This window comes from Mytilus trossulus, chromosome 7, assembly GCF_036588685.1.
Source record: "Mytilus trossulus isolate FHL-02 chromosome 7, PNRI_Mtr1.1.1.hap1, whole genome shotgun sequence".
NCBI classification, from domain to species: Eukaryota; Metazoa; Mollusca; class Bivalvia; order Mytilida; family Mytilidae; genus Mytilus; species Mytilus trossulus.
Window position 1 is genome coordinate 78,332,440 of NC_086379.1, and position 72,089 is coordinate 78,404,528.

General features: G+C 31.1%; 1 protein-coding gene across 1 annotated transcript; it reads right to left on the reverse strand.

Moving 5' to 3' along the window:
• Positions 1-673: 673 nt before the first annotated feature.
• On the reverse strand, positions 674-38,163 carry LOC134725900 (neuronal acetylcholine receptor subunit beta-3-like). Its single transcript, XM_063590170.1, has 8 exons — positions 38,047-38,163; positions 37,502-37,871; positions 19,054-19,247; positions 15,978-16,087; positions 13,792-14,249; positions 9,171-9,257; positions 3,493-3,608; positions 674-2,742 (listed from the first exon to the last, which is right to left on the reverse strand). Exons 2-8 carry the CDS (start codon positions 37,557-37,559, stop codon positions 2,266-2,268), a joined length of 1,500 nt encoding a protein of 499 aa, XP_063446240.1. The 5' UTR covers positions 37,560-37,871; positions 38,047-38,163; the 3' UTR covers positions 674-2,265.
• Positions 38,164-72,089: the final 33,926 nt, after the last annotated feature.

Sequence of the window (72,089 nt, forward strand, 5' to 3'; positions counted from 1 at the left end):
AAAAATTTGAACCTTGATAACATAACATAAAATAAACAAATCATTTAATACAATGTTTTAATGTTTAAACCCCATATATGGCATTTGAATGATAGGTACAACCTATTATTCTAACCTGAACAGTATTTGATGTGAAGCTATTTCAAGATGAATATCAATTTTGGATTCCAGAAAAAAAAATGTAAGCTTTAACACGGCAACAGTGTACGTGAAACGTGTTCATGCATTGTCAATCTGGAGATGAGAGGCTATGGTAAAACTATGTGTGATGTTCACTTTGATTGCTTAATATGAAAAAAAATTATATTATTTTAGTAGTAAATTGTTGTGCCACGAAACAGTTATAAGACGAGACTTGAAACTTGTTCATTGACTCGCGAAATTCGCTTGATCAAACTAATCAAAAAGATAAAAGTCATGAAACCTGGTCGTTATTAAAGGTTTCAGAAAATGAATGAACATACATTCTTGTGTTATACTGCTGCCTGCTTCGGATTCATTAACCATGGTATGATCTATCTAAAGAATAATCTTTACAGATTAAATAATCGTGTTGTCCATGTAAATGAAGGTTTTACGTCATTTGTTATTTTAGGTTGACAGTACAACTAATTATTTTTAACATTGCCACAGTTTTTACAAATGATAACACGTTTCAACACTCTGAGTTTCAACATGTTAAAGAGGATTAATCTTGACATTGAAATCTAAAACATCAATTTAGTTCTCTGGTTGTGTTATGTATTAAAGTAGCACTAGCTACGAGATATATAAAAATTAAAAATATGTTTTTTTTTACCCAATCATTAAAAGTAAAAAAGTGAAATAGTAATTCGTTTTTGGCGTCCAATATGGTTCAATTTTGTCAAAATAAGCTAAGAAACATTGATGATGAATTATTCACTTACAAGTGAATAATTTTGAATCCTTATTGATTTGAACTACTAGTTAACCCCTTACCAATAGATCGATAGCGCATGCATTGTGGGTGTGGAATTATTTATAGGAAGAGAATGTCAACATTGAAAGTAAAAAAAAGATAAATCAAGTGATTGACGGATTCAATCCACAAAACATCATTCTAATACAGGTTAAAAGATGATTAATCTATATTTTTAACCTATAATATGAAATTAAACTGACAAAGAAACATGTAATTGTACGATTAAACTTTCTATTGATATCTATAATCATGTTTATATCGCTTATATGACCATTGGAGGTTTTCGGAGGTCAACCCAATAGTTAATGGCGCCTGGAATTTAATACATACGAAACGAAGTTACATAATCAACATCTCCCCCAGTATAGGTCACCAGAAAAACTATATTATATTACTATTAGGTTAAGAACAAAATATTATACAAATATAGCCTTTGTATGAGGTCGATACAAGGATATATTGACCTGAAAGAAGTATATTGACTGAGGACGAAGTCCGAGGTCGATATACTTCTTTGGGTCGATATATCCTGTCTTGACCTCATACAAAGGCTATATTTGTTATATTATTAATTTCCGACCATATAATCAAAATCGTCATTTAGGTTTCAACGGTTGGAATTTTATAGATATTTAATTAACATCAATTTGTCTCCTTGACAATTACAACATATTAGTTGTTATTTCATTTACTGTTTTTTTGACATCTTATGTATTTGAAGATTTTTTTCGTCAAATTATCGATCACAGATATCATGTGTTTCAAAACGTTAAACAATATCCTGAAATTCATTACATGACGTAACAAAGTATATCGGTTTTTAGATATTCTAAAAATAACCGCGCGATATGCTTTTTGCCGGTCAATACGCTTTTTGCTATACGCCGTTTTCTCTCTACCTTCGAAAATATAGTTTAACATGTGACTATCCCTAAACGAATCAAATTTGTTAAATTATACGAATTAATAATATAAAGCAATACTAGTCGATATTTCTCCTGGTTTCTTTTTTTGGGCGATAATGATATATTATAATTTTGATATTTAATGATTATGCACATTTTTGACGTCTACGTTCATTGTTTTGACGCTCATATGACGCTAAAATTAACTGAAAGGTAAATAATAATTTGAATAATACAATCGCGCATGAAAGATGAAGGATACCGTGTTCAATATATATATGCATGCGCAGATTATTGTGTACACCTGTATGTGTAAAGTTAAATGTAACATTACAGGACAAAACAATTCTTATAGACTAGGTATTTAGAAATGGGTAATTTTTGTCCCTCGACATTTCCATTTCCCCAGTGTATATTTTATTCTTCTTGTTTATTAAATAAACTAACTATTGCTCTGTGAAAAGCTGTGCATATCGATACAATAATAACAAGCAAATATAAGCAGAAAAACAAGCGGTCTAAAACAAGGGCGACAATTCGCCATTCTCTTGTTATTCTTTCTTTCATTTCTTTTTCTTCGGTTTTATCTGCCCATCGTTGCAAATGGTTCCTGATTTCTTTAACATCTTGCTCTACAGACGAAAGTAGACTCTGAGAAATACTTGTCGGAATCGGAGGACAAGGTTCGTCGTCTGTATTTTGAATACCGTTTTGCATTGGTTTCCAACTGTCTTCTGTCTGTGTTTCAAAATAACCCACTTTGTCATACTTAAATCGTTTTTCTCTGTTTTTCATATTGATATTATTTGTAATTCGTGAATTATCTGTGGAACAGGAATTGTAAGACACTTGTCCTTTCATACATAAAATTCGGGCAAATCCGTTTACAAAAAGCTGAAAAAATAAAATAGATGAACATATTTCATGCCTTTTCTATTGTATCATTTGACTGCAAACAGATGCGCAATTGACAATTAGTTGTCATTTTTTTGTAGGTTGGTAAAACTTTTATTGTTGGATGTGACGCCAAGGTTTTTACTCGTTAAATAGTTCGTGAAACTCAGCGCAATAGTACAGTTACTTAAACTTGTGGTTTATCCTTCCATAAAGAAGTATGTAATCAAAGTAAAGGTATAAGCGTGTTCAGTAATTGCCTTTCTTTATAGATTGAAGTGTAAGCGTTCAATCAAGGTAGTTTAAAGTTGTTAACAGTTTTTGATATCGTGAATTTTTTTATGGTTTGCTTCCAATTTTACTGTAGTCAAGTTTTAAATGTTATTTTGTTAAAGTTTCAAATCGTTTTTGATACTTATATCATGCATATCAATATTTATCATATACTTATAAAAAATATATGATATTATGACCTTGGGCATTGCTGCGTTCACGATATAAGCTGATGTCATAACTGGTGAAATAGAAGTATTAGGTGTAGTATTTAAGAAAATGTCAGAAATGAAGAGTGATGTTTTTACCGCAATGGTTATCTGTCAGTAAACCACAAGTTTTCGCTTTCTTTTAGGTTTCTTCCTTATTTCAGGAAACATGATGCTTTGACTTCCAACAGACACAGTATTCCTTCTTAACTGTTTTTTGTTATGCAAACAATCAACCTTTCTTTAAAATATCTAATCCTTTACTCACCGATTTGACACATTTTGGTACTTCCGTTCTCGATCCCCGGAAGTACAAATTTACAACGATCACTGATAAAAATGTTGACAGCGTTATCAGTATCATATTAAGACAGTAGTACGCACCTGTAAAATATTAGCAAATGATTAATAGAAAACTAGTTTGGGTACAATAGTTACATATGTATCAATGTATAGGTAGGTTTGTCCTTGTCGTAGGGATACATATTCATTTTACACATGTCACAAGACGTTGAAAAACTAAAAATCTCACGGATTTCGCGAAATTCTGCATGTCAGACCTTAAGTTTTACGATCTAAACTTAATGTTATGCATTAGTATGGCAAATGATGTTTCCTAAAACGTGTAAACATATACTTTTCTGCCTTGAAATTAGTACAGTTGCTTCCCAATAAATCTTAACCGTGTAATAACTGTATTATTGTCTAGCCAAGTTGAGTTTTATAAATTAACTTTCAGAGATGTTATTGTCAATAAACTTGAATAGGCATCTTTGTAGTAATATTGCCGCCTTGTGTATGTACTTTTTCAATAAGGACTCTTGGAAGAATATTTCCTTAGGAGTATTGTTTTAAATATATATTTTTTAAATTTGTTTTGTTGTATCTTTATTTGTTTTGTTTGTCTGTTTGTTCGTGTTTCTTTTAAGCCATGGTGTTGTCTGTTCTTTGGGGGAGTTTTTCCTCGGGAACTTCTTTTTTTTTTTTTTTTTTTTTTTTTTTTTTTTTTTAAAGTTTTGCAAGTAATGAATGCATATTAAACAAAATCACGTACGTGTCAAAATAACTAATATCATCCAATATAATAAACTGCAATGATATATCAATAACCTAAACAAACACTTTTAGTGACAATGTTTGGGGAAAGTTATATTGAGTGTTTTCTGTTTGCTTTCCATTTCATTCAACTTCTGATTATTAATTTTGAACTTCAAAACCCAAAGTCATATCTGAAATATAAACACAACTTTTCATCAACAGTTACAATGCCACTAATATCAAAGAGTTTATTTAGCCAATTCCAAAGTATTTCAACTGGAAACTTGTCAATTAAATGAAAAGGAAACATCGTTAATTCCTGACAAGCCTTCTCGAACAAATAGGCAAATATTTTCATTGGTTATTTAATAGAAGTGAATCTAGGGTCCCCGAGGAAATCACAGTTCCTCAATATAACCAACAGTTTCGAAACAAAACATCTTTCAAAAGTACAATCAATTGATTCTAGAGATCGTCAAATTAGGTTCAGATTGGCGCTGTTTAAAGCCACTTGTGGTCCCATGGTAATAGTTTAGTAAAAAGATAATGTTTAAGTAGTTATCGTTTTTTTAGTCTGGAGAAAATTAACACTCACTTTATTATTCTTACTTTTCAAGGTTATATTAAGTCACGATTTTCCTATAGTAAACTGATAGTCTTAGTAAGCTGTAGCCTAGACCCAAGTGTGATAAAATTATTTCCGGCTTTCTATAAATCACGTTTAGCGATAAATGTTTACTTTACTAACGATTTGTTGTAAAATTTGAGACATACTTTCAGTGTAAACTGTTGTGTGCTCCATTTAAATAATTCTTCACAATAGGGCAATGATGTATGATTCACTTATATTAAGTTATAATCTATGTTAACAAAAAGCGCAGCTATGAATGTTGCTAAGACCATTGGAGACGAGACAAAGTCGAAATATGATGCAACAGACACCATATGTTGTTTAAATTAAAATATGTTTTCTGTATCCAAACAGCCTGTGTCTTGCAATCAATGTATCAAAGTGTTTTAGCTGTGTCCATTTATTATGTTGTATTATCTTCTATCTATATATTAAATTATACATACTGTGTATTAAAACTTATTATTAAAATGATAATGTGCAAATTAAAAGAATTTCATTATAAAAATATTATAAATGTGATGCGTTAGATGACTGTAAACACGACAAAAGACTCAAACGGCTGAGTTGCGCAGATTGTTTTTTAAACAAGAATAAATGTTCTGTTCTACACATTTAACATTTTAAACATTTTCTGTACACTACCCAATAATGGAAGGTGTACAACCTTAATTGTTTTCAAAACTCTTTAGTTTAAACAGTATTTATCAATTAAAAATTATTCATTTTAAATATAGCAGTTTTTAAAGCTTTATGTTAATCATATAGAACTGTAGTTTAAAAAGAAATCTTTCCCTCAACTTTAACAATGCAAAACAAGACGAGTTCTGTACGATTTTCCAAGGATAATACTTGCTTTATATAAAAGCGTTGATTTGATATCGAATAATCTGAAAATATTGTATAAGCATTAAAGGACTTGTGGATATACCTTCTGACAGATATTTTGGTTGCTATCAGAACAAAGCCTGTGGGAAAATTTGTAAACTGTTAGAACTTCGTTGTAACACATCATTTAGATTTTGATTGAGGCAATTTTCACAGCATATAATAAATGATTAGAATAACCTACTAATTTCTAATTTGATCAAAATCTGTTCATACTTTAAAATTAATTTACATCCTCATTTGGGAGACTGTGATTTCTAAATTGATGGACTGATTTAGACACTTATGCTATATTCAGTATTAGACACTGTGAATAATTATACCATACCATGCACGCTTATGCTTGAATATTCGTTTTGAAAGATTACCAATATATTGTGGGGTTAACGGTTTAAGGCCTCCCTAAGAGCCCTACAAACATTAGAGAAAATAGTAATGATTGTTTAAGTTACCCAATTCATTGAAAGGTAAATTGATGAAGGTTGAGACAGGTTGCATATTCAATAAAAAACATTAGATATTTGATTCGAACGAACATAAAAAATTACTGAATAATAACGTCCACATTCTGACTGGACGAGGCTGCGTATTTATACATCATTATGTGGCCGAATGAGAAAAGTCCAGGGAATGATATTTCTATACTCCATTTGACAGGTCATTTTCACAGGGTAATGTAAATGCGGCTTCCATATTACGAAAAGGGTTTATTAAAAACACATCTTTCCTACATGTTTTCCTGTAATTTTTTAACTGTTTTAAAATTTTATCAAGACCTTTATACAAATCAAAAAAGCAGATTTAAAAATTTTACTTAATTTTTAGAGCTCCGCTTGTCTAATTCTATCAGCAAAAGCAATACCATAAAAAACAATAAATAAAAGACCAGCAGCTAACAAATGGTCTTCAATCATAGACAGGTATCGACACAATATATCAAGCTCCAAATAGCGCCTATAAAGTTGGAATGTTAATGGAAAGATCTGACATCAATGCAAAAAAAAAAAAATAACAAAAATAACAAAAATAACAAAATGTGAGTAAAATTCAAAACGAAAAGTTCCTAAGCAAATGGCAAAATCAAAAGCTCAAACTCACAAAACGAATGGATAACGGAAAAGATAGAAACAATGAGATATCTGACAAAAGACACATATGAGGTTCCTGACTTCAGACAGGAATACGAAACATAGACAATTTTTCATCAGAACCAACATTACAACACTAAGCAAATACTTCTTATAACAGAAGTCGGTGATAATCTCAGATGTACAAGAAGGGTAGGCACTTGCCCACATCAGGCAACTGTTGTGTTAGTCACGTAAGAACAAATAAAGGCAACAGTAGTATACCGCTGTTCAAAACTGATTTCAAAGCATGTGTACAAAGTTTTGGAATCTATTTTTTTTTTTATATTCTACATGTTTTATGAAAACAACACATTCTGATGTACAAAAAGTACCGAAAACCTAATAATGGTTCATGATTTTCATTAAAATAAAGACATTATTGCAATTTTATTCAACACAAACATTAATTTCAGTATCTTTATCCTTATATTATTCAAACTTTAACATTTAAAATAACTGATTACAAATACCAGTGCTTTAATATGACCAAAAAGAAGAAATATTGGCATGTTAAAACAATGCGAACATTGTATATGATTTCCATTTAAATGAAGGAATAATTGCACTCTTATTCAACACCCGCTAAAGTTTAAGTGTTTTCGTTTATTTTCATTTAGTAAGGAATGACAAATTGTATATAAAGGTACACCAATTTTGTAAAAAGAAGAAAGATGTGCATTTTTAAACGATATGACCAAATTTTAATATATTTTCTCTTATATTAATCTTACTTTATGGAAAAACAACACAACGTTAAGAAATACTAAAAGCCAGTAACGGCATATGATTTCTACCAAAATGTAGAAATATTGCAATCGTATTCATCACTAACAAAGGGTTAAAATTAGCTCATATAGTAGCATTTAAATGCATGATGCTAAAGATAGTACACCTTAATTCTATGTAGCAGCATTCTACCAGTGCCTGAATATGGCGCATCTATCTTTTATTTGATACGATCTTCCAGAGTTAGCATTTAATATCATAAATTCCTTAATAGAGAGATGATCCTTACAATGTAGCCATTTATCTAAGACTTCTTGGTGATGAAGTTAAAGTATCGCTTCGAAAATGTTATGGCGAGTTGGTTAATAGTTATCAAAGGTACCAGGATTATAATTTAGTACGCCAGACGGGCGTTTCGTCTACTTAAGACTCACCAGTGACGCTCATATCGAAATATTTATAAAGCCAAACAAGTACGAAGTTGAAGAGCATTGATGATCCGAAATTCCAAAAAGTTGTAGTTAACCGTTATGGAATAACTATTTTGCAGATGACGACGATTATGTTCAAATAATTATAACTAAATTCCATCATATTGTTATCGAATGTGACCTTCTGTATTACACTTATCACTAAATTTGTACTTTCACAAGCAGCAGGACAGGTCCATTGGGCTTGAACGAGATTTAATCCATCCTTTTTTACATAAGAAAATGCAGGTACCAAATCAGGAATATGACACTTTTTATCCACCTGCTTGATGTGTTTGAGCTTTTGATTTTGCTTAAGGAATTTCAGTTTTGAATTTTTTTCGGTGTCCGGTATTTTTATTATCTAATTTTTTTATGGAAATCGTTATTGCCAGTCTTAAATTCTCGGGGTTTCATTTTGTAGACTAGCTGTTGTTTTTCGTTTTTGTCGTAATTCGTTTTTTTGCAATGACACTGTCAGCTTGTTCTAAATGATGAATTTGATATCTTCCGTCTCTCTTTTCTCAAATTGTTTAACGGGCGTTAGGAATTTCTGATTGGTACTAATAATTTGTTTAAGGAACATTAAATAAACATAAATGTCAAATCTGCTTGTATTTGATTAAAGTAAAGACTATCAGTAAACTAGAATAAACAACGGCGGTCATGGCTATAAACTTACCAGAACCTATAACATTATTCCCTTAAACATATAGCTGATTGTTTCTTTTTAGGAATCAAAGTTGAATTTTAGGAAAACTTTTTTAACTATTACACAATATTGCTTGGCCAACATATTTTGGGAAAGTGGAAAAAGATGTTCAACACAGATTCATATAGCAGACCAATAAGACGACGAGAAAAATCATACTTACTGAACATAAAGAAAACCTGAAAGTTAACACAGAAATTACTGACACCTAATCTTTCTGAACTGTTCAGTCATTTCACCGTTTACGTTGAAAGTGCATAGCTGAATCATTATACAAGTACTAGTATTGCATGTTTTAATAATAATCTTACCTATAAGGGGTATAGATGAGGCAGCTGATAATAATCTTACCTATAAGGGGTATAGATGAGGCAGCTGGTGGTGTTGATTCGGCCAATAATAACAATAATACAAAGAAGGCTACAAAAATATTCATACCTGAAAATAAAGTAAAAAATATCAACAAACAGTATTCGTAAACAAAGAGGTTACCAAAGTAACAGTAATTTTCTTATATTTGGTTGAACATGCCCTTTTGAGATGTTGACAAACGTTCTATATTATTGAAAAAATATTTTGAAAACTGTACTTTTAATCAGTTTAATGTAATGATATTATAAGCGTTGGGTACTTGTTTAATAAATCTTACAACTCAGTGACGAACTAAACTAACAAATTATTCATCTGATACCGTTATTTATTAATATTATATTTTCCTCACGAGTAAAAAGATGTATTATATATAGAACATATAAGTTTTGTTGTTAATTTACAATAAGGTTTCAATTGAACGTTTTGAAATGTAAAGTTGTATAATTTTCTAATTGTTTGAGACGTGTGATTTGTTGAATACTAAATCATCCTCGGGATAAACTGTAGGAAATAAAATCAAAGACGAGAAATTTCGATAACAGTTCTAACTAAAAGTACACGTAGATCATAACTATTTGAAATATAATAATTAGCCAATTTCATTTGAATTTTTAAAATAAATGCTACTACAAAAACACATTGAATAACGTATTTACAAACAAAGGAATACGGAACGCTTATGTCATATACATTTTAGTAGATTTTTTAAACAGTTAAACAATAATATATAAATACTTAAACTGATATGCACTATCAAAATGGAAACGATTGTCTTCTATTCTCAGTTCAACTACTGATACTCCAAAATTCATAATGAAATTAAATGAAAGTCATACAAGATGTGGGTTTGGCGCAATCGCTCCGTTTAACCCAGGATTATGACAGACTATTGTCAATGCTTCCAGTGTTTGATTATTTTGCCATTTGTGTCGGGAATTTTCGTTTTGAATTTTCCTCGCGCTCGGTATTTTTGTCATTTTACTTTTTTTCTTAAGAGCCTTTTCCTTAAAAAAAAGCTAGTTTAAATTGACAACTGATTTTATAGATATGTCTTGAAATTAAGTAAGTTTTATATTGTTTAAATATAAATCGTACTCTCAATTACCAATTCAAATTCTCCTTAAGTTTCCTTAATTGTGCCAGTGTGATAGTATACCTTCACTACGTATGTATGGATTTCGGTAAATTGCATAGAATAGGAAAAATGCTAAACGATGGATGCCTCACACCGCATTGTCATCGTAAACATACAGAAACTTACTTTGTCTTTCTTTACATAATGAATGACATACGAAACAAATGTCAATATTGCTTTGGTGAATAAATACGCGACTGTCAAAAATTACCGGAAGCAATTGTTTCATTATAATAATGTACTCCAAAGTAACACCTAAATGCAGTATTTTCCGTTTAAGTGGACTATAATTTGACTTAATTGTGGTGAAATGCATTTGGAGTTACATAACGTTAATGTAGTAAAAGTAGGAACACTATGTATTCTTATCTTAATGTTTCGCCCACGTACATAGTCAATTTCAATTAAAAACACATTGGTTCAAAGAAGTAGGATTAGTTTTAAAAGTCTGTATCTTTTTTTTTGAAGCTCAAACTAACATTACATGTGACCTCTAATTAAACGATTAAAAATGGCTCCAAATAGCAATTTTGATGGATTTTGTCAATTTAAAAAAAAATTGTCGATGACTTAGGTTTTGTCTGTCAAATACATAATATCTCATTTTGGTAAACAGTGTCTTTTGTTGCAAAATTCTAGGATATCCTTTAGAATTTAGCCTGATTTCTTTATCCCCCCTTCCACACCGTAACGACCAACACCTAACTATCTTCTTTCGCTTGTTAGAAAGTCAAAGACGTATAAAGGCTGGGCATCTATTTGCCAATATTATTAATATAAACCCAGTATGAGTGTTATTGAATCTATTTGAAATTTTTAAAAGTAAAAAACAAATTGTTTATAAAATTTAAAAAAAAACCATTCATACACTAGGTAGTAAGTCCCTCAAGCAAAATCGACCTAGACGATTTTTATTTAATGTTTATGATGGTCGTTTTAGTTTTTAAGCTCGATCGTTTAAAATATTTTACTTCCAAAACTTTTTAATAAGAGCAATTCAAAAAGAAGGATTGTAAGAAAAGAAATAATAGATACTTTTATCAGTAGAGACTTAATAATATCAAGTGGTCAAAAATACAATTCTCAAAAAACTAAAAGACTCTTTAATTCCTCCTTATAGGAATAAGTAAATACGGTTATTCTTTTTTTTTTTATCAAAGAACTCAATTTTCCACAGTTGGTAAATCTTCGATACGTTCAATTTATTTAAGAGAAACATGACAGCTAAACATCAAAGTGTGAAGGCAAACATGTACGGTATTACCAAAAGAAATATTTCTTTCTCGATCAGACTGTCTGGTGTGAAATATTTTTATTTTATTCTGACGTTCTTTTTTATTTTATTTCTTTTCCGTCCTATGTAATTAAACTGTATAATACGTTTTGCTGCGAAATTTGCAAAAACGGTTATACATCTAGAAAAGAGGAATTACTTCGGATAATTGAAGTGATATCATAGCTGTAAATCTGATCGACTCGTTCGTTTTATAAATTGTTTTGTTTATATCGCTGCCTATCTAATGTAAAAGGTTGAAATAGAAACTAATTGCAGGATCCTTGTTTCAAATGGGGCGTTAAGCGATCGATACTTATTTGAGAAAGTCTGTAATTTTTATGACGGACTTAATTCCGATACGAAGATATCATTTGTTGGAGACACTTCATCAATTTTTATGATTACTCTCTCACGGAGTAATGATGGGTGCTCTAACCGTGAAATTATCAAACACGAACTATCGACACTCAATATAAATATCTTATATATAATATTAATGGAACGTAAGGCATTGCTTATTTTTGAAGCACCACGTTAATAATAGTTAAACGACTATAGCATCAAATTAAAAAGGCCAATTAACTCGTGATGAATATAATATACTTGGTCATGCTATTATTTGACTCTCCAGACCATTCGGTGACCTTTGGGTAAAGCTCACATATCATATTTGCCATTTTGCCATTCTTTATTTCTTAGGCGTATAATGTCAAGTTTATAACATTTCTTATTTAGATTGAACAGAAAATAAACGAGTGCTCCGATCCCAAATCTTCTCCAGTAACCTTTAGATATGCACGAGATAGATAGGGCTACGCAATACCAAACGGACCTAATAAAATAAACTATAGACAGCATTGACTTTCCAAGCTTTTGATTTGAATGCTTCTTATGAAGGTAGTCCAGCTAACGTTTGGAATGAGAACATCAGTATAAAATAAGGAGATGTTTCATGATAGCCAATGAGACAACTATCCAACAGATTCCAAATGACGTAGTTGAAGTAACTTTAGGTCACTGATAGACTTTCAAGAATGAGCAAAACACATATGTAACACAAAAAAAATCATTCCATCTTCCTGTGACAGTTGTTTTAGACACTAAAAATCAGTTGAACAAAGCTAAAAAGAGAGGCAGAAGATAACAGAGGGACAATCACACTCACAGATAGAAAATAAACTACCAACGCCATGGCTAAAAATTAATAAGACAAACAGACAAATAATAGTAAACAGACACAACATAAACAACAAAAGACTAAGCAAAATGAACCCCACAAAAAACTGGGGGGGATCTCAGATGCGCCGTGGAAGTAAGCAGATACTGTTACACATCTAGCACTCGTCGTGTGGCTCATGTAAAGCTGAACTCGCAAGATTGGCATGAAGCGCAAAAACACAACTACCATAATAACCAAAGACACAGAGTATAATAATTAGAGTACTCGAATTCACTGAGAGCGAGACCATGGTCAATAACCACTTAAAATAAATTATGTTTAACCAGACTTAAATACTAATCGAAACAGATCCAACGGGTCAGTATGTAAAGGCATCATAACACGCGTAAGAATTTATTTTTTACGTCGAAAGAATGTAGGACTATAAGTTTTCAAAATTGCGTAGCAATAAATGTTTAGTTATGTTTTAATTTATCAGACACAACAATCAATGTTCATTTCTTTATCCGGTGTGCAAATAATATCTTTTTTTATGTCATATTAACGTCTTACTACCACAACATAGTTGGCGGATATGTCGGCCATTACGAACAAAATACTTTGGGAGTTATTGGAGACTGTTTATAATTCTTGAAAAATTAGGACATTGATATTTTGTTTGACTAACTTTCAATTTCAAATAATATTATACTGATTATATTGAATATTAAATAATCATCGACTTTTTAATACTTTCCTAATGCAGTTTTATAGATGTTCATGTCATTTATATATAACCAAAATCACACAGAGCGAGTAATTTGATAATGTTTAAATCAATAACTCTTAAAGAAACTTGTAGGATTTCAGTTTAATCTAATTTGAGAAAATGTGATGGAAAATTCTAGTTTCGTTTATTTAGTTAATTGAATTTTTGAATTTAAAAAATAATCTTTTTAATCGTATATAATATAATATGAAGTGTATCAATTTGATTAATGCATATACATTGTAGTTAATGTTTACTTACCGAGCTGCATCTTGGCGGGAGACTCTGGTGGCAGCCAGAATAACACTAATGTTAATGATGACAGGAGAATACATGGTAAAATTAAAATATAGTTATAAAAGGCTGGCTGACGCTTTATCTTTAAGTGAAAAGTGAGGTCCACAAAAGGTTCATCACAACATGCATATCGGAAGACAGTTTTCTTCGCTCGAGAAGAAATTATTTCCCATTCGTTACTTTTAATATAATCTGTCATTTCAAATCCAGTGCTTACATTATAAACAAGATCAAGGTCAATTTTATATCCATCGTATGTCCATGAACCAAATTTCATTTTGCACGTTTGGACATCAAACGGAAAGTACATTATATCTATGGCACATGAACTTCTAAATATAGCTTGGGGAATCCACTGAATGCCACCATCATGTGACACCACTAACAGGGCTTCCCTCTTTTCTTCTCTCCTTTCGTCTGCACTGTAAGTAAATGATAAATTACGTGAATTATTTTAAAACTAAATCCTTTACATGATCAAAATCTTTTTAAATATATCATTTTTTGCTGTACATAAATTGCTTTTTTCATAAAAATAAATGGTACACATAATCTTCATACGTAATCAAACCAAATGTCATTTTGAAAAGAAGGAATATGAACTTTTTTTCAAGTTGAATCAGTATATTTGAAAAAAAGTAAAATCACAAAAATACTGATCTCAGAGGAAAATCAATTCGTAAAGTCTATATTCACATGGCAAATTCAAATTACAAAACACATAAAAAACGAATGAACATGAACTGTCATATTCCTGACTTGAAAAAAATCTGTTAAAAACTGCATCTTTTCCCGATAAGTCGCAGTTTGACATCGAGAAAATTACACTTTACGTTAGCAACGTCATTACTTACCTGTAACTGTATCGTATGCCCTTAACTACATGACATATCGCTTCACCTTCAACCGGCCTCTGCACTGCGCTAGTGCAAGGAGAAAACCGCGATAAAAAACATCAAGAAACGTGCTCTTGAAGGTAAATAGATAGTTCACTAATCTGCTATGTTTTCCACGTGCTCTTTCTTTTTTTTTTATTGTTTATCAATTTCACGAACAGGTAAACTTCATCAACAAATTCGAAGGTTAGTTTGCTTGCGATTAACAACCAATGAATGCAATATACGTACTAAGTAATTGATGTGTAATAAATATGATTAAAACAGGTCTAAGACTTAGTTAAGCACATATGCATGCATTGGTTCAATGGTTTCTACAACATTAAAACTTGAAGAAACTCGTTTTTTGGCGCAACTATTTGGAAGTTTTGGTCATCAACGCTTTTCGTCTTTGTGTAGCTTTCTTTCCTATTTGACCAAATAATCACTGATAAGTCTAATGTCGATGAAACAAGCGTCTGGCGTCTAGCGTATTGTACTATAAGTCTCGTACCTTTGATAACTATAAGCATGTCGAAATGTTCAATTATATTGTTTATTTGAGTATTTTTCTGTCCTGAATGCTCTTCCATTTAATTGTACTGTAGTCATGTCATGTGGTGTTGTCATCTCAGTTTTATATGTAACGTTGCCATAAAAGTGTGAGGTTAAGCTGGCCTCAAACCCAGATTCAACTCACCATGTTTTTTCTTGAAAATGTCCTGTACCAAGTCACCAAAATGTCAGTTGCTATCTTATAGTTCGCTTCTGTGTGTGTTGCATTGTTCTTTGTTATTTTGTTTCATTTCAGTGTTTCAATTGTTTCGTTGTTTTTCTCTTATAATTTATTTGTTTCCCTCAATTTGAGTTTGAAACCTGGATTTATGACTTCGAATAGCGGTATACAACTGTTGCCTTTATTCATATCACATTTAATTTACCATTACTATATATCATTTAAATCTTAAAAAAAAATTATCTACTGAGAGTTTTGATTCCCTAGGCAATAACAATAAGTATACACACATTTTGGCAGTAATTTAACTTTCAATAAGTGTCTATTTGAATGAGAATAATTAATAATGAATAATATTTTCTCAGTATAGGTGTCCAAAAAGCATTATCCATTAATCTGACATAAATTTGAACCAATTTCACAGAGACTAAAACACAGACCATATGTGTTAATACTTATCCTGTATGTATTATTTTATATTAAAACCTTTATTTGTCTCATCTCTAGATTGTAATCACATTTTATACATTAAAGCTTACTAGTTATAAAGTTTGATATCTGGTTGCCAGATACTTCCCATGGGAACCCTAACTTTGGTGATGTTGTCATATTCTAGTGGATTCCATGACATATAAATATCTTTCCAATGCTGAAATAGAAAATCATCGTAATAACATAAAAACAATAAAAATATATATAACCTTCCTAAATACTTTGAACGCATATTTTAAATTAATGATCACTTAGTTTTAATTTCAAATGTATCCGTACTTTGACTTTACTAGATTTGTTTGATACTAGTAGTAGAACTGTCTCTTGCATGGCTGTTTTCATAGTTTCTGAAACTAGTAATATGTAGGCCATTTACATTCTTCCGTTTCCATTGTTATATGAAATAAGGAAATGTGGTATAATTGCCAATGAGACAACATTTCCACCATCTTCTACTTCATTTGATTTCCAAAATGTGTGAATTCCATATTCTTGATAAACTAGACTACACAATCAACATCTCCTTCCAGTTATTGTAGATTGGAAGTGATGGAGAAAAAAGTCCGCCAAAAGTAGATATAATCTTTATATTTATTATATATAAAGTAAATTTACGACAATAATTAACACAGAAGAAAAATTCTATATGGAAAGTGCCTAATCAAATGGCAAAACAAAAAGCTCACACACATTTAAAAATAGAATTGATAACAACTGTCATATTCCCGACTTGGTACATTTTTTTGGTAGAAAATGGTGGATTAAACCTGGTTTTAAAGCTAACTAAATCTAACTTTTAAGACTTTCAACTTCAATTTTATTAACAACGATGTGTTAACAAAACAAACAGACGTCAAAACTAAGAGTACAGTATGTCAACAATGTGTTATAATCTAATAACTATCAAAACAAACAAATATGTTAAAGAGAAAGAAGCACAAAAAGGCATATATCGAATTTAACAGAAAGAAGCACAAAAGGCATATATAAAAACAGAGAAAAGATTCCACCAACTAAATATAATCTATAAATATATAAGAATGTCTTATGTTCAATCGAATAGGAAACATACATGTGTATCATCTAAATAAATAAAAGGGTGACCACGTAGAAGTTGACATCAATAAAACAGGAACTAAACAGCACAGTGTACCAGAGGTCATCACGATGCTGAGAGATACCAAACCATATCTCAATCTCTAAATCATCTCAATCTAAACAACCGGTGAATGAATTAACAGACAAGAACTTTGAACTATGTTCTGTGCGATGGTATGGTATGGACACACCACTCTAATATGTAGCGGGCATTAAACTTTCGCGTGTTACGTTGCATATATTGTTGAATAAATAATGTGACGGTTTAGCTTATTGAATTTAATTCCGAATGGGGAAAACCATCATAGATATAGCTATTAGATATGAATAACAAGAGACCTTGGGTATACGCCAATGACAGCACTACCAAAAAAAACAGATACAGGAAAATCAAGGTTGATTTTTATTTCAATTTATAACTCCCTTAAATTGTTCTGCAATTTTCAGAAACAGGCATCACTTTGACATGATTTTCCAGTTAAAGGGAAAATAATAGTAATTGGAGGAAAAATAGAATTGTGTGATATATAAATCCCATGGTAGTACTTTCTAAAAAGACTCTATAAGTACAAGTGATGTTTCTTCTGTTTTCTGACAGATATACATTCATCAAAGCAGTAAAAGTAAAGTCTGGGGACGAGAAACGTGTTACATCAGTTCCAGGTCCATCACATTATAAACTTTGAGAATTATTATCACTCAAACATGCTTACTATGTTGAAATTCCTCACAAAATACATAGTTAACTGTTGTTAATGCATGTTTATAATACTTTTGATTGTTTTTATACGACCACAAATTTAAACTATGGTATTACGTTATTGGAAGGTTGTCAAATTCTAAAACACTTTCTACAACTTATAAAACAAAGGGCATCAAATTAACCTTGTTTTATCATTTCTCAGATTCAAATATAGGGGTTTCTATATATAAATGGTAAAATCAATAGCTCAAATACAACAAAAGAATAGATACCACCAGTCATATGCATGACTTTGTACAGGCATTTTCAAACATAGCAAATTGATAAAACCTGATTTATAAGCTAGATTAACCTCTTACTTGTATGAGAGTTGCATATGATTCCATGATGTAGACAACAGTGTATGAAGAAAACAAACAGACATTATATGTAAAAAAAAAAAAGAAAATAAAAGGCTACAGCATTCGACATTGTATTATAATCTTAATCACAATTAAAACAAAAAAATATGTCAACAACAAAAAAACACACCAATAAGACATATAGACGAAGTGCATAAGCAAAAACGAGAGACAATAATACACAAATTTACTCTAGTACAATAACACAATGACGGGATGTATGAGTACCGAGTGAGGCACGTCCAATTGATATAACCAAAAATATACTTAACAGTAAAAGTAATAGTTTACGCAGACAAATGAAAGAACACTTTAACACGTATTTCATTTCTTCAGTACCTAGTATCTATACTTCAAGACCATCTTGTAATATTTATGAAGTTGAAAAGGAATATTTATCAATAATGTCTTGGTATCCTTAAATGTTAAATTTTTAGTTCTTGATTTAATTTTATAGAAATATGATTTTTCCAATTGATGTAATAATATGTAAGGACTTTTTCATACTTCATGTACGGGTTAATATTAGTTGAAAATGATCATGGATGTAGACTTTCATGGTCTATTTCTTTCCACTTAATGTTCACCTTCATTTCTTGCCGGATCTTTTTGAAATATGGACGAAGGTTTCGAGTCATCAAAAAAGCGAAATATACGAAAATCAGATATACTTCAAATAATGAATAACATTTTAGAAATTTTCGAAAAGAAACTAAAAAGGATTTAAAAAAACCTAAAACATTATTATATCCTAACTAGAACCATTTATCATTACCATTTATCATTACCACATGTTTTCTTTGTGTTTATATAATCATTGTAGACTGAGATTATTTCAAGTTCGTGTTGAAAGGCCCACTGACACCTGTGAAAGGAATAATATCCACCCTTCTAATCATAAAATATAAAGTGAATACTTACATATGTTGCCCATACATTTGTTTTGAGAACTTGATTCCTCTCATCTAAATCAAGTATCTGTATTAAACTCAATCCATATTGTACATTCAGTACATCGTTCTGAGAAACAACAGGTCGACCCATAACTCCTATTTCCTGGTAGTTGTTAAGAAGCTTTTTGATCAGTGTTTTCTCCTTGGATAATTCAGCCACTTCTACAAGAGAAGATAATTTTAAACTGAGTATCAATTTCTTGCATTTATATGTTTTCCTGTCATTAAATGTTGTCAATATAAGCGAGAGGTAAAAGAAGCCACAAATCGGGTTTAACCCACAATTTGTTCTTTTAATTTTCTGTATCATGTAAGGACATGTCAGTTGTTATCACATAGTCTGTTTCTATATATGCTGGTGTTTCTTAGTGTAGCAGTTCAGTGTTTCTGTTGTTCCGTTTTGTTTTCTCTTATACCTTATGTTTTCCATCAGTTTTGGTTTGTGACCCAGATTTCTTTCAGAATCGTATTATAACTATTTACAGCGATTTTGCCATTATTCTAAGTCAATTGAAAGCAAGTATACGTAATATCTCTGTCAGAATTTCTCTATCAAATATGAAGTAAAGATGCTAGAAAAATAACTTAAATTTAACCCTCTGTTAAGTTTTTAGTAGACATGTGAACAAAATAACAAACTTGAAAATACACACAAGGATGAGTGAAACTAAATTATTTTTCAATTTGAATGTTACTTTTAAAATAGAGTTTTTACAGTGCTAGGTCGAAGTGGTGGACAATTAGTCTCTGAGTGTACTATCAGCTCAGCAGGCAGAACTTCGATACTGAAATGATTTGTTTCAAACATTTCGTAACTTGTACGTTTGTAAATTAATTAATAGACTAATAAGAAACTAAGTCTATTATTTTTAGGTCCTTCTAGCAAATGAGATTTACTGGCCCCGAATATATCATATTAGGTCACTTACACACTATGTAACTTATAATACTTGCCTCAGCCTGTTGGGCTATACATGCAATACATAAATCTGCATTGCATCATGAATTCATTTGCAAAATAATTGTTCAAAATAATGTAGACAAAATTCATATAAAAGACGCAGCTGAATTTATTGACGTAATTAAAAAAAATCCAGAATAAACATTTTCACGAAAATATTTCATTTTGTAAGTGTTTAAAGTTGGAAGATATGGTATATCATCTAACACTGATAAATGACAACTATTGTCTCTGCATGATAGTTTGATAAACGAGTTTAATAAGACTGAAATGATAGTACATTTTCATATGCATGTTAACGATGAAAAGATTCAACTTTTGCGTGAGAAAACAGGTTGTTATTAATATGACCATGACTCTTTTGATTAGAAAGTTCACATCAAGAAAAAAGCGAAAACAATTTGTCATTTATTTCCATTTTCATAGTTTTTGTGTGGTTTCACTCATTTTGATAATATTTTATTAAACTTATCACGAAATACAGACATCAACCTTCTTTAACCTTTGCCACTGCGTTTGGTGTTAGAACAAACAAAACGACATTAGAACATGCTTAATGCCTTCATCTACTTTAAGCCAGAAATTTTAAAATATTTCAGACCAATTTAAGTTATATAAAAGTAGATCGGCTGATCGTCTGAAGTTATATAAATTTGTCTACGTGCATTCAAAAGCATCTTATTCACAATCATGTTCTTGGTAAATAGAATATATGTTCGCACTTCCCTAATATCCGTCCAGACAATTTATAGATTTTCAAAAGCACAAGTTATACGTAAGAAGCGTGCCACTGAATAGTAAGCTTCAATATCAAGGATGCTTCCAAAAAGTACAAGAAACATACTTTATTGAAACATTCTTATCAATTTTAGATACATTTTAGCATTTGGATAAGGACAGTGTGTAAGATCAGTCTGTCTGTACTTTTGAGAAATACTCTTAATCCTGTCTATTGTATGTGGGACAAGATTTCTGCAATCATAGATAATATATTTATTACATTATAGACATGGTGTGAAAAACAGAAGGTATATGAATACAAAATACAACAACATTATTTTGTTTTCAATTTGTCATATTTTGATTAAAATTACATTTGATAATGTAAAAATTGAAAGCTATATAAATTTAAGTTATTCTGTCATCCTCCGATAAAACACCGTGGCGAAAATCTTGACACAAAAAAGATCACACATTGCCTTTATCAATATTGGCTGGTGATACCCCGTCGACGAAACGTCCACCGTCAGTTGTATCGCCCAAGTGGTTGTATAATATCTTCAAAGATACCAGTTCTTTTGTGAAAAAAAATATCTAAGCTTTAATTTGATTTCAACAAAGCATCATGTAGACCAGAAGAGCGTTAGAAAATTTCAATTCTGATATCTATGAAGATGTTATGTGTAGCTTGTTCCCATATTTTGACTATTTTATTGATTGTGACTGTTTATTTAACGCATCATGTAAATGTAACGGAATTTGATGAGACTGTTATTAAAGTGAGAGGGTTAGCGCTATAGAACCAGGTTTAATCCACCATTTTCTACATTTGAAAATGCCTGTACCAAGTCAGGAATATGACAGTTCTTGTCCATTCGTTTTTGATGCGTTTTGTTTTTTGATTTTGCCATGTGATTATGGACTTTCCAAATTGATTTTCCTCTTGAGTTCAGTATTTTTTTTTGATTTTACTTTTTGATTTAGTCCTGGTATCTTTGATGAATGTAGCTTGATTTAGTCCTGGTATCTATGATGAGTGTAGCTTGATTTAGTCCTGGAATCTATGATGAGTTTATTTACAACCACTGGGTTGATGCCACTGCTAGTGAAGATTTATTTTCCTGAGGGTATCACAAGCCCAGTAGACTGCACTTTTTGTGCTTACATGCATTGTCATTGATATGGTAATATTTATGAATTTACTGTTTAAAAATTTTTGAATTTTTTTAAATACTAAAGCTTTTATTCCTCAGGCATAGATTACCTTAGCTGTATTTCATAAAACTTTTAGGAATTTTGGTCCTCAATGCTCTTCAACTTCGTAATTTATTTGGCCTTTTTAACTTTTTTGGATTCGAGCGTCACTGATGAGTCTTTTGTACACGAAACGCTCGTCTGGCGTATATACTAAGTTTATTCTTGGTATCTATGATGAGTTTATTGTAAACACTTTTTTTTCAAAATCACATTTTCAAAACAATTAACAAAACCAAAGGTTCGATTATATCAACCAACTGAACGACTGAACGACAACTGTCCTATTCAGTCTGACTTGGATTAGGCATTTCCAAAAGTTAATGGTGTTTTTTACAATCAAACGTTGTAGTTAGAGCGGGTACTTTGGATCCTGACCCTTCTTAAAAATACTTATACCACATTTTAACCGATTTACTACACGTAAGTAGAATAGGCACTTCAAGACAGACCTTGTCCACCTTTCATCTCTAACACCATTACTCACTCACGGTACCAATATGAAGCACTTAAATATATTCGAGCCTCTGATAGACAGTATATTCATTTTAATCTGAAATCTCCAATTACTTGAGTAGTTTTACTAAATGATACAAAGACGCATTAAAGTAAATTAATATTAAATGTTTACCATAAACAGCGCAGTCTTGAAGATAATTAAATCTAATTAATTTGATTCAGATTCACACACTGTCAATATTTACTGTTATTCCATCAATTTAAGGCAATGATTTCAAAAGTTTCCCGGAAGTTGTGACAATTAGTTCTACTCCTAACGTGATTGATGTTCCCAATTTTGTAATTTTGATAGTAGTATCTTTTATTGTCATTGACAGTGTTCCGTAGCATTAATTTATAAATCTGTAAACCGTAAAATAAAAATTAAAACGATAACGCCTTTGATATGAATAAATCACAATTACTTTAAGTTTGGATTGTTTTCAAATACTTGAATAGTACCATATTTAGATGAAATGCAATTAACCAGTTGTGATATCAGATTTGAATTTCATATAATGATATCCTTAACGTGTTGGAAACTTGAGATAAACACTTGAAAGATATGAAGAGGGTATTTCAAATCTTGTTGAACACTTAATGAGCAGTTAAACGTAGCAGTGATTATATCGTACAATTAATAAAAAAATATAATCGCAAATGCAAATTTCTTTGACGTCTTGTAAGAGAAGTGATATAATTGCTGATACAAGGAGGCATTTTGAAACATAGTATCGAATATTTCTCTAGTATTTTTGACAGAAAAGTGCTAATAAAATAACCACTAAAAGGAATCAATAGTGTTGAACGAGTTAACTCACTCCTAACATTACAAATTAATATTGTGCTCTTTCCTTAATGGAAGTGAACGTCACTTTAAATACATAGAGTGGCGACGACATCAGAAAATGGTCTGAACTGTAAATAATTGGGAATATCTTCTACGGCAAATTGCTATCTGCGGAACTGATTAAATATTTACACTTTAATGGAAACAATTGAAATTTGTATTTACTTGCTCATGGCAGATAAATCTGTAATTATCATTGTATATAAAAACACCTTAAATAATTTAGATTCTCACATAATGGAATATAATATCATAACTGCTTTAGTTGTTTGTACTACATTTCCATTTAATTAAATCAAAGACTTCATTTGAGTTATTTGTAGCATCAACTAGTTTGTAAAGAAAAACATAGAGGAAGGTGTTATTACTTGCTGGAAAACTGGGAGTTATCACGGCTTAGAAAAAAACCTTCCCGATTAAGACAAAGGGAATGCATGGTTCAAGTACAGAATAAAAAAAACGGTGCTGAATGCAGTAAGCCATTAGTTGTAATGCGGTGTATGGACATAACAACTGAAAATTTAATACATCTTTTTACATGAAATAACTAAGATGCTAGACTTGCGAATCCGATATTTCCAAAATTCTAATCCTAAATAAATCATCAGGATTTTTTTTATCAATACTTTTATCAATAGTAATTATTATTATTATTATTATTATTATTATTATTATTATTATTATTATTATTATTATTATTATTATTTCGTCTAAATCACAACTGAAAATTTTTATTTTGTTTTCTCTTTATTGCCAATAGTTTAAAAAATATTTTTTTTATGGGTTTACGTTGGATTAATGATGTAATTCTAAAAGAAAACATTCTGTTTCTTTTTTGCTATATATGTTGTGTTAAATCTGTTTAAAAAGTTACCTCTATAAATCGGTAATCTGTCTTTTCAGGTCACCCTTCTTTTTTCATATTGTAGTTTGTTTTTAAAACCTCAATTAAAAAGTAACCTCTAATAAGGTCAGTTTTCTCTGTTCCCGATGGTGAACCCTTTATACAGGTTTGACAGATATGTCTGCCAACGCCATCGATGTGAATACAACAAATGGCTTAAACTATTGCTATTATGAGCAATATAGCTATGTTCATTTCATTTACGGTCATTAATCCTACTGGGACTTTCTACGTGTAAGAAATCGTAGAAGGTACTTTAACAAATTATCCGACCGGTAATTTATCTTTACTGCTGTACTTCCAATCGACTGTTATCAATGGCTTCTCAATCTCTACTACAATTCCATTATAGACCTATACTTCACAGAAATTATAAACCATTGTTATCGAATCTAAACACTTGTAGCTATATAAACTATACAATCTATTTAATAAAAAGTGCATTTTCGTGATACAATTTTAGTTCACATTTTAAATATATTGTGCATTGAGTATAGGTATTACGCTTTTTAAAAGGGGAAAAAAATATATGCAGCATCTGATTAAAATAAACTGTTTTAAATGATATTATCTTGTAGCCACAATATATCCCCTGAGGTGTAGGAGATCCTCATTTAATTAAACAAGTTTCAGACGAAGCTTACCTTCTGCATTTACAGAATTTTACTTAAATCTGTTATCTGTCATATACAAATTAAACATAGTTGGTTACTTGACAATAAAGTGGGCCACAATAAGGTAGGACTTTGTATAGGTCCACAAGGTGCTCTTCTACTACACGAAACATTGTATCATTCGATTTGTGTGTTCATCCTTCGGTATTTACTATTTGATAAGGGACTTTCCATTTCGAACTTTCCTTGGAGTTCGTATTTTTGTAATTTCATTTTGTACTAAGGTCATCCCCAGTTTTTAAGTAACAGTTCCTCTCCATTGTTCAAAAATTGAAAATGAAGATTACTTGATCAATAGATGCTATTTTTGTGTTTTTAGCTTAATTGTCACTGAATAACCGGAAAAACTTTTGACGTCATTCGACAATTACTGTTTAATCTGACGTCAAATGTTTAAAATCATGATGCAATATTTTGCGGTAACTTGTGAGGGATCAAATCTCGGATCTAATAACACATTACAAGTGTAAATGCGTCTATTTTGATAAATGTTTAAGCTATGACAATTTCTGCAGAGTACACAATGAAATTATCATAAATGACTAAACTAACATAATTTGAAGGTCATTTATTCATAAAATCTATAGTTATTGTTTTCTTCAAATCTAATATCTACTTTGCCAAATGTTTGTTTATTTCTTTTTAACTAAACATTGATTTTCCTGAATGAACAATCGAAGTGCTTGAAAGTAGCCACTAAGGGATCTCATCTTAAATTGCACTTAGAACCAGTGTGAATTATTCTCGTCATTTGGCTTCCGTGGTTATTGGAATATTTTCTAAACCAAAATAATTATAAACTAAGGAAGTGAATAGAGTCAAACGTATACAATAATCCATATGTATAATGTTTTCAATATTCCAAAAGAAGGTTTAAGTTAAACATAAAAGTAATTGATTACGATTTTGGTCGAGTAGAAGTTCCCTGGATATGAATTTCGTTCATGATCTTCCATTTAACTTATTAAACTTTCAAAAGTGAAAATCAAATTTTAGCACTCTTTACATAATTGAGTTGACATTTGATATTTATTTTTCATTAAAACTAACAGTTTAAATATAGGTTGAGTGCACGTTTATATACTTTTATACTCACTACCATTATATATTCGGATTTGGACCATACCAGATGATTGTTTTTTTATATATCATAAATAAGTAACACACCAAAATAAAACGAAGTACAAGAATACCTTCTCGTTAGTAACATTCATTTTAAATTTTTACTGTCAACCAAAGTTACTATGGAAACGATTGAAATCCCCTTACGATCCCATGGTCATCATCGGATCGTAGTTAAGGTGTCTGTTTCTCAATTCAAAACTAATACCTGTGTATACTTTTTTATATAAAAGTAGGGAGATACGTTATATTTGATGACACAACTCTCCACCAGGGACCACATATAATCATTATCTTCCTCCTAACATTAGTAGTATTACGTGTTTGCTAAATTCTAGACCTTGACATTTTCCTCTTAAAATGTCATATAGAATTGCTTGTCGACTACATAGTATATGAGATGCTGTCCATGCACCTGATCTCATCTTATGTCTAGATCGTGTGTTTCAAACTGTTTTCATTCCAATATTTGTCTGTTTATACCTTCATAGTTAAACAAAATCATCGATGATTGAAAACGTATGGGCTTTCTATGAACATTACTGCAAATTATTTTTTTAACAATCCGGCTCTCAATTACCGATACGATATAAGAGATTTAAGAACAACGCTTCTTATTCTAATTTATTAACAAAATGGTATTTATATAATATCAATGTTCGTAATTGCTTCCAGCAAAAAATGTACTAGCATATGATGAAGTCCTAGGTCCCATTATAGATTGTTGAAGAGTTTGAGGTATGTAAAATCTGAGAGTATTTTTGTTTTTGTTTTAAGAGTTGGAGTTGTAATCGTCTAATTTCCAGAATAATTCTATCTGTTTAATTTATTTTATCTTTATAACTCTCATTCAATAAATGTTTATTGATTATTTCTATTACGGTGTTTCAATTTTTATCCCATTTATTGATACCGAAGTGCAAGTATATGCAGTGAAGTCTGAATCACAAAATATTCCTGGCAATCTTTTTATGCTGTTTAAAATGGTTTTGAATAACTACACGTAGAATTTAAATTTAAGGTGGGAAAATTAAATTGGAGTGTATCGAACCATAGCGTTTTCTATTCATCATTTATAGAAATATATCCAATGCATCCCAGCTTTTTTGGAAATAACGAGGAGAGCATTTGATGAAACCCACGACTATTCAAAGTAAAAATATACCCATATTCATACAATAGAGAATGTGTCAAAGAGACGACAACCGTAACAAAGTTTGAGCTACACAATTCTTTTTTGAATTTCACTGAAATGGAACAAATCAACATATTAACTAAATGCAACATAAATAAGTAAAAGACACAAGAGTAACATCGCCATTCAAGTTCATAAGTCGAAAACAAATTGACAATGCATTGGCTTAAGGGGGCTCGCGGGTCTAAATGAACTTTTTTATTTAATATAAGATTTCTCTATATTTTTCTATAAATGAACTTTATCTTATCCTTAATAGAAAAATGAAATAAAATAATGGGGTCACCGTTCATTTACGCTCACAATCTGCCGTCGAAAGAAGCATACATTTTTGTTAATGTCCTTTTTTTCTGTTGAACTAAATTACAGAAATCGCTTAAATTTTCATTTATTTAGTTTATGTACAGCTTATTCGAAAAAACCAATAAAAGATATAGGTCACCCATGAGTTAAAAAAGATATTTCAATTTTAATGCCAAAAAAATGGCATTTTTGAACCAAAGGGAGATAATTTAGAGCTTTTTCAATGATATCGACATTTTAAAAGTCACCTGGGGTCAACACGAATTGATTTTTTGGAATAATTTTTGTACCATATGATAAAGTAACAACTACTGAAGGTTATTAATAGAATTTGTAGTGTAAAATAAAAGTTTATTTTTTTTCTGAAAATCTTATACCTGCGAGCCTCCTTAAGAACGAAAAAAGACAAATATACAACGAGCAGTACATTAAACACAACATAGAAAAGTAAAGTTTTAGCAATACAAAGATAACCAAACACATGGGATGATATCATGTTGCTGGGAAGGGTAAGCAGATCCTCCTCTACATGTTACAACAGTCGTGTTGCTCATGTTAGTAAAATAATTGAATGGGGTTGATTTTGTGAAACATAAACCTTTGACCTTAATTCAACAATTAAATTCCATTACTTGAAAGGTGTAAAAAATAGTTTCATGATTATTGTATGATGTATTAAATCTTCCAAAAGAGAATGATAATTTTGTGTCTGCAGACTCTGGGTTTGGACTATATAGTGCATATGAATTAAACTAGTTCAGATGTATTTGTGACCGAAATATTTGTTTTAGATAATTGATAGGAAATAAGATAAACAAAATTAGAGGGAATTTTAAATACAGCTGTGAATTGTTAATTATATAACAAAGTCGTTAAGTATATATGCAAAATACCATAAATACTTGGTAATGCACACAATACAAACTGATTTTTTTTGAGGGGAATCTTTTTGAATCTTAAACGTTTACTTCTAGGAAGATAAATGAACAATTATTACTATACAAGCTATAATCGACAATACATTAAATATCAGCCTAGTTTTAAACACGCAAAATACAATCCATTATTGGTTAATCACAAAAAGAACACACAATTAAATATATATATAGAACGAAATCAAAAAGACTGATTTCATTTTCTGGCTTTATTTCATATTTAAAGTAATAAATTTTGTAAATTTACAGCTGAAAAATCTTACGTATATCATGTCAAATAATGTAAATAATGTTCATCTTATTATAATACAGTGATACACGTCCCTCTTTGTAAGTTAGAGACTTATGTTGTGTGTCGCGTTTACGTGTTAACAAGACAACAATATCGAAATAATATATTTATATAATTCTAATTTTTAGTTATCAAACGGTAAAAAGGTTTTATCAAATAATGAACTACAGTCGAATCAGCTATAAAGGTCACTTCTATAAGTCACAACATATCGTACATCTTGTACTTCTATAGTTATGCCTATATATTTTGATACTCTGTTAATTCTCGTTAAAAGTAAATTCTATTTTGACCCAAGGGTGACTGTATTTGTCTCTTTTTTGTTTGTTTGTCTTTTTGTATAATAAATCAAAGAAAAATGAAAAAACAATCATTTACCTTAATTCTTTATAAAATGTGAACAAAAAGAGACGTCAGGTATGCGCCAATGACACACAATCAAGCATCATGCCCGCACTTTATAAACTCTAGGGAACTTGACATTATGATTTCAACTAAAAGTAGAAAGTCTGCTTAATATCTGAATTTCGTTCTTGAAATTTACACAGAGCATAACAACGTCATAGTGGGACTTTTGACTTATTTAAAAATCAAATTTTGATATCACCTCACCAACAAGTAAAAGGGTATTACACAAATTCTGAACTCCAGAGAAATTAACAAAAAGGGAAGTCCCTGCAAAACATACAAAATCAAAAGCTATCAATTAACCGAACAAGTGTCATAATTATTCGGTAGTTGGTACAGGCATTTTCCAAAGAATTAATTCACCCTCTGATTCATGCCTTTACATATATAAAATAAAACGTTACTCGCATACAGACGTTATTAATTGAGGTGATGGGCTCAAATAACGCATGTATGTTGCAACAATCGTTCCCGTTTCATTTGGAGTTCATACGATTTACTAATATGTGTTTCTTGTTAAAATATTATCTTTGTACCAAGGTATCAGTGATACATTGTAGGCTTTTGTCGACATCAAATGATCAGTTTCACTGCTTTTGTAACTTTCTTTCACACAATGATGGTGTATATATTCGAATACGGTAAAACTTAGACATTTTGATGCGCCATTTTGAATTTGGACGCCCTTTTGAATGATTTCTGTTCTATATGGTTTAACAAAATAATAAATGCCATATCTTAATTGTATTTCCGTAAGTTTCTGACATCTTCGGAACTCATTAGAATCGGAAGACTTAATAAAGTGAATGATTTTATATTTATGTCGGCCAACTTGAATTTGGCGGCCATATTGGATGTTTTTTTCGTGGCTTCATATCGGAATTTTGTCTATACCTTTTAATCTTCCACTATGCCAAGTTTAGTGCTTTTACCATAAAGTGATCAATTATTCTGAAATCCGCTGGCCTATATGTATATGTCAAATGGTTACGACTTTGGAGACCATTTTGTATACTACTTTTGCCTCACACAAAACAAAGTATCAACACTTCTGATAAAAATGCATGTATTCTCAGTAAAAAATAGGTGGTAGTGCTTATATTTCATCGGCAACGCCAAAGCAATGACATTGTGCAATGTTTAAAGAAAGAATGTACATACTTGCATTCAAGAAAACTAAACCCCCTAAGATTTTATTTTAACCTCTACAATTTAGAATCGATGTCAATTCCCTTGACTGTTCCATTAAGAGATTATCTATAACCTATACTAATACGTCTATTTGGTCAGAGAAAAAAACATTTAAAGGAAAATGACATTACGGGATGGTTTCCTTAAAACTATCGTTAATATCTGGATATAAACTACTCGTTATTATTAAATCTTTTGAGTTACAATCTTACTTCTCTATCTTTGTTATCAAATTTAGTCACGTTTCAACTAATTTTTGTTGTATATGTCCCCACTGTAAAAAGTTTGAGAATATTAACAACAACAAAAAAAACCATTTATGAAATGTGCGATGTCAATGTTAACATGTGTATATCTGATTAGCTTGGAAATATACTCCAAGGGAAAAAAAACTATAGAACATCATCATCAAGAAAAGGAAAATTCGTCCCATTTATCATAACGATACTAATGTCTCTCAGTCAATTCTTGAAATGAAATAAGCATTGTTTATTCAGATAGAAATCGGTATTTCTCAACCAAAATATCACTTTTCAATAACATATGTCCATTCATATTCAATCAGAACCATGGGTTCAATCAACGCCTGTTTTTTAAGTTATCTCTCCTTTATTGAAGATCGAGGTTTTATTTAATGTTTGGTCCAAATTATTGACAGCTATTCATTCGTTATGAATTACAATTTACAAAAATACGGTGACCTATAGTTGTTAATGTCTGTGTCATTTTGGTCGCTTGTGGACAGTTGTCTCATTGGCAATCATACCACATCTTCTTTTTTATATTCATAATGGAACTCGATGAAACATTGTGGACTAGTTGCAAAATGTGTTGGGATATCCCGAAACAAGCATTTTACTAACTCATTGGCGATAAATGATGCTTTTTATATCCTACTTTTTTGGAGATCATGCAATTCCCTCAGTTTGCATTGTTACCTAGATTTGTATCTACGAAATATCTATTTCTAGCATCGGCAAAATAATGTTTTTCTCCAATAAGTCACCTTTTTTTTGGCCGTCAGTTTGGAAAACTGTGTTTATAAAATAAATAAAGAATGAACTGCAAAATAAAAAAACTTAAACCCATTTACTGCATGCAAATAACACTTATCATGCATAGAGGTTGGTGAAGGCTAAGGTAGATGATTAAAATCATGAGGTTTGCAATAGATAATTGTTTAATATCGTCCGTCCATTTGACGTTCTAGAAAAGGCTCCATATTTGAAGCAAGTGTTTTTGTCCATTATGATTATTGATCTAACTTTTCAAGTCGCTTGAATGTCAAGATATGAAAACCATTGTATGAGTCTTCAGCGCTTTTCAGGATAAACGTTTACTAAGAAAGCTCAATGGTAAATATTTGAAAGCCAAGAAGGTATATAAGAACTGAAACATTTGAAGAGCTAAGAGATTCGATCATTCACTTAATATGGATTTAATTGAACGAACGTTAGCACTAACATAAAATTAATACTTAAGAATATTTAATCGGAGGTTTGTTTTCATAAGTTGTCTTTTTATAAGGTTGAAGTCTGTCTTATATAGTAAAATGTTAATTTAAAAACAAGTTGTAGTCTTAAAATACCCTATCACGATACGTTATGAAAATATTAAACATAAGAATGGTTTCATGTGTTCTCAAAAGCATTGTACAATTTACCTACACGCAAAAGCTTTTGTCTCATTGTTTTGGAATAATCCTAATTTCAAACAAAAAACCTGTTTATACATATGTGTTTCATTGACTTGATTTTCGATTATTGTATATTGGATGTAAATTAACACCAATTAACTCCAAGCACCTGTTTTATCAATCCAGCTGTAGTTCCTCTTACTGATAATTTAGTTTTCTTTCAATATATTGACGTTTATCTCCCACAATAATGTTTCTTGAAGGAGTATGACTAGTTAATACTCATTACGATAAATTATCAATCGCTTTGCACCAAGTAGATATATATATGGAACCGTGACTATAAATAATTTCTGAATACATTGACAAGGTTAACGGTTAAGTTGAATCAGAAAATACCGCAGAGATGATATTCTGTTAATTTTCAATAAACTGAACTGTAACAGCTGAATTAAGTACGTTTTAGTGGTCATGAACTTATATTTTTTATTGACAAACTGAACAAAGATTAGACACGCTTTCTGTTAATCGATCAAATATAATTATAGTGCTGAGATTAAAAGCTTCGAAATGTATATTGCTACAAGAAGAATAGAGACAGCGGAAAACGTTCTATATTTGGTCATTATTTAAAAAATACTATTTCGATTTGTGTGATTTATTCATTGAAGTTGACAATATTTGTTATCGTTTTTGTCTAAGCAAGTCGATAATAAACCATTATTAACAATACAAAGATAAACAAGAGAAAAGGAAACAAAAACAATAGCATGTTAGTCTGAAAAAAGGTAGCCATCGTTCACAAAGTTCATGTTTGCAATAAGACCTTAAATGTCAATTCCATCAATCGAATTTCATCTGCTGACCATTTGTACGGTACCATATCTGTCCATGATTAATTTACTTCAAAAGCCATCTTCATTAAAAAAAATAACAGTAGTAGAATATAAGCTGAGTGTTGTCTTTAGGGAAATTGAATTGTAAGTCTAAAGATGTAGTCAGAAAACGCCTACGAAGGGATTACGACCTATGTCGCATTACCTGGGGATTGAATAATAGATACAAAAAAGTCAGAATATACTATAACGCTCTGAATCCAAATTTGAATGAAAAAATATTTTTTGTATTTATTTAAACCTGAAGATCAATGAACTAATAAAATTACAGAAAACAGAGGCCGAAAAGTATTTAAAACACCGTGTTAAGCGAGTGGATAACCTTATATTTGAGCAGTCGAAAATATAAATTACTAGATATTTCTTGATTCTCAATGTCACTGTATTTATCTTGTCAGATAGATCTTTTAAATAATTGTTTTTGAAGGAAAGAATTAGTACAACAAACTTTGTCGCATTACAGATTATCTATTTTTTTTTACAATTAGAGAAAGTCATTGAAAAGATGTTTCCATACATAAAGAATAAGCACGAACTGTATGCGAAAATTCCACGGACGTCGGACCCCAAATTTAGAACATTCGATAAGCAATCTTTCTATCATATGCCTCAATAGAGAAGAAACATATTTTAATATAGACGAATCGACAAAAATATACATAATGAACACTTTTCGTAAAAATCAACTTAAAATTGAGTAAAAATACTTTCTAAATTATGTTTCAAACTTTTAAAAATGCATTTATTTAATAATTTGTTTGTTAGTTTGTTTTTTTTGGTTTTATTATTAATTTAGCCCAATATACTTTCCCGTATCCAAATAATTGTTTTGTACACTACTTTGTAATGTTTTTCATAGAAAACGTTGCATTGAGGTGTATTTTCCGGAATTTGACGAGTATCACCGTAATGCCACGATAACGTTACGAAAAAGCATGTGATAACAATCGAAGCATGTGATAAACTTTTCATATCAGCCCGCTAACCATCAATTCGGACAAAATATGGAATTTACCTGAATATAATGCTATTATCATACAGTAAAAATCATATGTTATTTAGTGTAAGTATATGATAAAATGCTTTATCATACAGGAATATGACAGTTGTTATCCATTCGTTTGATGTGTTTTGAGCCTTTGATTAGGGACTTTTTTTATATAATTTTCCTCGGAGTTCAGTATTTTTGTGATTTTTTTTATCATGCAGAGGAGATACTCCTTATACCACGTAACTCATTACAAGATCTTATACGAGATCTTATTTTAGCAAAAGTAATTTTCAATCAAAAACCAAGAACGACAGAAAAATATTAACAAGATTATAAAATACTTTTAAAGAAGAAAACCAAAACACCTCATTTGCTATATAAATAATTGTAAGTTAGAACTTTTTCCTTCTCAAGAAATCTCTTGAACATTAATTTAAAACATCTATAGCGAAATAAAAGATAAAACATTCCAAATTAATGTCTTAAGTATGTACTACAGATGATAAATTAAAGTCATTTACACTTCTAAATTCATTTTTCATAATTATTGATTTCTCTTCTTCTTTTGGCTTTAAATTGATATTCGATTTAAGATGAACTGAATAGAAACCATTATCGGAATTCTGCATTAGCAGTTCAAAATATATGTCAGTGTGAGTTTCTTTGTAACACACTTTGAGCGAGACGCCTGGAAAGCAGTATTGGTAAAAATTTTATTAAAAGCAGGGTGCAGATAATACCAGCTTTGTTTTCAGAATATGTTAATAAAACGTTGAAGAATTATCTTGTTGTTTTTAAATATGGATGAATCTGATTCAATAGAAAACCTACTTAATTTGATTTTAATTTAAGTTTTGTATTAGTGATGTTTGTGTATTTTCACACTATAATGTTTATGTCGCGGGTATCGAAAACAATATACATCTAATGACAAGATACTCGCGCAATTGTCATAAGAAGTTATAAACAAAGTCAAAACTATAACTTTTGACAAAATGCTTTTTTTAATTCTTGTAAAATTCTTTGAGGTTCAATTTTATTTATAATTGATATTGTATATATTATTAACACAATTGTATAAATAGATAGTATTTCGATGTTGTTTTAATATGAAGGAACATTCATTTGATGTGTTTGAACTTTGATCTTTGATATTCCATTTTAAATTTTCCTTATAGTTTTGGATGTTTGTTCTTAATTTTTTTTTATAGCATCATGGTATTTTTAAACAGCGATATAGTATTATTTTCTTAATTTATTAGCTATTATTTAAAAAAGTATTCGGTATGATTACAAATGAAACATCTATTCACACCTAAAGACCATTGACTACAACATGAAAGATGAAACTTTAAGTAAATAGTTTATCCATATTACATTTTTTTGTTAAGGATAATCCTTTTAATTTTTATCAATATTGCCAAATGAAGTAAATGTCAGTGATGCCATGTTATGACCGTAAGTGTTTTATTCCCCTCATACCATAACAAGATACTTATTATTCTGGTCTCTGCAGGTTCTTTTAAATATGAAAATCATGTATAGATGTTTTGTTATACACTTTTATACAATTTCATCAGTTTTCATAAATACAAGTAAATTGTACTTTTTTTTGGAGCGGGGAAAGGGGGGGTCACACAAATAAATAGATATCTTATCAGATGTCTAGTGGTCAAGAGAGCAGGACGCAGTGCAGGCGGTGTTGTACGATATCCCACAAGCATGAGTTTGAATCCCGGCGAGGTAAGAACAAAACTTTGCTCTCGGAAATTTGTAGATTTAATATTGTACTGATATTTAGAATATATATAAAATAAGTTAAATTGAAAACAACGTTCAAACCTTGGTATAAGTTGTAAAAAGACGAAGGTTTTATACGTGTGCATGTAACAAAATCGTTGTAGAAGGATTTTAATACAGCACAAACAACATATATATATATATATATATTTTTTTAAACAGCGATATAGTAGTATTTTCTTTATTTATTAGCTGTTATTTAAAAAAGTATTCGGTATGATTACAAATGAGACATCTATTCACCTAAAGATAATTGACTACAACACGAAAGATGAAACTTTAAGTAAATAGTTAATCCATATTATAAATTTTTGTTAAGGATAATCCTTTTAATTTTTATCAATATTGCCAAATGAAGTAAATGTCAGTGATGCCATGTTATGACCGTAAGTGTTTTATTCCCCTCATACCATAACAAGATATACTTATTATTCTGGTCTCTCCAGGTTATTTTAAATATGAAAATCATGTATAGATGTTTTGTTATACACTTTTATACAATTTCATCAGTTTTCATAAATACAAGTAAATTGTATTTTTTTTGAAGGGGGAGGGGGGGGGGGGGGGTCACACAGATAAATAGATATATTATCAGATGTCTAGTGGTCAAGAGAGCAGGACACAGTGCAGGCGGTGTTGTACGATATCCCACAAGCATGAGTTTGAATCCCGGCGAGGGAAGAACAAAACTTTGCTCTCGGAAATTTGTAGATTTAATATTGTTCTGATATTTAGAATATATATAAAATAAGTTAAATTGAAAACAACGTTCAAACCTAGGTATAAGTTGTAAAAAAACAAAGTTTTTATACGTGTGCATGTAACAAATTAGTTGTAGAAGGATTTTAATACAGCACAAACAACATATATATATATGCGTTTTGTTTAAATATACTTTTTCACTCTTTTGGTCTTTTGGAAAATGTTGTTTGTGCTGTTTTTAGACCCTTCTACAACGAAATTTGTTTGACATGCACACGTATAAAAACTGCGGTTTTTATCCAACGCAGTCATAGGTTTGAACGTAGTTTTCAATTTAGACTCGTTTATATATATATATATATATATATTTTTAAACAGATTTCATCAGTTTTCATAAATACAAGTAAATTGTACTTTTTTTGGAGGGGGGAAAGGGGGGGGATCACACAAATAAATAGATATATTATCAGATGTCTAGTGGTCAAGAGAGCAGGACACAGTGCAGGCGGTGTTGTACGATATCCCACAAGCATGAGTTTGAATCCCGGCGAGGGAATATGTATATATTTAGAGTAATTATGATAGAATATAGTTGTATATATAATTTGTATGCATATGTATTGACTCCAATAACGACAAAATGATAACATAAGCATTTACCAATGTATGGTCTTACAAACGATTTTTTCATGCTAAGGAAAAATCTTTACGTAAATATTTAAACCATATCATGAAGATTGAGTTATTTATATTCCTTTTAACTTGTGTTTCGTTTTGGACATTTAAATATCAGCGTTCTTCTTTATTCAACTTTATAAAGCACTTAGCAATCAGAGATGAAACTACACAGATCCATGGGGGTTCGATTTTAGCTTCATTGTTTACATATTATAGGAGAACAAGCAAGACCTGTAATTAATGAGTTTATTCTTGGTTACCACTTTATTTTCATATTTACATTCGCCGTTTAGAAATTTCAAACATGTTTAAATTAAAAAAATAGTTGATGCAGATATGTTTGAAATTGGTCTAATTATTTTAAACTTTGCAGACATTTTTATGTGAAGAAAAAATATGGACTTACCAATACTAGAGAAAACAACTGAAAAGACGAAAAATGTTTGTCCGAGCAACGAAGACATTATTTTAAACTATCAGGTATCCATACAATCACGGGAAATAATCATCAATAAATGTATGTTCCATGTGAATAATTCTACAACGTTAAATAATCTCAAAATATCCCTACTTCCAGCGGATATCAACAGTTCGAATGATTCAACCAAGGACAAACATTGTCTCTTATATTACTTTTCAATTTAACTTCAATAGTTTGTTCATACGACATCATTATCGGATTTTGAACACCTCTGATAGTTCTGATTGGTAACCTGTAGGTACTTCCCAGTCAATCATTAGCGATGTCTGTAGTAGTATTTTCTCCGTCTATTTATCTACAAAAAGGAAATTGATAATAATTTAGATGATACAGAGTATGTGTGGTCCTATTCCGTAATCATGTCCATAGGGATATTTACTGTTAACTAAACAGTTTAATTTTGCTTTCATACAATTTCAACACGATCAATTCATAAAAAGTTCCCTTTCAGCCAAAAACTGAGGTATTACCTAGTATTTATATACGGTTATTGGCTGGTATATTATAGTATTTATATACGGTTATTGGCTGGTATATTATACATCAAAGTTTGTTAAGTCCACTACATTATCACTGCTGACACTCAGTTGATCCTTCATATACTTGGTCAATGCACTGTCAGTCTATTATATACGATGGAAATAAATGGTATTCCAACCAGTAATATTATACATCGACTGATTGGTTAATTTTCAAAAATGATTAATATCTTTTGATTCACAATGTTAATAATTAAAAATCAGCTTCCCTATGGTTCCCTTTTATCTGTAAACAATTCCAGTAATCTAAATAAATAAAGTATTTAATCAAATGCGGAATTGTTTATGTAGAAAGTCGTAATTGTTATTTCAATACGCAATTCAAACAGAGTATAATGAGAGGGAATGATTTTACGTTTGGGGATTAAAGAGTGAAAATAAGCTGGTTAGAAACTTTGTTGAAACCACAATTTTGACTTAATCAATTTGAATTTAAGCTCGTTCCCAGTACCTGTTATGTTTACTCTATGAAACTGTAGCATATGATAAGCCAATGTTTTGTAATAGAAAAACTAATGACTTTTTGGTATCAATATATGAGACAAAATCAGTAAATTAACAGCAAAAAACATACAAAAAGCAACAGAACAGCGCTTTTCTTGCTCATAGGAATTCATATGCCGGTATGTACATGCGGCGTGTAGTATAAACGAGGCTACAAATATATGATACATACTGGTATAACTCTTTCAAATAATAATCGTACACGTGGGTTTGCATTGAGAAGACATAAAAAAAACAGGTAGATGAGGTTTTACAGAACAGAAAAACACAATCACTGAACTCCATGATATCGGTATTTCTGAAAACAATATCATCGTTATGAAAGAATGTTTGTTGTTACTGAATGGTGTTAATAGAGAAATGTCCATTCTTACACTTAGTTTTCGAACGTTGCTCGACCAAAACGTTCCATGTAGCAGTGTAACGAATGCAGAATTCGTGTGTGTTGGTTAACATTTGATTTTTTATACGCTTCAAGATTTTGTTGATGCTCTAACCTGCAGATTTATCTCTCTACGTTTCACATACACATGCAGGAAACTGTTATGAAAATATCGTGTACCGGTTATTTCAAATCAAAAGACCAGTGAACACATGATGATAGTTCTTAATGATAAATTGCATAGAAAAGGATCATTAAGTATTATGGGGAAGTCATAAAAACAATTAATTGCTGCTTAAACGGTCTTTGTACAAGGTTTATTTTGATGTGTCATTATCTTAATGATTACCCAATATTTTATGACTTAACTCATCTTAACATCAATTATGTCGTTATACTGTAAAAGAAGGACGAAATATACCAAAGGAACAGTTAAACTGAAATATTGAAAATAAACTGACAACGCCATGGCTAAAAATTAAAAAGACAAACAGACAAATAAATGTACAGAAGACACAACATAGAAAACTAAAGACATAGTCAAATAGAAAATATTATAAATGTGATGACATCATGTCCACGATTACTATTTTATTTCATCAAGACTATTGTAACAAACATCAGCGTATTAGACCATTGTTTTGGCTTCATTTGGTCATTGTTTAATGGATTTTACGAACTGTTGTCGAGCATACATCTTTCAACGGTCTTGAGGTGAAGTGATTATCTTAGTAGTCTAGACCGAGAAAGCTAATGCTTGCTGCTACAGTGTTTCCAGACAAATAAGCATTAGTGAATTCTTGAAACTAATTTTTCTGACTGATGAAGCCTAAATGGAATTTACGTCTTTTGACATCAAGTGTGGTAAAAAGACTTTTCAAAATACATAATAGCTTTCATATATATTTTTATGAGATGCAATTAATGTTTAAAAAAAAAACTATTGCATAAATTCCCAAAATAGATTTTTGGAAACATTAATTATCAATGCTGATATATATTTCCATAATTTGACTGACTTTTACTGCAGAAACATCGATGCCGATTTTAAACAGCAAAACATTGTGTCTGATGACATAGCCATAGCTTAAGCTTGTTATGTCTATCAATTCAGTTCGAATGAGTATCAATATGAACGCTGATTGATAAACCATTACGCTAAATCAAAAAGCAATTGGCCTTGGTTAATACTTTACGTGGTCATTTATTTGTAAGGGTTGTAACACCTCTACATTGATTGGTTAACCGATGGATTATCAATATTAGCATATCTCTTATATCATTACCGATTTCTTATAATCCTTGTTTTATGGCGGCTAATTAAGCATATAGGAGTCTATAATAGGCGAGCTTATGAATATATCGAAGAAGTGGTAAAGATATAATATGTACTTTTGTAATTTTGTACAGGATGAACATTAGATTGCATTTCTAATTGGGATTATAGTTAAAGACATTTATTTGCTTTCTGAAGTTTGTTTCTTGTTCGCTTTGTATCTGTCAACAATTTGGATTACATTAAGTATTTGTTTTGATCGTTTCCTTCACGAATACAAAAAATGGTTGGTTTTTTTTGCGTTAATACACAATTCAATCCTGGTATCTTTAATGTGGACGTTTCGTCCCCGAGGGTATCACCAGCCCAGTAGTCAGCACTTCGGCGTTGGCATGAATATCAATTATGTGGTCATTTTATAAATTTCCTGTTTACAAAACTTTGAATTTTTCAAAAATCTAAGGATTTTCTTATCCCAGGCATAGATTACCTTAGCCGTATTTGGCACAACATTTTGGAAGTTTGGATCCTCAATGCTCTTCAACTTTGTATTTGTTTGGTTTATAACTATTTTGATATGAGCGTCACTGATGAGTCTTGTGTAGACGAAACGCGCGTCTGGCGTACTAAATTATAATCCTGGTACCTTTGATAACTATTTACACCACTGGGTCGATTCCTCTGCTGGTGGACGTTTCGTCCCCGAGGGTATCACCAGCCCAGTAGTCAGCACTTCGGCGTTGGCATGAATATCAATGATGTGGTAATTTTTATAAATTTCCTGTTTACAAAACTTTGAATTTTTCCAAAATCTAAGGATTTTCTTATCCCAGGTATAGATTACCTTAGCCGTATTTGGCACAACGTTTTGGAATTTTGGATCCTCAATACTCTTCAACTTTGTATTTGTTTGGTTTATAACTATTTTGATATGAGCGTCACTGATGAGTCTTGTGTAGACGAAACGCGCGTCTGGCGTACTAAATTATAATCCTGGTACCTTTGATAACTATAATGAGTGTTTGTACAGTTTGTCAAAGCTTGGGTCATAAAAGTTTTAAAAAAAACGAAGCGTACTTCAATTGATGTAAAGGATTGATTTGACTAGGTTTATCTCAGTTTTGGGGAATCAGCTGTACAATTTCCTTTGGTAATGTTGAATAAGAAAGTATACATTACTGTGGATTCATTTTTATTCGTTGGATACCAAATTTTGTTGTTTTCGTGAGTATAGGTGAACTACGAATTCAAATGTTCAACGAATTGCACATTTTCTATAGGCTTTTTATGCAGAGATTAGCAAAACCACGAAATCCACGACAATACTGTTTTTCTTCCAACAACGAAAAATTGATACCCACGAAAATAAATGAATCCACATTATGTGATGATTAAGTTATAAATAGTGTATTGATTCTTGTTTTTATGTATGTGATCCTGATTTTTTTCTATCTAAACATTCAACATATTGACAGACTACACAATAGTTATATAAAACAAGTTATCAACGTCTAATTAAAAAAGACAGAAGACACCAAAAGGAGAAAAAAAGAAACGACGTAAGGACGAATATCGATGCATAGAAAACTAATAATAAACACAAGGACACATTGTTTTGACTTACATCAGATGTTTTAATTTGGTCAGAGGCAACCAACAAAACACTTACTGTATCGGTTGAAACAGTAATGTTTGTCCGCAATTTGCTTTCTGTCAGCAACCTCTGATATGAAATTGTGACGAAATATGTTCGTGTACATCCATCATTATATATGATATCATTAAATACTCAGAAGCATCAAAACTTGTCAACATAGAAACGCTTACCGAGTTCATGGACAACCTAGCTTGTTGGAAATTCAATCTGAGTTTGCGTCCAATAGTATTTATTACCAATCATCATCAATCAACTCTAATTATTGTAATAAATTGTTTGCAATTACTTTAACCTGCGGGCGTGTTTAATTGACAATAGAATTATTGTATTGTATTGTATAAACCGCAAACTTTTAATCCAAATGTATCATTTAAACCAAGACGGCATAGGCTGCTAAGCGGAAGAAATCTATTGAACTGGTAGTAGATCAGCAGCGGTGTCGGCCCATGGACTTATTAAAAGATATAAAAGTTTGATTCCATTGCAAACGACATATGTTTCTGGAATTGCTTTCTGAATAATTTATGTTATCCTTGAAAAAATCGGTTTGTCTGTTATATATTCCATCTACATGCCCATATATATCAGAAAATGTGTTACAGCCCTAGCTAAAGTAGACAAGGAAAACATAACTCTTATAACGAATGTATTTGTATATAGCCTTATTAAACGGTTTATAGTGTACGGTACGGTACATTGAAGGTGGAATTGCACACAAGGTTCAACTTATGCTAAGGAATGATCATTCATATATTATACATCTACTCTCTTAAGATTAATGTCATTGTAAAAAGAATCAAGAAAGACGGATTAAAAAGGAACTAGAATTTGCACATTTACAAAAAGCTATCATAAAACAAAATGTAAATCATAAAACATGTTTAAATCTTTTATCGAAATAAAAACATCTTGTACGGTCTAAAATAAGTTTGTATGTTTGTGCACATTTTTGTATTACATTAGCATTGCCATTGACTATAAAAAAAAAATCGGCAAAAAACTGAATTTTATGTTGTCAAATCGTACGAGATACGCCGATAAAATATATTTCTCTGGTGTTTTACCTGCATAATGACCGTGTGTTTTCTATGTGACATCACCTGGTATTGTCGCCATTTTTGTGAGAGTCACAATAGCAAAATCAGTGGTATGGAAGAATATTGACGTCATAATCAAACATAATCAGTCGTTCAGGGAAAGTGATATGTCGGCCAAAAGTTAGATAAATGTATTCAAATACCGTTTGGAAATCTTACCAATTTAAATCGATAATATCAGGTGAATATAAATTGAAAGGTTGTGGTTGGTTTTTTTTCTCAAAAAAAAGGAACACTAGGACAATAAAAATCAGAACCAAGGAGTAAACAAAGACTAAAAAAACCAAAGGATATTTACATCAACAGTTATAAATAATAATTAAGAAACAACATGAACTCCACAAAAACCTGGAGTGAAATCAAGTGCCCTTGAATGGACCGTAAACGGCACCCGTCGTGTTATTTCTTTGTTCAGTTCGGTAATGATGGAAGGTAATTATGACTGAGGAAGAATATCAGATATGATTCTGACACACTTTTGTCATAATGGCCAACAGCTCATGATGGCGACCGTAAAATTTCTTGAGTAATGACCTTTAATTAGATTGATTCATAGCCCTGTCTTAGCAACTTTTGAGAAAGTAGTATTCCTCGTTCAATAAAATCAACGTACTTTGAGCTAGCTCTAGAGTAACATATCAATTGAGACACATATACTCCATATGATGGTGTCACTCGGATGTTGTTACACAGAAATGGAAAGTTGACTATAGGATAATTAAAACCATCGCGTTTGTCCTACCATCAGTAGTCATTTCGAAAAAAAGGCATAAATATTACGCAGATTAATCCGTGTCGGTAGTATCTTTAATTTCAAGTTCACTTGGATATATTTAATGTAAGTTATCACTGAATCTCTCATTATTTAGAGACAGTTCATCATCAATTTACCAAAAGGTAAAATTGAAAGACTAATTTCTTGTCTCCTTTCTGTACAAGCCCTTGGATAAATTCTGCTTCATAGGAATATAAAAACAAATCTGCAAGTAGAGGAGCGCAATTGTTAACCCATTGGGATTCCAATAGCCTGTTGGAAGACCAAAATCTCCAAATTCAACAAATATGTTATTAATTAAAAAGTCCAGCATTGCAGTGATATCATCGTCGGTATATTTTATCCTTGACTCTGTATGATTTTTCACAACGTAAGCTGAGTTCCAGCCCAAAACTAGATATTTAAAACTTCTGGTGCCCTTTTTGTTAAAGAAACACAAGCTGCCGAGTTATTTCAGTCGGGCTTTAAGTTTAGTATGTGGAATAGTGGTATAAAGAGTTGAAAAATCAAAGGTTTTAATGTTGGTACAATGTTTTAATGATTGAGATTGTAAATTCACCAATGACTCTTTTGAATTTTTCAGTATCCTCATCTGATTAACACCACTTCTTGAATATGCCGTTTCGGAATATTTCAGAAGTCCTTCTTTGACTGCAGTGAGTATGGCAGTAATAACTTTAAAAAGGGGTTTAGTGGAACACTTGGAAGAACCTGCAATATACCTTTCCTAATAAGGATTCTTGTGAAGCTTAGGAATCCAATATAAAATGGAAGATCCTGGTCTTCATCCTTTGGATTAACATCAAAGTAGATTAAAACCGATTTGTGGTTTTTCATTATCACCTGCTTCGTTATCGTACTTAGTGTATATGTAGGATTTCCAATTGTGTTATTTATCCCCAGTTCCTTAATCAAGCAGTCAATGTTGTGTTTCTTGCAAACAAAAACGATATTGTTTGAGGCTTTGTCAGATGGAACGACAACACATTTGTCATGGAGGCAAGACAACTCCTCTATGGCATGAGGGTCTTTAAAGATGGAAGGAGCTTTGGTGCTCATTGACCCTTTATTCTTACTTACTCTTATCTGAATCAATGACCTCATTGACTTTAGCCCCTTCGATAGAGTGTCAACCTCAACCTTTTCTCTTTTTACCGAGTCTTTAATTTGTGAGTACGCACTTTAAATAAATTGCGTTTTTTAACAAGAGGCAGAAACCAATCGCATTTTTAAACACGACACAGAAACAAAGCTGAACTCTCCGTTTTGTAAACCAATGACATGTTAAGGGAGCCATCATAACAATCTGCATCATTAATGCACGTGTTTGTTTGATACATAATCAATCGATTAAAAACATTACGAGTTTGTGTCGTTTCTGACCAAGTTGTCTCTCAAAAGAGAGAGTTTTTTTATCTAGATGTTCAAAAAAAGGAAAATAGAAATGCAACATGCAACATGTTACATGCAAAAACAAATTCTATTTTGAAAGACAAGTTCTAGATTTTCTATATTCTAGCATCTTTATTCAGAAATCTTAGAATACAAAAGTATTCCTTTTAGAGCTATTGCAAATTCAATAGGAGTAAATTGAGTCAAACAAAACAGTTGGACTAAATTGGTTAATTCATGTTTAAATAGTATGAAATATGTGCATAACGGCAATTGTTTCAGCTGTTTTCTGTCTTGCAACAATTAAGAAAAAGCTATGATATAGCCACTTTTTGGCACATTGAATTAAAAAAAGTACCATGTATATATTATGGCTAGAAACCAACATTTGACTGTCAATAAGATATTTTTCAGATAAATATCAGTATTGAAGTTTTTAATTTTGTTTTACATATTCGCATTCGAGCTTCAAAAATCATGCATTTTGTACAAAACTGCATTTTGAGATTTATATTGTAGATTTAAGAAAAGGCCATCGCCTAATTGACATTTCGCAACATAATGCAATTAACATAATAGATGTTAACGTGTGAAAACTATTTTTATGGCTAATACCTTGGCTCATATCTATTTTAACCAAAAACTATTTGTTTAATGGCATTTTTGTAATCTATATGTCAATTTTAACAAGTTAATGACGAGTTATTTTACTATTTTTGCAATTTCTTGGGCCAAATAATGGCTCTTGTCATATCTCCCCTTTTGTTGTATCGTACTTTCGTACGTCATACTGGAAAATCAATTGTAAGAACTGTTTTATTTTATTTGAAAACAAAACTATAAAATAATTCAATTTAGTGATGTTCAGTGCAACAATTCATCATGCAATTGAGGTGGCAATTGTTATTGCTTTTGAAAACTGCATTCGTTTTACAATTGCGGAAATTGTCATTTTTCTACACTTTACGAGAAAAAAAAATGAAATCAAAACGAGATATAAAAAAATTCACTGCAATTATGACTCACTGATATCCAATACAAAATATGCTGATTTGATTATAATAGATTCGCATTAAGAGTTTTCAATTTTCGTTAAATCAGATATTTTTATTTTTCCTTTGCTTTTCAATTATTATTTGAGGTCTCTTTTGGAAAATTACTTCTGAATTGATATTCTCTATACAGAATCAAGTCGGACCCAAATTGGCAAAATATCAATTTATTAATTTTAATGTTATATTTAACGCCATTCTTGAAAGAATTCTTTCCTAAACCTGCTACTTCAGAGTCTGATAATATATACCAACATTGAACATACATAACGCCGCCAAGCATTCTGTATCATTACGATTCAATCCTATGGTTCACCAGTTAAAGATTAATGACAGTACCACTGCATGATAATTTTCAATCAACAACCCTCATGCCCAAATGTCAATCAACAACTCATCGTCAAATTATATTTTTCTAACAATTGATCAATGAAATTGAAAATTGATGATAAAAGGGAAAATATTTGTGAGATCTGGTTGAACTATGCCATTAGATATGTCCCTAATGAGTATTTATCTTAGAAATAATAATGTGTTTACAAAACATTCTGGCATTAATGTTTTTCGACTGTTACGTAATGTTACTTTCTTATAAAACTTTTTCTAATATTAAAAATGTAACGTTATTTCGGAGAAATGGATAATAAACCCAGAGTTAAACTTGGTTAATCGCCTTGCCTTGAAGAAACATTATTTGTTGTTTCAATCTAAACATGTTACCATTCTATGCGGTGCCAGTGAACGAGTTAGTTTTTGCAACAGTTTATATCAACTTAATTAATAGAAAATTGATTTCAAGTAATAAGTAAAAAAGCAAGAATACCGAAAATATCAAACGGCAATATAAAAATCCCCAAAACATCAAAAGAATCTAATATGTAAAATATAATCTTTGCTGCAAACAATAATATTAGTTGTGATTTTTCTCTTTTAAAAAAACTGTTATCATATATGGACAATAGAATTATTGAAGGTAAGTTCCATTTTTCGACCAACTTTAAGGGTTTATCTTGACCCATAAACCACCTTTAATAATCGAAACTCTATTTCATCTTGTAACAGTATTAAAACATTTGACTTTTCTACTCTTTACACAAGTATTCCACATTCCAAACTAAAAGACAAATTAAAAGAGTTGGCATTACTTTGCTTCATAAAAAGGACGGCCAACGTAGATACAAGTATCTTGTCTTAGGGAGTGATAAATCCTACTTTGTAAAGAATCATTCTGATTTAAACAAAAAATTATCTGAAACTGATATTATTAAGATGCTTGATTTCTTGATTGACAACATATTTGTTACGTTCGGAGGACGTGTTTTTCAACAGACTGTCGGCATCCCAATGGGAACAAACTGTGCTCCTCTACTTGCTGACTTGTTTCTTTATCATTATGAGGCTGACTTCATGCAGGAACTTCTTAGGAAGAAAAATAAGAAGTTAGCAATATCCTTTAACTTTACTTTCCGCTATATAGATGACGTTCTTTCACTAAACAATTCAAAATTTGGTGACTTTGTGGATCGCATCTATCCCATCGAATTGGAGATAAAGGATACTACAGATACAGTTAAGTCGGCTTCATATCTTGACTTACATCTAGAAATTGACAATGAGGGTCGGTTAAAGACAAAACTTTACGACAAAAGAGATGATTTCAGCTTTCCAATTGTGAACTTTCCATTTCTAAGTAGTAACATTCCAGCAGCACCTGCATACGGGGTATATATCTCCCAATTGATACGATATTCCCGTGCTTGCATTTCCTATCATGATTTTCTTGATAGGGGGTTACTGCTCACAAGGAAGCTATTAAACCAAGAGTTCCAAATGGTGAAGTTGAAATCATCCCTTCGTAAATTTTACGGACGCCATCACGAGTTGGTTGACCGTTATGGAATAACCGTTTCACAAATGATATCGGATATGTTCCTTACGTCGTAACTACAATCCCCTTCCCTTTCATGAATTTGACCTACCGAATTAGACTATTTACCGGATTTGTAATCACATAAGCAACACGACGGGTGCCGCATGTGGAGCAGTATCTGCTTACCCTTCCGGAGCACCTGAGATCACCCCTAGTTTTTGGTGGAGTTCGTGTTGTTTATTCTTTAGTTTTCTATGTTGTGTCATGTGTACTATTGTTTTTCTGTTTGTCATTCTCATTTTTAGCCATGGCGTTGTCAGTTTGTTTTAGATTAAAGAGTTTGACTGTCCCTTTGGTATCTTTCGTCTCTCTTTTAGAGAACCAACCATCGCCCTTTAGAGTCCTACATATATACATCAGTTTACATAGCAGTGTATTGCTATGACAGTGGTCTCGATATCAAACCACAAGCGGGCTCATTTCCATCTATGACGGTGTTATTGTAATCATGCATTAAAAACATAAAAATGTTTAACCCCGCCGCATTGTTGCTCCTGTCCCAAATCAAGAGCCTCTGGCCTTTGTTAGTCTTGTATTATTCTAATTTTAGTTTTTTGTGTACAATTTGGAGTTTAGTATGGCGTTCATTATCATTGAACTTGTATATATTTGTTTAGGGGCCAGCTGAAGGACGCCTCCGGGTTCGGGAATTTCCCGCTACACTGAAGACCTGTTGGTGACCTTCTGCTGTTGTTTTTTCTATGGTCGAGTTGTGGTTTCTTTGATAAATTCCCCATTTCCATTCTCAATTTTATGAACATGTTTACTAGACGTTAACGATTTTTTTTTATCGTAGTTGAAATGAGTGCAATAAGTCAGAGAGATATGATCCGACATTAAAGTAAAAAAAATATGCAAAAGATACCAAAGGGACATTTAAATTGAAAATTGTAAACAAACTGGCAATGCCATAGTAAATAAAGACGAAATAAAGCCAAAGATATCAAAAGGGCAACAGAGTGTTTAGATAAAAAAAAATAATACGAAAGTGCGTTTTTAATTGATTTGTTGTAAGGTTTGACCAAATTAAGATTGTTTATGTTATATGTCTACAAGTACTTTCATTTCACACTTTCGTGTTTTATTTTCTATGAAATTAAGATTGGAAATGAAGAATGCGTCAAAGAGACAACAATCCGACCATAGAGCAGACAACAGCCGAATGCCACCAATGGGTCTTCAATGCAGCGAGAAAACTCCCGCAACCGGAGGAGTCCTTTAGTCGGCCTCTAAACAAGTAGGTATACTAGTGCAGTGATAATGAACGTCATACTTAACTCCGAATTATACACAAGAATCTAAAATTAAAAATCATACAAGAATTACAGAGACCAGAGGCTCCCATTCATGTCGATTTTTCAATGTGTTTGCAAGCAGAAAGTAAAATCACAAAATTTCTGAAATCCGAGAAAAATTCAAAATGGAATGCCCTAATCAAATGGCAAAATCAAAATCTTAAACACACCAAACGAATTAATAGCAAGTTAACATCAATTTGCAATTTCTATATAGTATATAAGTATAGAGAAGGAAAATCGAAATAGTCTAATGAAGGTTATGTGATAAGAATAGTATTGCGCCCTTGAAAATACAAGAAGAGTTTACATTCTTGAATCCTCTCAAGATTTCGTGAAAGTTATTTTTACATGAAACAGATGCTGGTTTTTCGTCCATTAATGTCTTTTCGTTGGAATATACATTTCAAAATCGACATTACCGACAAAAAAAAAAGTCAAATTGCATACAGCGTTTAATAAAACATTGAAACAAAATTTCTATAAGAAATAACTTCATCAATACTTTAACGTTTTTATTCGTTGAGGGATTTTATTTATCCTTTCTATATTACCTGTGTGATTCAACTATGATAACAACATGAACAATGCATGCATTTATCATGCTTAGTGGTTGCTCTAACAAAAAAATAATTGATCAAGGTCACATTAAGACAAAACTGTATTGATAACAAATTCATTTAAACACAATAGATAAAACATACCAAATTATACAAATATTGAAAAATAAGGTTTTTCTTTGTGTAATCTGTGTTATTCACCAATGGCGAAAACATGTCAGGTAATCGCTTTACTGGGTCCGTCAGTCTGTCAGTATGCCGGAATACCTTCCGTAGAATATGTTCGTCATTTTTTTCAGGTAATGTGAAAACGGGTATTTAGATTCAATTAAATGTATGTACCATTTATAATTGGAGTATTTTTATATCTCACACAAACAAATAGACGTCTCTTACTTATAGTATGGATCTATATCCGCGTGTCACTGGAAGAATAGAGAACTATTATGAAATTGTTTGGTAAGAAAAGACGTCAAGAAACGATATGTAATTGAATTCTTTTACTTTCATGTTGGTCGCACATGGGGATAACATATTAAGTGTTTTTCCAAGTTCAAGTTTAACAGGAATTGTCTTGCATGTTTTAATTTGTTTTTTCTATATTTGGTGTTAATCGATGCATTTTCTGTTTGTACGACATTATAATTGTTCTATTAAATATTTTACTATGTATAGAAATGTTGACTTCTGTTTTCTATGTTTTATATTTAATTAGATTTAACAGTTTCAGTTAACTTTCGTTGACATAGAGTATAAATGCGTTTCATTTTGAGCGGTTGTTGCATGTAAGGAAGGCGGACGAGCTTTCATAAACATGTCTAGGCGGTTGACGTTAGAAGCCATCCTTGACTAAGATATGTTAGATTTGAAATGTTGCGTCAAACTTGTTGTGTTTATTCATGTATTATTGCTGAATTTATCTGTTTCATTTATATACAATTGTATATTAATCTAAATAAATAATTTTGGCGAATAAAATATATTTGGTCTAGATCGCACACTCGTCTTTTCTTCCCAATCTTGTTTTAAGCAGAACAGAAACATTAAGTCCATTGTTGAAGCAATTTTCCTGTTATATTTGTTTTTCCTAGGTTTTACCAAAAAAAAAATAGAAAAAGGGATTGAATTAATATGACATTATGAACCCTTGTCTATTGCCGAAGTACTATAGAAATGTGATTGTACCTTGTGTTTTGTGAGTTTGTTGTTTGATTGATAATCGTATTCCATCTTCACATTTGGTACTTTTTAAAATACATGTACAAGACCACTGACTTGGTTCTCAATCTGGTATTGACATGCATTCAATTCTTTCTTAGACATTTGAAATCTAAAAAAAAACCAGAACATTTAGAATGATCCAACAAAGTAAAGTGCGAATGGCCAAACACGTAATCAAAATAATTTCGTCCCTTTGTGTTTTTTTGGGGTGTTTTTTTTATTTTTTTTGCTGTACATGTACTGATTTTGGTCATAGATAAATACCTAATATCCTTTGTTTCTCTATTGAAAACAAAAAATTAGTCACAAATGTAGGGGAATATACTTAACAGTAGGAATGGCGATCTCTTTTTAGATATTTATAATCTTAACAAAATGTATCGGTTAAATATTGCCATATGCAAAGCAATTGCAACTGATCGGGTGAAACCCTCGGTGACGCCAGTTATGTAATTACCTTACATTTTCAAACAAATATTTGCCAACTCTATTGAGTTTGGGTACTTTGATGGACTATGCTGATAATTAAACCAATATTTGCGATTTCTTAGACGTTTGGACATCGTGCCCTAAGATCTGACTACTCATTTCACTAGATAAGATTCTTTATTTTTTATTTACACTTTTTTTTATGCAAACATATATACATTGCTTGAATAAAACGCTACTCATTTGATGGGTATTAAAAGCTTTTTTTGTATTGAACTACACAAGGAAATTTCAAACCACATCTTACGAAAAAGATTGCATTTATATAATTCTATTGAATTCGTGTTCAAAGCAGTATTAAATATGCTTGTACATAAATGACATAACAATACGGAAATACAATTTGATGAACGCGTATCATTTGTCTGAAAATAAACGTGATATCGCTGAAAACTAAAAAGGTTACAATAAAAAGAGTTCTTCGTTTGTTAACCAAACGTGATATGAGCAAATTTGATTTTATTCACGGCAAGAATGCATTTGAATGTTTAGTGTTTATTACATAATGACCTGCTATTGGCGTGATCACCACTAAATATAAAGCAGATTTTATCAATGAATTAGGTCTTTAGTGGTTCTCGGTTAATAAACCCTCAGTGCTTCAACAGAAACACTCACGTAAAGGTTACACAATGAGAATAAATCTAACATAAAGTTTAAAGACTGAGAATATAATTTAAATTGTCTCTTAATTGCAAGCCAAATAATATATGTATGGAAGAAAGAAGTAATCAAACATCACTGCTTGTAATTTTTTCGTTACAATAAAAAAATATTAAAACATTTTCACTAGTTATAACGCAGCACACATGATTTTTTTTATATATTCCAAGAAAAATACATACACAATTGTGTAAATGAGGCTTGTTCATGATATCAATAATATCCACTGTGATATACCATCTTTCAAAATGTACGCGGATTCCTGGCTTTTAAAACAACACTGCAGTGAGTGCGGTTCCATGTATTCAAAATAACGCTTCGCTTCATCTTTTTTGAACTGGATTATAGAAAACAATGAAGATAACATGTTGGAAGATGTTTTACTTGATAACCACTTATATACAGTTCTAACATGTGGTAAACAAGAAAAGGGACAAAATTATGCAGCTTAAATGATTTTGCTGAATTCAGGAGATTTTTGGATGGTCGTGCATAAAATATAAATAGCTAAAAACTTTGCTTTTTTTTTTTTTAAAGATATTTCAAAGATCAAGTACCATATGTAAAGGGAGATAGCTAAGAAGCATTTAACAAAAAGAGTTGTTAAACCAGGCATTACTTGTATGTTTCCAAATGACAATATTTTGAAGAAAACAATTTAAAAGACTTGAAAGTCTAGTCAATTTTTTTCTAAAATAAGCGTCGTAAGCTTGAGAAACGCTATAATCGTTTTGATTTTATGTTAAAAAGATAAAATACTTCTACAATACATCTAAGATTTTGTATATGAGGTCCTGTTACAAAAGAAATAGTAGATAAGAAGCGTAATAAGTAAATACAGAGCTACAGAAAATATGGCAAATAACAATAACTTATTGATTGTTCTCCTTTTAACAATCTCATTTGTCTTTATATCTTAACAGTTAAAAAAGTTACAACATTTCAAACATTTGACGCGATTGTCGTACAAGTGAGAGATTTAGCGCTGTAAAACCAGGTTCAATCAACCTTTTTCTGCATCTGTTAAAAACCTGCGACTAGTCAGGAACATGACAGTTGTTGTCCATTCGTTTGATGTTTTTTATCCTTTGATTTTGCCATTTGATTAGGGATTTTGCGTTTAGAATTTTCCTCGGAGTTCAGTATTTTTTGTGATTTTACACTTTATGTTATCTTGAAAAAAACATAGAAACAGCGTAAATAGCTAATAACCTTTCCTTGTTGGCAGTATGCATTATCATACTTTCATGTTTGTGTTTCGTAAGCGGCTTTATATATAGATAACCATTTTCCAGTGTTATGTTACGAAACGGTAATTGTTTTGAAACAAATTGAAAAAAGAAAACTCTGGTAATGACGAATGTTGACATATTGTTTGTTATTATAAATATGCATTGGAAATACTTATTTTAGTGTTACGCTTTATTTCTAATCTCTAGCTTTCACAGCAGATATAATCAACAGTTGATAAACCAATAACCATTAAACAAAAAAATCTTAACCCCATCCACATACTCTAAGGTGCCCGTAGCACTCAATTTGTATTTCATATGTAAACTATCAAGAAATTGGAGTTGGAATTCCTAGAATATTTGTGTAAATATAAGTGGTAAAACATTGATATATTATCTATTGCACTTGAACCCATTTATCCCTTAACCTTGTAAGGGTTCTGTTCTAGTGCACGGTTTTCCTTTTTTAAGCTGAATTCTGATCTGTCTTTCTAGTTGTTGGTTTTTGTGATTTGTTAATTGGCTAAGTCACTTTTAAATATAATTGAACAGGTATATCCGTATTACATAGCAAAACAAGACTTCAACGTACATCCTCTTTTTTATTCACGATATTTTTCATTTAAAAAATATGTGTCCAAAAAGTATCAGTTCTTGTTGATGGAATGTAAAAGTATGTTTGCCCGTTGTGCAATTCAATTTCTATACAAAAAGCAGGCTAAGATATCAAAGGAACAATAACAAATTGTATTTTCATAAACAGAAACAAATACCATGGTTAAAAGATAAACGACAAAAAAACACTAAAAAGCAAAAATATCAAAACATTACACAGAAAACTTAGTATTTAGCAACATAAACCCCCACACACACAAAACCCGTTAGATTTATAACATCAGGAAAAGAAAATGCGTAATTCTTTGTTCGTCAATTAATTGGAAATTGGAAATACAATGGAAGTATAATATTGACATATAATACTTCCATGGTTATACAAATATTCTTGGAATAAAATCTTGATATCTTTTGTGACATCCCTTAGGGCTGTATATCTTACAGTGATAGCAAAGTGTTAACAAGAGTATTAAATGTTACGTTCTGTTATGTAATACAAAATCAAATTTAAAACATAGATTTAATTACATTTTGATGACAGCTAAATCAATATCTTTGACAAAGCTAAAGATAGAATATAACAGATATTACATGTATGTCAATGGAATATTATACTTTTATTTCCCTTGTGAAAGGGAAATATGAAGATTTTTTCAACCTATAACTTCATATTTCCTGAAAGTATCACCCGGGGGAAATATGACTTTTCGAGGGTGAATAAAGCTTCATGTCTTCTTAAGCCAACGGGAAATTAATGTTATATTCCACTGCTCTGCCAAAACTTTTTGTACCATCTGAACATAATAACTATTTACACAGTTTGTCACATTTGCTTGTTTGTTTTTCTAAACACGACATAAACTCTAGCTATAATAACTATATTTGTTTGGATGCGGAAAGGGGAGGTTATCGTTTTTGTTATTATATTAGCAACGGAGAAAACATTTGGCATTTAATGCCGTCCATGGATATCAATTGAGGGAATCGAATTTTGGTTCAGAAAGAAAAAAACAGAAATTCCGAACTCCAAGGAAAATTCAAAACGTAAAGTTCCTTAATAAATGAATAAATCAAAAGCTCAAACACATTAAACTAAATGAAAACAACTGGCATATTTCTGACTCCGTACAGATATTTCTTCATACAGGAAATAGTGGATTAAACATGGGTTTAAGCTAGGTAAGTCTCTCACTTAGTAGTTAAAATTTCATTATATTGACAACAATTTGTGAGCACAGCACACAGTCATAACAGGTAAAAATGTCAAAAATTAGAGTACAACAGTCACCATTGTGCTATAATCTTACTCACTTAAAAAGGTCTTAACATAGTTGTTTTGGTAAAAAGTGTCTATTGAGGGAGACTATTTTGACCTCTGTAATTTGTTATATTTTGTGCGATTGGGTGCCGTATCGTAGCCGTATGTATCACCTCTTTTAAATTTTATATTAGTAACAAAAATGTAATCTAGAGTACGAGCTTATAACGTTTCCATACATGATTCTTTTATGACATGGCGATTTCCATAACATAGTTCTATAGTATATTTACCTATATCGATCATAATGTAGATTGTACTTAGATAATTCGAATGTTTTAAGTACATTCGTTTAAAATGAAATACTAATTCGCTTTTATCTAATTTTTGTTTAATTATCTAAGTTGCTAATTCCTTGCATGCTTTGGTAAATACTACTAGATATGTGAATAATTTAAAAGTTATGATGTATAGAACTGTGAATTCAGATTGTTATATAGACATTCAGTTATATTATCTGGTGTTCCTGTTCAATGAACGTACAAACCAGAAAATAAAGTCAACGGGTTTGCTGTTTTTGAAAATATGTTTCTGGGAAAACCAATACATTTTTTATGAATGAAGTGAGGTTTATGTGTTGAATTATGTATTAAAGTAAACCAATAGCGTTTACTCAAGACGAAACTTGTTTCATAACTTCAACGAATTTGTAATTCCATTTAGATTAAAGCTTTTGTTATTGTTGCAGATTTGTTTAGCTGATAGTTCATTTCGGAATCATTTTATAATCTTTATCGTCTGTATCTTGTACAATATGTCACAATATAAATTCTCCGGTATGATTTTTAAAAAGTCAAGTTGAATATGTCCAATACAATGATTAAACCTCTATATATTTTAAGAAATATAGTAATATTTCGAAATCACTCTTAGTTTAACAGAGACTTTCCAATTCGACAATCAAATTCTATAAATTTCACATTCTATTTATTCTGTTCATAATCATTTGAAATCTGACATTGAATGTTGGCGTTTTACATGGTTTTCTGAAATAAGATTGGACAGTTGACGTATTTGTCTATCGAGGTGATTTGTTATAGGTGGTTACTTGTACTTTGTCATACTGTTGTGAGTGGGGTTATTATTCATGGTGTTTGATAACTGAATTAGGGCAATGTATGCAAGATTTTTTAAAAAGGAGAATAATTCGTAAACTATTACAAACAAAAACAAAAAAAATCTATGGTAATTCTCTATTTAAGTTAAAAAAAAAACCTCAATTTTTTACAAATAAAAAGAATAAAACTATTACGAACAAGGGAGCGTCTGAATTGGAAAGAGTGTTTAATTACTTCTTCGAACAGTGTCGATTTACTAGATTTGTTTTGATTTGTCTTGAGTTTTGTCTTCAATGTACTTTCTAAAATAAAAATGTGTTCCAAACATTCTAGATGAATTTCTCTGACCTGTGTTAGTTTTATTCTTGGCTGTATCAGGCCTTATCATAACTGTACTTGATCTTGTCCAAAACTATAGTTAAACTGCTTTTGTCTTATTTCAACTGTAGGTGCCGGTGTCTAAACTGCACTTGAAAATAACTTTAATCTAATTAATTCAAGAACAGTTAAATAAAAGTACAGAAACTGATTATTAAAGATTCTCCTTTGAATAGTTACAACTACAACACAATTTTAATAAAGTGTACTGTGGTACAAGTTTTAATTTTGAGAGGAATGAACATAAAATCACACTGATTTCATAGGGTCAATGATGGACTATGTGACAAGCCGTGAAGGGCTGTGTGACATGGTGTGACGGACTTTGTGAAAAAAACCGTGACTGACTATGTGATAAGTCATAAAGATATGTGTGGCAAGCTGTGACGAAATGTGAGACAAGACCTGGCGGACTGTATGCCAAGCCGTCACAGACTGTGTATCAAGTCATGAAAAACTGTGTAACAAGTAATGACAGACTGTGTGATAGGTGTGACGGACTTTGTGAAAAGCCGTGAAGGACTGTGTGATGATACATGAAGGTCTGTGTGGCAAGCTGTGACGAACTGTGTGACAAGTAATGCCAAACTGTGTGACATGGTGTGACGGACTTTGTGAAAAGCCGTGAAGGACTGTGTGATAAGCCATGAAGGTCTGTTTGGCAAGCTGTGACGAAATGTGAGACAAGACCTGGCGGACTGTATGACAAGCCGTCACAGACTGTGTTTCAAGTCATGACAGATTGTGTAACAAGTAATGACAGACTGTGTCTCAAGTCATAACAGACTGTATGACAAACCGTGGCGGACTGTATGACAAAACGTGACAAACTGTAAAACAAGTCGTGACAAACTGTGTGACATGTCGTGACGGACTATATGACAAGCCATAAACTATTCAAACGTAGTATTGCATTCAATGAATGTTGACAATACATTAGGTTGACAGTCGCCTTATTTTGCTTTCAACCTCTTTTCGTATTTTATTCCTTAATTTTTCTGTCCATATTTTATACCAATCGAACATAACCAATTACCACAAGAAGATTTCCATCAAAGGTCAACAAATGATATTTAATCATAGATAAAGGTCTATGTTATATGGTGTACTCGGAATCGGTCCCTCAAATGTGAATGGATATAACGTATGCTAATCTAATCAACACATCTTCTTATTTATAATTAAAAGACTGCAATCACTACAAGCTTCTTGATGAACAAAAACTCTGAGTTATATATTTATATATATATATATTTACGAACTAAAAAATCAACAGGTTAGATGTTTATCAAAATAAGACAAAATCTATATCAATGGACATTTGTAAAACTTGTGAATAGCATAAAATACATTCGTACATGATGAAGATTTGAAATGTTTCATAATGAAATACTATTTGTCGTATTGATATAGATTAAGCTAACAGAGCAACAAATGTTCATTATTCAATGGAAATTCCCAACTCCAGCTTACCAATAGCATGTTCCATTTCCATATTGTCTTTTTACAATATAAGCAAAGAAACGAACAAAGGCAAAACAAAGTTGATTGAATTGTAGATGATACATCTTTCCAAATGTCACTCCACGTCTGATTTCATCGTGAAAAAATTACCAACATGAGACATATTATCGGTTGAAGTTTTATCCTCTGAGGAAACTTTCTAGACAGCATATGTCATGAAAGTGCATATATTTAATTGGTAATATCTATTTCTAAATGTCAACAGTAACATAGAAATAGATAATTCTCTTAGTTTTTGAATGCATTATGATTTTTTTTAATTATCATTATCAAACGCATATGCACTTTAAGAAGAATGTACCAACTAAAATTTTCACTTTGAAGGAACACACTCAAAAGTAAAGTAACTAAAACAGCAACATAATTTTCAAGTTTTATGTCAAATAAATGTACGAAACATCTCATTTTCTGGCCTGTTAATTCCTACTTAAAATAGTTTAGGCTTTTAACCCCGTATTCAAGCGACCTTAATAAAATAAATAATTGCCTATTGAAGATGAAGATGCGAAGGAAAACCAATTTGGCAGTTTAATTTGACCGTATATGTTATATCAGGGTTTGGTTGCAATTTATTCTCTTCTAAATGCTGTTAATACAAATTAATAGCACAGAAAACATTAGATGATTGTTAACGAAAATATCTGTTCTAAATTAATTGGGCAAATAACCTGTTCTGATGTCGTAACAATGTGGTTAAATGTCAGTTTTAATCATATATTTTAGATATGTGTCTGTAATTATCGATCAATGGTGTGTCTAAATCACAATTACTTTGAAGCGTTCAGTGCTTCATTATCAAAATAACAACGCAACTTAAGATTAATTATTTCACATTTTAACTTAAGTCTCGTCCATGCAGCGAATGCATTCAGAACGAGACCAAAAACGTGTTAATGTTTTACGAATACAAGGAAACAGTCCACAGGGAAACATGCGACGAGTGTCAAATATGGAGCAGGATTTAATTATCCGACCGTAATCCGAGATTGCTCAGATGCCTTGCGTAGGTCTTGTTGTTCAGTCTATTCCTTTTTTTTTTATTTGTAATGTTTTGAAAACTGCTGTTTATATTTTCTCTGTTTTTTTAAAAGATTTTAACCATAGTTTTATCACCAGAGCAGTAGTCAGCACTTCTATGTTGACATGAATATCAATTATATGGTAATTTTTATAAATTTCACGTTTCAAAACTTTGAATTTTTCGAAAAACTAAGGATTTTCTTATCAAAGTAATAGATTACCTTAGACGTATTTGGCACAACTTTTTGGAATGTTGGGTCCTCAATGCTCTTCCACTTTGTACTTGTTTAGCTTTATAACAATTTTGATCTGACCGTCACTGAGGAGTCTTATGTAGACGAAACTCGCGTCTGGCGTATTAAATTATAATCCTGGTACCTTTGATAACTATTTATCTGTTTCTAATCGACTTAAGAATTGCGATCGGTTCTTTGCTTTATTTCACCTCAATTTCCCAGGACATGATGTTTTTTCTTTTCTCTTGAAAGCGGCAATAACCAATATTTTAAAGAGCAAATTTCTGATTTCTTTACTAAATTTCAAGCGAGCACACGTACTAAAAAAATATTCCTACATTCAAAAGTATTGTTGATAAACCTTTATTGTATTCACTTCATATAAAGTATTGAACGAACGTGAAACTAAAAAAAACCAACAACTACATTAACTGACTTTGAAGCCAGAATAACTATAACATATTATAATAAGGACACCAAAAACCGTCTATCCTATTCATCTGTTCACTATTTTTGACATTTCTTCCTATTATGTCGGTTTGTTTTGTTCACACATCGTTGTCAATATAATGGAATTGGACGCGGATGTCATACAAGTTAGAGGTATAGCTATCTAAAAAATCAGAAAATACCTGTACCAAATCCGGAATATGACAGTTGTTATCCATTAGTTTGATGGGTTGAGCTTTTAATTTGATAAGGGACTTTCCGTAATGAATTTTCCTCGGAGTTAATTATTTCTTGTGATTATACTTCTATTAAAGGACGCAATGAATGAAAACTTCACTGGAAAGTAGTGATATCATAATTGAGGTCAAAAGCATAAAACAACTTAGGAAAAAAGATAGAACACTTCTGTTTTTGAGGTATCCAAATATATCTCATTCTGATATATCAAGTCAGTCAATTAGACTTTAAAAACATTTCAATTACTCGAATAAGAACATGGCGCGATAAGATATATAGACGATGTTTAGACAACCTTAGCCGTATATGGCACAACATTTTTTGTAATTTTGGGTCATCAATGCACTTCAACTTTGTACTTATTTTGCTTTATACCTATTTTGATTAGAGCGTCACTGATGAGTCTTATGTAGACAAAACTCTTGTCTGGCGTATTAAATTATAAGCCTGGTGCATTTGATTAATATTTACACCACTTGGTAGATACCACGGGTGGTAGACGTTTCGTCCGCGACTCGGTCACCAGGCCAGTAGACAGAACTTCGATGTTGACATGAACATCAATTATGTGATCATTTGTATGATTTTTCTGTTTGCAAAAGTATGAATTATTCGAAATACTAATGATTTTCTTATACCAGGCATAGATTACCTCACCCGTATTTGGCTCACCATTTTGGAATTTGAGAGATCAATGCTCTTCAATTATTTACTTGTTTGACTGTTTAACTATTTCGGTCTTAGCGTCACGCGTATCAAATTATAAGCCCGGTACATTTGATAACTATTTACTGGATCATGCTGCTATAAGTGTTCACCAAACAAATACAAGTCACAAATTATAAATGAATGACACAATCCAAATAGTCTGACGAATGCTTATATCCCCCTCCCCCCGCCGATTATAACAAACTAGTTCTATTGGAGTATAAACATTACTAAAAAACTGAAAACTTTATAAAGATTTCATATAACAAATGTAAAAAATAAGCCGAGGCCTTACTAATTTCAGATACACAAGGGTGACGTCTGTTTAAAATAGTTAAGTCATAGATATGTAATATTAGAATCATATTCAAAACAGTGTGGCTGTGGCTATTGATTGACGACTTAAATTATCCCATTGACTGGGACAGATTAGGTGAACGTTTGTTTGTAACGACCACTGCTCACTACTTACTTATTATAGAATTTAAACTGTGGGGTAACCAAAGGTTCTTAACGCCTTCAATAATAAAATAATTCGAAAAATTAATCAGGAATAACCTTTATGTTTTGATTTATATTATTAATATAAATCATAACATCATGTTGTTCCTGATTAATTTTTCGAATAACTTCAATTAGACATTGCGAACCTTTGGTGACCCCACAGTTTAAGTGTCTTTAACAAGTACACAGTGAGCAGTGGTCGTTACAGACAAACGTTCACATTATCTGTCCCAGTCAATGAAATAATTTATGTCGTCAATCAATGGCCACAGCCAAACTGTTTTGAATATGATTCTATTAGTTACTTCTGTATTTAGGATATACTTAATATGTGAAATTAATAAATATGAAGAATCTAAAATTGATAAAGTCGGAAGAGCATTAGTTAAGAAATAGGTTAAACATATTGATATTGAGATACAGAGTACTTGGATTTCAATAAATGGCAGGAAAAGACTTAATCGGATTTTTACCTTCTATTTGCAATGGTGAAAGTTTGGTCCCAAATCGAAGGAAAAGAAATGAATAATCTGCTTAAATTTTGATAAATGACCTATTATGGGCAATTGGAGTCTTATATGAAAAGAAAAATGGATGTTATGGGGCGTAATACTTTAACTGAATCCGTACAGCTGACACAATTTCTAAACATAACCTAAGTACATCATGAAATACTAATACTTAAAGTAATTTAAAATACACAATGTGGTAAAATGTAATTGTTTTAATTGATGTATGATAATAAATGATAAACATATTATTTTACATACCTTTTTAAACCTTTAATGTCTAGCCGGGCTGATGGTTCAAATTCGATGTTTGCATTAGACAAAAATACCGCTTAAAGTCGAGTTTATGGAAACACAGATTCACGACGAACAATGATTTAACGATTATTAATTTACAATAATTTTGTTATTTACATTATTAGTAAAAATCATTTAAAAGCATTGTTTGAATTGTTATGATTAACGACGTGAAAAATTAAACCGGCTGTTAGATCCATTAAATATACATAAAATGCCAACTAAATTTATATTTATTATTATTATATTGCCAACTGGTCATCATGGTGTATTGTTCTATTTGTTTGAAAAAGTGCATTCAATTATTGAATACAGTCAAGTTGAAAGTTCGCTTAGTTTAAGGTGAGTGTCATAAAATCAATAAAGTACATGTATACCTGTATGCACTCACGTTTAAATGAACATTATCACGAATGTAGCTACATAAAAGAAGCGGGTCTCCTGTCCATTGAAATCAACCTTAAAATACTAGTACACTAGAAAGGAAAGGAATAAGCACAAAGGTGGTGAAAAATGAATGATCATGGCATTTTGATCGATGGTCAGCAACATGAAATATCACAAACTCATTTATTGAAAGGTACTATTCATAGTTTAAAAGATATATACATTCTAAATTATATACTTAGCTATACAAGTGTGTTAATGTTGTTTTTTTAATTTTTATTTGTTCAAAGAGGGAGAGGCTGTTTTTATTATTTTTATAGAACAATAATTGTTTATTTTTGTTAACCCGGTAAGCTATGTTTTATATTATAAGAACAGAAAAACAAAATGTTCATTAATAAACTATAACACTACTTACTTATATATGGATAATAAAGTAGTAACAGATATTTTATTATGTACACTAGGAATAAGACATAGTTCTTGAAAACTACTTAGCAATCTAAATCCACCTTTCCGCAATGAAGATAAACAACATTAGAATTATTTCGCACACATCAGTTGATTATTCTGAAAATGATCAAAATATTATATAAATAAAACTATTTTACTGTTACTTAGATCTAGCAAAATAAATATGCAGAAATCGTAAGAAATGCATGAGTTGAATCTGACGGTATGTCTCAATTAACGTCTGTAACGAGCATACCCTGTATATCAGTAGATCTAGAACAACAGCAGCAATAAAAAAGTTCTATAAATTGTTTTAAACGGAACCATAAATGGTAAAATTCATTAATGTTGGCCCATAATAAACCTTATGTAGACATTAGCAATTAATTGATTATAGATTGCATAATGTCTAACATGATAAGTAAACTATCTAGTTATGTAGTAAAAGGTGTATTCATTCAAAAAGTATTCGACACAATATTAACTGTGCTTTCAAAAAACAACTAGGTCGTCATAAAGAGAGAAAAACAATAAACAAACTAAACAATTACAACATGTTATAATTACTTCAGAGGGTGTGCCCTTTACATATCTTCACCAAGTTTCTCAAAATTCAAATGCACAATTAAATGTTGACAATCGAAAGAAAAATGTGGTCGCTGGTTTAAACAAAGAAGAAACAGCTTTTAATTTGCAAAAAAAACATTGCTCATTACTGCTGACAACCTATATAAGACAGCCACTAAAGGATATGTGCTAAGATTTTCAATGAGACAGCTTCCACCAGACCAAGGATAGAAGAACTGCCAATAACAAGAGAGGCCATGCAGAAAAGTCTCGCCTGCTTGACTACTCAGAAATCTTCAAACCTTGATAATTGATTTTTTACATGTACATCACCAATAAGAATAAATTCAAACTATATATTTTTTATAATGAAACGTACTTATTTGACCTTGATTGACACGAACGCACATTTCTTATGAGTTTGTTTTTTTAATTTACCTACACGAATTTACAAGATATAACCGTAAATCGAAAAAAAAACTTTGACATAGAGCCTTAACAGAGCTGGTCACTAGAGAAAAGAGTTTTGAATTTTTCTATTCATATTAGAGTTGAAATTGAATGAAAAATTAAGATAAGCGAGACGATTAAATTTCAGCCTTTGCTTCGTTTTTGTGCTGTTTTAATAGATATCAATTTTATTTACAGCTAAAGCTGGGGTTAATAATCTTTCGAGAAAATTTACCTTTTCTTGGCCCTTTTGCTTGTATGTGCTCTCGAACGTTTAATACATAGTTTTTGTTTTTCAAACTTTTTATGTAGAACATACCGGATGAAGTTGTTTTTTTCAAGTTACTTGACATGTTCGATCTTTTTTACTTTGATCATACAAAGGTCTGATGCGTTTTTAATTATAGAATATAGAGGCCTGTTGCGTTTTCAATTAAATCATTCATAGGACTGCTGCGAAAATTAAAAAAAAAGACAAATTTAACAAGATATTATGGATTAGTATATTATTCAAGATATTATGGATTCGTTTGTTTTAGATTTATGAGTTTGACTATCCCTTTGGTATCTTTCGTCCCTCTTTAATTCTATAACTATAACAATCAGAATGTCCCTATTCGTCAAACAAGAGTTCTCTATTTCATTAAGTTACTAAACCAGTTAAGCATTCAGTTACATAACAATGGATATTGTACAATTTTCATTAAAGGTTTATGAAACACAAACGAAATTTAACGACAAATAATATTCCCTTAGAGAAATTCATGAATTATTGTTTTATTTCATGTGTTTTGTTGATATTAAGCTTAGACATTTGCACTGCATTATTTTGTCAGTCGACTTGAATAATGAGTGTTGGTACTTCAGTTTTTGTTAAAGCAAGCAGCTACTATATTTGCATTTAAATCATTCTTTGCAGTTGTAAATTAAAACATCTTCCGACATTGTTATTTCCATGTTTTCAAGTAATCTCAATTAGAAAATCGTATCGAAGTGATCATCGAGTCAGATTCTGATTCTTTGTCATATACTATGAATAGCAATAACTTCAAATTATACAAATATCGCGTGCATTTCTGTTTAGTTTAAACATATTTATTTATAGTGGATTGGGAAACAAGTTTTGCAACTTATATTAATTTAAGATAAGCGAGACGATTAAATTTCAGCCTTTGCTTCGTTTTTGTGCTGTTTTAATAGATATCATTTCTGTTATAAACCAATATCAAAAAATATGTATCTGCGCTAGAGTAAAGATAAGATGATTCGTGATTTATCAATATATATATCAAGTGAATGCCAAGGACGACATGTACGGCTTCAAAATATCAGGAGCGAGTCAAATTATACATGTTAGGATGTTTAATTTTATTTCTGACATATCCTTTATTCTTTATTCAAAATTTGGATAAGCCAAAATATCATTTTAAGAGCATTGAAACAGAAATGGCGTGAAAAGATTACCCCACACCGTATTAAGCCTGGTAGAGCATGACTCATATTTATAAGATGAAACTGATTTTGAACTGGCTTTCAGTAACTATGAGTACTCTTATTTCGGTGCTTTGTGTCTACTGTGTTCATGTTAGTGGTTTCTGTGCCTAAGCCTGATATCGATCTTTTGAGTTATGTCAATTATACAAATCAACCATAAAAGGAATATAACGGAACAACGGAAACACTGAACGGCAACAAAAACAAACGCCCAAAAAATGGCAAAAGTATCAAATGTCTGATACCATTCAGATCAATAAAATAAAGGCAAGAGTAGTAAAGCACTGTTCAATAGTCGAAAACAAATCTAGCCACAAACAAAAACTGAGGGAAACGCACCAGCTATGAGAGGAAAACAACGGAACTGCTACTAAACAAACGCCAACATACAAAACACCCAAAATGATCTGCGGTCAATTTTGCCTAATAGGGAACAATCTTTAAGTTTGTTTTCTTGGTATTACATACATTTCCTGGAAATTAATGTAAACACTAAGCACTATCCTCGCGAACTGAGAGTCCAGTGAAGTTGATTTGTCAGTGTGTGCTATCGCTTAAGGGAGATATCCAATATTACGTACCTGATACAGCAGACTGCACGCCGTGAAATTGAACGGGGGTAAGGAAGGTGGATTTTAAAACCATCTTTCACATGGTCGATGCCACTGCTGATGGAGTTTTAATCCCCGACGGTTTCACCGGCCCAGTAGTCAGCACTTTTGTGTTGTGCTGACACGAAACATCATTGAAATGGTTATATTTATACATTAACTGTTTAAATAACTTTTCAATTTTGAAATTCTAAGGCTTCTATACCACAGGAATAAATGTCTTTAGCTGAATTGTCAAAACTTTTAGAAATTTTGGTCCTAAATGCTCTTCAACTTCGTACTTTCTAACTTTTTTCGATTCGAGCGTCACTTTCTTTTCTAGACGAAACGCACGTCTGGCGTAAATAAAAAATGTGAGGCTTGTATCTATGACGAGTTTGTTTACAATTGCATAGTCCAGTGGGTTATAATACAGATATGCAAAACAACTGCGTTTTGTTACTTCCGACTGATGTATAACAAAAGCAGGGAAACCATATAGTAAATGTTAAATTGATTTCAGGCTTTTCGATAAGTATTTAGTTGTTTTCATTGCAGTCTTAATGTCTTTAAAGCTTACTTTTTATTGACTCATCAGCCTGTTATACTACCATGGCATTTCAGTTTTACTTTGGGTTTTAAATTTATAAGCTTGTTATTTTAAAGATACAAGGAAATTTATCTTTAAAAAGCTTTACAACAATTTATTAGAGATTGAATGATTCTCGCTTTAAGGAAATGCTTTTAAACTTCAACATAAAAGGTACAAAAAGAGATATTTCATTTTACGTAAAACGGAAACTTACAAAGTTTGTTTACATTAAATTTCTTTTAACCACTGGACAGATGACGGGAAATTCTACGAAAACTGGAATGATTTCCTCTATTTATTCCTATAAATTGAATGAAGATGAGGTTTAGTTTGACATAATCTATTTTACCGTTATCTTGGGATTGGTAAAGTGATTATTAACGAAGATATCGTATGTCAGATCTATATTATTGTTTTTCCATCGTGGGTTTTCGATTTTTTTATGCTTTGGTGTTAATGAAACAATTTTTTTTTTATTAACCAGCCCCGTAAAAGTTCAAAATGCTTATTCAAAACTTAAACTGAGATACAAAAAAAAATAAGTTCTTTGTCTACATAGTTTTTTCTGGTAAACATTCCCTTCTTCGTAAATTTCTAAACATAACACCATTTAACATGTTTTGATACAAAACAATAGGTTTCGAGTCTTATACATCACTGGCTTTAAAAAAAAATATACGTCTTCGATCGTTCCGGGTGGAGACCAAATAAAACAAATAGTAAGGGTTCCGCAGAACCAAGTGTCTCGCCTATTTTTCTGTAAGTCGCAGTCGCAACAAAAATTGGGAAAAAAATAATTAAAAACATCCTAAATACTATCTTTTGATTGTAAAAAGCTTCTGTCAAAATTTAGTAAAAGTCTAGGATACTTAACGAATCAAATAAATGTTTTAAAAACTTAATCTGCAGACTGTATGTAATGTTAACTGGAAGAAAAACAAAATAGTACAATACGGAAAAACAGGAAATATTTTTTTACAAAATGTTCTTATAGATACTATCTTATGATCTGAAACAAAATACTGTCCAAACTAGGTAGAAATCTAGGATAGTTGAAGAAAGTTATTACAATTTTAAATCGTATGTGACGTCATTTTTTTAATTGCGTCAACGCCTGGACTGATTCTGGTGTGTCTATGCTGTATTGAACTTGGCATCATGTATTCGGGTTTAGTTTTCTGTAATTAGTTAATACTTTAGTTTCATTATGAATATATCTTTCACATTCATTTGTTAAAATTTACTGTTTGCAATAGCATGAATCGTTCTATATAATAGTGTTCTTATCCCGGGCATAATACAATGCCGTATTTAGCAAAACCTTTTCAACTTTTGATCTTCAGTGCTGTACAACTTTGTACGTTTTTCACTTTCGATCTTGTATATCTGGGCGTTATGTATTCGGGTTTACTTTTCTGTAATTAGTTTTTACTTCAGTTTCATTATGTATATCTCTTTCATATTCATTTGTTAAAGTTTACTGTTTGCAATAGTATTAATTGTTTTATATAATATGAATGTTCTTATCCTGGGCATACAAACAATGCCGTATTTGGCAAAACCTTTTCAACTTTTGATCTTCAGTGCTGTACAATTTTGTATTTTTTTCGTCACTGGTGAGTCTCGTGTGGACTAGACGCGTTTTTGGCGTATTGAATTTTAAACCTGATGCTTTTTGTTATCTATTAATCATGCTTTCCTTTGTCTAATATGTTCTGCTTTTTATTTGTATTGTAGTCCTGTAATTTTTTGTTTTCATTTCAATGTTATATTTAACTGTGCCATTAAAGTGCGAGGTTTGGCATGCCTTAAAACCAGGTTCAACCCACCACTTTTATTCCCCTTTAAAAGTGTCCTGTACCAAGTCAGGAAGATGGCCATTGTTATAATATTGTTCGTTTCTGTTTTCTCTTATTTTTGAGATAAGACGTGGCATGGTACTTGTCTATCCCATATTCATGTATTTGGTTTTGATGTTATATTTGTTATTCTCGTGGTGTATTGTCTGTTGCTTGGTCCGTTTCTGTGTGCTGTTGCGTTTCGGTGTTGTGTCGTTGTTCTCCTCTTATATTTAATGCGTTTCCCTCTGTTTTGGTTTGTTGCCCCGATTTTGTTTTTTGTCCATGGATTTATGAGTTTTGAACAGCGGTATACTACTGTTGCCTTAATTTAAAAACTTTAACTACATAGTGAATGTAATGTTTCATGGCAAATAAAACTAAATCCATTTATAAGTCAAATACGAAAAAAAAAAGTTGGTTTTTTTTACAAAATTTACTCCTGGATACTTTAATATATTGTATCATTAACAAACGTCTTTCCAAGTTTGGTAGAAATTCAGTATAGTTTAAGAAAGTTATTTAAATTTCAAAAACTTTAACCAGCGTGAATATTTGTGGACGCCGCCGACGAAGACGCCGACGAAGATGCCGACGACGGAATGTAGAATCGCTCTGTCTCGCTTTTTCAACAAAAGTCGAAGGCTTACGGTAATAGATTGTTGTCGTTTTTTGCATTACTTGATCGATAACGAATTTGGTGGACTTTTAGTCTCCGAGGGTATCATCACCTCAGCAGTATCTCGGTACTGCAATGATTTATAACAAATAGTTAAAAAATGGACGTTTATAATTTAAAAAACTAAAATGTAGCTAAGTGTCATTCCAATTAGCACCTCTTATACGTACCGTCTATATTTGTCCTTTTTGTCATAAAGCATGTCGACTGTTCAAGATTTATCAAAATATTCGGCGTTCATTGTGTGTGATGAAAGGAAACCCACGAAAGCACTTCGAGCGCATAACATTTATGATGCTAGTATCTTGTTTTCTTCTTTCCTCAACCTTTCCTGTCGTTTGAAGAATGCAGATTCTCAATAGGAGAACAAAAGCTCATTTAAACTCTCCCTTATGAACTAATTACTTAATAAAGTCTCTGACTGACAAGCTGTCAAAAGAAAACATTATCTCCTGCCTTCTAATATGGCAATATTTCATCGAAATATATATAATTTCGTCAGGATTTAGATAGGGTGTACATGGTCAAATGACCAAATTTGGATATCTTATATCAATCACATATGGCTTGTTATATGTAGCTTTTCAAAGCTGTCAATAAAAACGATCCGCTGAAACAAAAGGGTTGTCGAGATAAATGTTGCATTGTTCATTCTAGAAAATAAATATCCATTGAATTAAAAAACAGACGAAACGTTCATGAAGCACTCCAAACCACAGTGGAATAGGTTAAAGGCATTGGTAACTACGATGCATCGGAAACATCGAATCGTTCAGCACTTTAGAAGCCACAATTTGTACGCAGTATTTTGGGCATTGTTTTTCGGTTGGCGGATACAAAGAAAAACGATGATTTTTTGGATTTGTGTTCATAAGAATTTAAAAATGGATTTGTGTTCATTAGAATTTAAAAATAGATTATGTCAAAGATATTATTTCCTGCTCCATTAACTAATTGGCCAATTTTATGTACACTAGAAAGATCAATTAGTGTTTTTATCTTCTGTTGGGGTTGCATATACTATTTCATAACATATTTTCCCCTTTAAAGAGGAATTAGAAAATCTGCAAATGCTGCATTTATTGAAAGACCGTCTACAGACAAACTATATGTTTGAACTGATCTATCGGCTTAACAAAGCTCACCAATAAACAAAGTTCAAATTTTCGATGAATACAGTTTTGGAATACAGACAGAAAAAGCAATAAATTCAATTCAGTTGTTGATTAAATCCTATTGTGAAGACCTAAGAGTAAATTTCTTAGATTTCTTTCCAATGAGGTTTAACATATAACGATCATCAAAAACATACAATATCAGGATGTTATATCTATATTAGGCGATGTAAATGGATATTACAGAGGAGCTTTTGTCACAAATTGACATCACCTGGTTCATAAATTATGGAAAACACTTAATTGGTGTTAATGAACTCTTGCAAAGCAAAACAAAAAAACAAATTTTCCCTTCACTTAGAAAAACGTTCGATTCTATCAAAATTGTTATTCAAAACTGTTATCTAAAGCGATCAATGTATGTTTTTCATATTCCGTTGCAATTCGGAAGAGGTTATGTAAAATTTTCTTCTTAACTCGAATCTTTCCGACCGGTTTTTTATATCAATTAGGGCTGGTTCAAATGTGTCGTACATCCTTTTTACTTCAACTTCAGGTTTGAAATAGCATATATGACTCGATGATGGTTCACATGTAAGTGTCGACTTCATATAATATGCAAACAAACAGTTTTGATCATCAGCACTCAGAATTATATGATCAAATAACTGATAACTATTACCTCTCCATAAATCATCAAAAAATAATATTAATCAGCTGTTTATCATAAGCTAAGAATATTTTCACTTGTGTGAACCTGTCGTGCAACAATTTGTTTATCTCAAAACAGCGTACTTTTATCAATGACAAATTTCATATACCATTCTTATAACTTAGTTTATAGTTGCATTTACAACATGTTTATTGGTTTTACATTAAAAAGTTATTGTTAGCAATTTATAGTTCAAACAAAGAAGATCGTATTTGAATCGAAAATTGCATACATCTGACAAATTAGTCTCAGAAATTGATAATTAAAGTGATCTGTATGTTCAGTTGCTTACGAATATCATTTCAAAAGCCAACATTGATACAGCAGCGGTTTGTGCAAAGTTTAAACAGCGATAACATATTATCGTGTACTGGTACTTGGTTCTCTCTGTTAGTTTTTAATTAATTCAATAATTGAAACATTCTGTCTGTAAACGTTTAGTTGTATTACGTGTTAGTATTCGTCATTCCAAATCTGACGTCAATGGCCTGATACTGTATTTATTTCTACAAACGAATAGTTGTCCTGAAGTAGGAATATCCTGGATAAGTATACAAAAGTATTGGCATATTTTTTATTGTTTATTTTTTATTCCGATTGAAAAAACTTTTTTTTTTTAAATGGGATATGTGGATACGATATTATGTCACAAACTGTAAAGTTTATATGGCAATAAAACTTTGAATTGAATTGAATTGATATTCGTCATCATTTTATC

Coding starts and splice junctions, on each gene's coding strand:
- LOC134725900 (XM_063590170.1), bottom strand. CDS start 37,559: ATGTCTTCGTTGCTCGGACAAACATTTTTCGTCTTTTCAGTTGTTTTC. Junction 9,258..13,791: donor TCCCGCCAAGATGCAGCTCG/GTAAGTAAACAT, acceptor CTTTATTTTCAG/GTATGAATATTTTTGTAGCC. Junction 3,609..9,170: donor CTCATCTATACCCCTTATAG/GTAAGATTATTA, acceptor AATATTTTACAG/GTGCGTACTACTGTCTTAAT.